The following is a 70,808-nucleotide window of genomic DNA, read 5'->3' as shown; positions in this document are numbered from 1 at the left end:
TAAGTGATAAGGGTTGTCCAGAAAAAAATAATAGAAGTGGATTTTGATAATTTACGGTAGAAATAATTGTTTATAAATGGTTGCTAAGGTATTGGTTATATATATAAAAAAAAAAAATAATAGATACAACATACTAAAATACATGCAATCCTCAATTTTTCCTTTTAATCAGCCCCTTTGCGTTTTATTGGCATTGCTCACCCTACAAAACATACATTATGTACAATTGTCAACGTTACTACACTTGATGCATAAACAATATGTATGGCAACGAAAACTGTGACACAAGAATTTTATATATTAGATGTTTTGTACAGTGAGCAATGCCAAGAAAACGCAAAGGGGCTGATTTGAGCCGCAATACAAGCAAAGCTCGAAACTTGCGAAATAACAGATCCGAAAGAACAGAAGAACAAATCCAGCAACAAAATACTGATGCACGTGTCAGAATGGCGCAATTGCATCAAGAAGAGCCAGAAGATACACGAGCTGAACGCAATGAAGTCAGAAGATTAGAACAACAACAATCACGCCGCTTTACAGTCAAAATACGAAGAACAAATGACCAACAACGACAACAGGTACATCGAGCATTTATATCTGATTCATTCTCGCGTCTAGCATTCCAGTATGAGCCCGATTATAATAATACGAATAGTCGTATTAGGAATTTCCAACCGAACAACTTTAGTAAACCAAGTTATCAAGGACGAACAAATAATTACACTCAGCAAAATAATTTTAATAGACCACCTATTAAATGCTATAACTGTAATGGTAATCACTATGCAGCTCAATGTAGAAATAAACCATCAAGTAATAATAATCGTCCATCTAATCGGAATAGATTAACTCAACCACCAACAAATTATAACGCACGTGCATCCACGTGTGCATACTGTAAACGAAGTGGCCATGATATAAGTGCATGTTATAAAAAATGTAATAATGAAAGTAGAAACAACAATTCAGGAAACGCGAACGTGTCGGGTGAGGACCGTGGTACTCGTTCGATAAACCAAATAATCGCGGAGGAAATGCACAATGTTACCACATCGTCGCTGCTATAGAAAAGAATCACATTACATGTATATCACCTGCAAGCAAAACAAACGAGTTAAATTTATTAATAGATACAGGTAGTCAGGTAAATATACTTAAGATATATTGTTTACAAAGATAATTAAATATAGATGAAACACAAAAAATTAATTTAAGAGGCATTCATAAGGAAGTTAATACAAACAATAGGCAAAATAAAAATACTAGTTATGATAAATAACAAAAATATAGACACAGAATTTTATGTAGTGGGAATGCAATGGTATACCATAGTTGTTACAATTTTCTTGTTGTCCAGTAAACAAAACAATTATTACGTTGTAATTTTTCAGAATGGGCGTTATAGAAGTAACCATGTCATACCTCACAATATTCGGGTAATTTAATTTGATTATCTGAATTAAAAAGTTGAATTTCACATATTGAATATGTTTTGAAGTATACAACGTTATTTAATAAAAAATATTTTAAGACCAAGAGTGTTACAGTTTATATAGTCACTTTCTGTTAAGAAATGAATTTTTGTTTGTCCAATGAGATTGATAGGTATGGGTTATGTGGTTGAATAAATAAAAATTGGGTTGTAGTTATTTCTATGGCATGGCCATACTCGGTGAAGTACAAATTCTTCTTTATTACAAATAGGGAAGTTTAGAATAAATAATAATTGAAAATTTGCAAATTTTGTACTTATTTTAGCGTTTTAAGAATACCTCAATCGAAGTTGTATTATTAATGTTGATTGGGAGTGTTTGTGTGGAATCGAATGTTTTTTCAATAGTTTCTAAATTATTTCTTAGTTCATTATCGTTCAATATAGTCGGGTGTAGGATATTATGTCTGGCCAATGCTAATGCGTCAATTAATTCATCTGTTTCAAATGAAAGTTCTGTTAGTAATAGATTTAAATTTAACAAATAATTTATCAATGTTTGATTCACTTCTACTTCCAATAATTTATTATTTTTGCTATTTATTTTTGAAATTATCTGATTATACTGAGTTTGCAATTCAATAAAATTTTGGGATAATGTGGACGATACGTTTGTGATTTGATTTATGGTAGATTGTACTATTTTTGATTGCGTTTTCATAAGGATACTGCTCTCCCGCTATTGTCATTAGTTTTTTGTATTGTTTTTTGTAGTTCTTGGTAACTGTCATCACCTACACTTCCAAAATCCCATTTAAAAAATGGATTAAATAATCCTCTTTTTACTCTATTACCTGTCTGTAGCGATATTAAGCTTTTATATCGTTTGTTTAACTCTACTCTTGTTGTATGTAAAGTGGGTAAAAAATTGCTACAGATTGAAGAAATACCATGAGTTTCAGTTTTACATAATTTCTCATTATTATTTATTTAATATTGATTTGTCTATGTTATAAATAGATATTTTTATGCAAGTATTTCGAAATATGAACCTCAGCATATTAGAAACAATAAGCCAATCCCTTCCATCGGTCCCCGCACATATTTTGGGTAATGCTAATTTTTTAATTTGTTGTTTTAGGCAAAATGTTCTCAGGTTTTGTAATGTCGCGAATATGTTAACGTATGTTGATTTTTCGTAATAGTAGTTTTTTGTAATCAAATATAACAGCCATTGTTTTTCTATTTTAATAACTGCGATTTCTGTTACTCTTTTTTTTTGTAATATTAAATTATCGATATTATTAATTTGTTAAGAAATTGTAGTGCGATACCATGGTTCATTGTTAAGCATTTGCTGATGCAGTGAGCGATAGCGTCACTTGACCTATCGCTAAACAAATCGCCAGTTATTTCTTCATAATATGTATTGTTAAAGTGTTGTAATTTATTATTATCTAGTAAGTACTGTTGATATTCATTTAATATTTCGTGGGAAACGTGCTGTATTTGGGTTTCCTGTTCCATTTTTAATTTTGTTTCGATTCCTTTATAGTTAAACATAATTAAATTATTTTTTAAATCTAGGATTGTGTTAATTTTCTTCATTATATCTAATCCTATTATTGCAGGTGTGCATAGATTATCTACTATAATGATTCTGTGGTTTAATACTATTGTTCCTATTTTTATCTCAGCCATAGCCGTTCCTAAAATGTTTAGTTTAGTATTATTTGCCGTTTTAAGGTAGAGTTCACTCTCGTTGGTTATTTTGTTACTTTTAATAACATTTTTGCTCACAACGGTTACACTTGCCCCTGTATCTAATACAATAATATAATAGGGGCAACCCTGTATCTAATAGTAATGAAGTAATTTTGTCATCTATTTCTCCTGTTATTTCTATTTTTATTTTTTCTGTATAATTATCATAATAAGTATAAATGGTACCTATTGTTTGTGCTCGTATTATTTAAGTTATTAAGTGACATGTTTCTGGTATTGTGTGAATATTCCTGTGCAGACCCAGATATCTGCGGAACTATCAGTTTTTTTGTAAAAATCTAGTACAATTTCTTTTTATGTGTCCTGACATCCCACACTGAAAGCATGTCGGAGGACTGTATTGATTTCCATATGTATAGTTGGTTGGGGGCATTATTCCCTGGTTAATTTGTGTCGGTAGTTGTGTGTGGGTAATTGGTTATTATAATTATAGTTTTGATTAAATGTTGGTCTTGGGAATTGGGCGTTTGTCGTCTGGTTATATTTTGTGGCGTGATTGTAATTCGGATAAAAGTTTGGACTTGGAACATTATGATAAAATTGATCTGGATTATTAAATATAGTGGCTGGTATAGTTGATTTCTATTATAAAGCGTGGCACCATTATTAAAGTTAGCTCCCCCTACATTCTGAAAATTATTGTTTCTACTTTGAGTCTGTCCAATCTTATTTGACTTATATGGTTTTTTAAAAGCTCCATTTCTCTTGTTAACTTCTCTATCTCACCATTTACCTTATCGTTCGATCTCAATAAATTTGTCACTTCAAGTTTCTCTAACGTTTTTTTAATGCTTGCGATTGATGTATTGTCGGCTAACCTTATTAATTGAAAAGTTTCTTTAGGCAATCCTTTTAATATATGTTCACATATTTCTTCTTCTGTCATAGTGTCATATTCTTATTTATTTTATAACATATTCCTGTTATATTAATTATAAACTCTTTATATGTTTCCCCTTTCATTAGTTTAAGATTTTGCAGTTTTGCCATTAATAAATGTTTATTTCCTACTATTGTGAACTCTGTTATTAATTCATTTTTGACTTCGTTCCATGTTATATTTTCGTTTTTTAATTTTAATTGTTCAAAAAAATCTTCTGCTGAGTCTTTTAGGTATAATTGTGAAATAATTAATTTGTCTTTGTCATCCCAGTCGTTTACGACCGATATAAGTTCAAACTTTTTTATGAATTTATCGATGTCCTCGTTTTCTTTTACCGAGAATATATCAGGTTTGTGCATTAATTGATTAAAGGACATTTTTTTATTTAATTTATTTTTTATAGTTCCTTTTAAATGGTTTTCAATTTTATTATTATTTATGTTCTGTTCACCTGAGTTATAATTATTATTTTCGGCCTTTATACGAGTAGTAGGAAAAGGTGGTACTGGATACCCCCCGCTTCATCCCCCGCCCTCCCAGCCGACCCACCATGTCCCACCCTAACCCCCCAAATCATTACTCCTCCACCCACCCCCCGCCTATACCGACCCACCCTACGTCACAAGACCAGCCGCTTCACACCCGACCCACCATGTCCCACCCTAACCATCCGAATCATTACTCCCTCCACCCACCCCCCGCCAATACCGATCCACTCTACGTCACAAGACCCTTGAGCCCCTCCCCCACCCCCATACACTACGTAATCGGAGCACCGCCGCCCATACCGCGTCACCGTCGCCCCGCCCATCACACTATTATCATGTCCTATTTTCGCCGTCGTCGACGGTTGTGCCATCTGTCCGTACATTTGGCTGACGCGGTTCTTCCGCCCCGTATCAGCTGCTAAATACGATATGTGTTATCATGCTATCATGTTATCTTCGACGGTGGCGACATCTATCCGTACATGGGACTGACGCGGTTTTTTCGCCTCGCATCCGTACGATATCTCCATGTTATTACGTTATCCCCCCGCCACTTGTACCACGAGCGCCGTGAGTACACACACGTATAAAACATATAGATACACGTATAAAACATATACATAAATGTGTAAAACATATACATATACGTATAAAAACATATACATTCACGTATAAAACATATACATAAATGTGTAAAACATATACATTCGCGTATAAAATATATACATTTACATACAAAATATATACATATACGTATAAAACATATACATAAATGTGTAAAACACATACATTCGCGTATAAAACATGTACATAAATGTGTAAAACATGTACATACATGCATACTTTTAGTAGGATACGGAGTTAAATACGAACACTATGGAATCGTTTAATATAATTAGATGTTTATTCAATAAAAATATACAGGTTATCGTGTTATAACCGGCATGAATAATCTACATGTTATCCGACGACATCATACGATTCCGTTTTACATCTATGGACTTGATCATTACTATTACCGCGATTATTACGAATGTCATTAAATTCATTTTGAACATTCGTTTTAAATTGAGCGCCTTTATATAATAATACAAATATGCATTCAGGATTATGCATAGAGTGTTGCTGCCAAACTTCATCATTTTCCTCCCATTTTCCCAACAAAATGCCGCAGTTGTGACATTGAACCAAGTCGTCAGCTCCGGTATAAGTGAACCCGCATTCGGCTAACGAATATTTATCTTGACGTGATCGCGTTGGATATGAACCGAATGTTTTCAGTCTCGGTAAAAAGCTTGAATACTCGGGGTACTCCGGATTCGAGTTCTCGTTTACCAAACGCACTAGTGATCGGCAATCAGTCGAACATTTTAATAAATTCATTTTAGCTGTCTGAACGCGAATAAGACACTTGCGGCCAGTGTAAAGGTCTCACAGTAACTGACGATTGACGACTGTATACATGGTAATAGTTCGCGCGTGGTGTATACGCGTCAATAATAATAATAGTAACAAAAATAATATGAATTAAAATATTTGAATAGGAAATTCAATGTTGAGCAGTTATTCCTCGTTATCAGATAACCGCCGCCGCCGCCGTCGCGTCGTGGTTGACCATACAGATGTGTGGTATGATGTCGCCACCAGTGTCATTGTTAACACATCTTGCACGACGCGCATATTTCGTGTGTAATTTATATATATAACATATTATACTCTTCGTATAATATAGCCCGAAACATAGCGCTGGTTTTTCTTAGCGGTCGATTAGTTATTGAATCGAAATGCCAACGGTCCCGACGTATACAGATCAGACGGTCTACAGAGTTTAAACACGTTCGACGTTCTTGCGTATATTCATCGTCTCGTCTACATTTTATTATTATTTTAAAACGTTGTTTGTATTACATTCTCGAAAATGTTTAACTGTACGTCCTGTGGAAAAGTGTACGCTCATAAGTGTGGTTTGAACAGACATGTCAAAACTCATGATGGATCGGTGATTTCGTTTGGAATATGCCTCAAGATATTCACCAGCCGAGACAAACTCAGCATCCATGTAAAAATTGTCATAGTAAATACATTGAATATTAATCGATAGTGTTCCGTAATATACACATAGATGATTTGCTTAGATCAGGGTTATTAAATAAATTATTTTTTAAATAGAGATCGTTAAAAACACTCCCGAATTTCACAGCGCTGTACGAGTAGGTGGTTCAATGGGTAAATAATTTTTTCTCATATAAATAATAATAATAATAATAATGTAGCTATTTTAATATTAATAATGTATGTTAGGTCGCGCATCATTCATAAACTGGGCACCCCCCGCCACTACCCCGTACGCCCATCAGATGTTTCGACTCCGGCGGACATCTCGACTAGCCGCCGCTGTGCGGACACATCTATTCCCCCGCCTCAAGCCTCATCTTCATCGTCCCCCCACACACCGGTTATCGTTTCCCCACCACCCGCACAGGCTATCATCGGCGGAATAGTCGCAAGGTCCCCGCGACCACCGCACTACAACTTTCACTTTCACCACCGTCCGTCGAGGAAGGCGAGTCTCATACGGAAAATACTAGTAAAAACATCAAACGTAAAAGGCGCGTATGCAAAACGTTAATACGCCGGGCTTTATCGAGATCGAGTCATCGCATAAACGGGCGATCGTATGGTATTTTAGGAAGAACGTTGATAACGTAGCCAGTTATCGTGCGTTCCTCAATTCGATAGAGTCCGAATTAATCGCAAAATTACGCGAGTGCGTGCGTATTAACCCTATTAAATACAATCTTAAATTAGAGGCCACATACGTAATACCAAACTTGGACAATTCTGCTCAAAATCTCGCGTTTAAAACTTCGGCCCGCGAACTCTATGCGCACAGCAATGTCGAGAGTTTGGTGGATCGCGATTTCGCATCGCTGCAGGCCGAAGAAGATTCGTACGCTGGGAAATACAGCGGGTCCACCTTATCGTGTATCGACGGATTGCTCTTGGGTGTGTACGAGTATACACCTATGAAGGGATTGTCGTACTTACCGTTGCCGGAAAGTATTCTGAACCGGAAGGCCGTTATCAACCCTCAAAATATTGACCGGCAATGTTTTAAGTGGGCGATCCTCGCCAAACACGTAGCACATGACAATCGCGCGGTAGTAGGCGCTAATTATACGAGGGAAGGAACACCGATATGACTTTTCTGATTTATCGACCCCCACCCATGTGTCGGAGATAAAGTTATTTGAAAAGTCTAACCCTGGGACGAGCGTCAATTTATACGGCGTGAGAAATAGCGGAAACATAATAATAATAAAAAAATAAAATAAAAAAATAAAAAGTCGTCCACGCAATCTGTCGCGTACTCGCTGCACATCGCTGATGAAGAAAAGCCAGATCATTTCGACCTGCTCTTAATGACCGGGAAGGATGGTGACAACCATTATGCGTTCATTTCGAATTTTTCGCGGCTAGCCAGCCCGCAAAAAAATAATCACCAACATCGATTATTTTACTGCAAACGGTGATTTGCCAGTTTCGAAGATCGTCCATTTAAATATAAATTACACGGAAAGCGAGCGCTGGCCCAACACCGTTTACTGTGCGGCGCGCACAAACCGGTTGTACCTTTGATGCCGAAAGAGGGGGATACTCTGGAATTGGAGGCGTGGTGTAAAACGGAACGGCTACCATTCGTAGTGTATGCCGACTTCGAAGCCTTACTCCTGAAAACGGACCGAAAACAAGGTGTCAATACAACGGCGATACACACTCACCACCCCATGAGCTACGGGTACCATGTTGTTGTAGCGGAGGGAGTACCAATAGAGTTGTTTGACCAGTTTGACATACCGAGGGCTCCTGTCATTTTCCGTGGCTCGGCGACCGAGGACGATGTGGCCAAGCGTTTCGTCCGTGACGTTCTCAATGTAGCTGATAAAATAGCCCGATTGTATAAGGAAGTCAATGTGCTGATTATTATGAGTGTTGAGGATTGTCGTGTGCATGACGGAAAGATTACGAGTGACTTGTGCAGTTGTGCGTTTAGCTAACGCACCTGTAAAACTGCACACCACGACCACTTGTCTGGACGTTTTTTAAAAACGTTATGTAACACGTGCAATCTTAAGTTAAAAACACCAAAATTCGTACCTTGCTTCCTACACAATCTGTCTAACTACGACGCGCATTTCATCGTGACAAATTTAGCGAACGACGGCGACACTAACCGAATATCTGTTATCGCAAACACCGAGGAGAAATATATTTCGTTTTCGAAGTATATAAACAACACGTTCTCCGTCAGGTTTGTAGATACATGCAGGTTTATGGCGTCGAGCTTGGCGCACTTGGCGGAGAACCTCACCTCCGCGAACTTTGATAAGTTTCGCGAAGTCACGAAAGTGTTCGCCCCGTCGGAGATGGAGTTGGTCACGCGGAAAGGCGTATATCCGTATGAATATACAGATTCGTGGGATAAATTGGACGCTACGTCGCTACCGGATAAGTTCCAATTCTACAGCGCGTTGACGGAAACGCACGTGAGCGACGAGGATTATAGTCACGCGACCAGGGTCTGGAATCATTTCGGCTGCACCTCACTCGGCGCTTATAGTGATTTATACCTTAAAGTCGACGTGTTGTTAAGCGCCGACGTGTTCGAGAATTTCAGGGATATATGCATGACCACGTATCACTTGGACCCTGCTCAATACTACACGTTGCCTGGATTCAGTTTTGACTGCATGTTAAAGTTCACGAAAGTTCAACTTCAACTTTTAACTGATTTCGAGAAAGTTTTGTTTTGGGAGTCTGGTACACGCGGTGGTCTGGTGCAGGCGAGCAAGCGCCACGCGCGCGCCAACAATCTCGAGACGCCTGGATACAATGCCGACGAACCTAAAACGTCGCTCATATACTTAGATGGTGATTATAAAATATAAATTATATATTTGCGTGTATATTAACCAATTTTTCCCCTCTAGCAAATAATTTGTATGGTTTTGGGATGTGCAAATATATGCCGATTAGCGATTTTTCGTGGTACCCGGGGAACCCGGAAGTTGCACTTGACCAGCTACAGTGGATGCGCGAGACGGACGATGTGGGTAGAATTTACGAAGTCGACATCTCGTATCCTCAACACCTACAAGACGCCCACAACGATATGCCGTTACTACCGCACGTTAGCATACCACGCGGATCCACTGTGCGAAAGTTGATGGTGACATTTCTGCGAAAAGAACACTACGTAGTTCATTATATGAATTTACAACAAGCCATGGCCCACGGCGTCGTAGTAGAAAAAGTGATTATTAATATTATCATTATTATTATGTGTATACGCATCTTATTACTTTTTTCGTACTTTTCAGACGCATCGAGTATTGGAATTCCGACAATCCCCATGGCTGGCCCCATACATAAATCTAAACACGGAATTACGTAAGCGGGCGACCAACAAATTCGAAGAAAAGTTTTTTAAAGATTTAAACAATTAGGTGTTCGGTATGTTATTTATAAATATTATTATTATTTTAAAATATTTTTTTCGAACTTTGAACTACTTAAACTTTACATAACGTCTACTGTGTGTGTATATATAGGGAAAACTATGGAGAACATGTGTCGCCGATTCGACTTAGAACTGGTTTCGTGTCCGCAAAGAATGCGGAAACTCATAAATCGACCGACGTTCAAATATTGTACGACTTACAATGAAAATCTCTCGGTGGTCACCCAACACGGCAAAGAAGTGGATTTCTGCAATCCTATCTACATAGGATTTACCGTACTAGAACTTAGTAAAGTTTTAATGTACGGATTTCATTATGACGTCATGAAGCGTCATTATGGAAATAGGATTAAATTGTTGTATACCGATACCGGTACGTATACAATATATGCAGTCTAGAAAAAAATATATGTTATATTATTATTGTATGTGTTTCAGATTCACTATTCTACCGTGTGACAACAAATAATTTTTACGACGACCTTATCACCAATCCTAATCTCATGCGTTTTATGGATACATCCAATTTGCCGGGCGATCACAAGTGTTATACAGCCGTTCGGAAACGTGTCCCAGGTCTTTTTAAATTCGAATGCGGTTTAAGTACAGTCTATGAGTTTGTAGCTCTGCGTGCTAAATCCTATGCCTACGACGTGGAACAGGACGTCAGCATTCGCGCGAAAGGTGTTATGAGACAAGTGATTCGTAATCACCTCACGCTCGCCGAACACAAGCGATGCTTATTCGCCGACGTGGACGACGAGGCGGGATCCGACGAGTCCGAAGACGAATTAGACTCTGACACGGGGAAAATGATCGCAGCCGAGTCCGCGCTGAAAACTGTCACCTAAATACACCGGATCGCCTCCTGCACGTCTGCCACGTCTCCGCCGTCACCACTCGCGCATCCATCGCTTTGCTATAGCAACACGCCTTTCACGCCGTATAGAGAAAATGTCTCTATACGGTCGTTTAAACACGAAGTGAGGACTATTAGGACTATGAAGCTCGTCTTAAACAGGGCCGACGATAAGCGAATCGTGTTACCGGATAATATCGCGGCTCTGGCGCACGGCCATTATCTAGCGAATTAATTAATTATTATTATTGTTGTTATTATTTTTATTATTGTTAAATTATCACATATTTATTATATATAGCCTGTTAAAATACTTGTATATTATATAGTATAATTGTGAAATTGTGTATTTAAATGTATAAAAATGTATTGTATATGTAAGATGTTAAAATATATTAAACACCGTTTTTTTTTTTTTTTAATAACATTAATCTCGTTTTTAATTATTATTATTATTATTTTATTAAGATTACGCCCCATATTTTACGCCTCATTAAACGAGTATTTAAATAATATAAACCTTTTATATATATATAATATTAAAGAAAATATTTTTTTTTTTTAACCATCTCATCTTTGCTAGAATAAGTATTCAACACGCTAAATATATATAATTATATTATACAACTCCTAAATGCGTATAAATACATGTTAAGATATACATATTAAGAAATATCGAAACCTATAACTAAACTTTTATACTATTACGAATAAATTATTATCATTATAGTGTTGAGATAAAATATAAATAAGAATAAACTTACAATTTTTTTTTTTTATTAAAAATAATAAAACAATTAAATAATAATAATAGAAATTATCGATAACCGTTCATAGAGGATTTCGATTATAGATTTCATTCAAAATCTACGATAAAGCTCCTTCTATTCAATCCCTTATAAATGAGACTAACAGGAGGTACAACTCCTAAATTATATGTTTCAATATCCACATCGTTCATCCGGATCGCCTTGGGTAGAAATATATTTATTGAACCGGCGCCATCGGGGTCCGATAATATGCAAGACACTGCAGTACCAAATTTCGTCTCGACATTTCTCATCGACCGTATGGGGTAACGAACGTCTTTGCGTAGTTCCCCGACAGAAAGGTTGACGGAGTTCAATTGAGCCTTTAGCGATTGTAAAAATGCCATAATCGTACTGAGAACAGAAACAGTAAATGTTAGATAAAAATAAATTTGGTAAACGCGTGTGTATGCGCATGTCGTTATGCATGAATAGATATTTTTATTATTTTTAAAAAAATATTAATTATTTTATTCGACTTAAAATTAACGCACTTTAAGTTCACGGTATTTATCTGATGAATGTACGGAACCGAAGTCACTTGTATTTTTAGTAGATCGTATAGTTGCGGATATTGACGTTGTTGAATGTGGTGAGAGAATGAATTCAGAACTGAAAAATATAACTCCTGTTAGTTTCATATAATATATACAAACGAATGATATTTTAAAAATTATAGACATTACACTCGATTGCATATAATAATAATATTATTTTTTATTAAACAAAACTCACTGTATTTGAACGGAGATGTTGTAAAATCTAGACTGTAGTGTAGATGGACGATAATATGAAGAGATGACTGCTTCGGATAGTTGAGAAAATACGACTGATTTAATATTCACTGACCGATGCCCGCTCGTCTAAAATTATTATCAGCAGACATCCCCACCATAATCTATCGACGTGTACAATATCGAGCGGATACATCGATTGATAAACGCATATGCGCATATTACGGACGAAAAGGCCATCCGCTTAGCGGATCCTGCGCGTTGTAATCGGAATGTGTCGCTTCGATCACAAGCGAATGACGGGTTGACCTTCGCCGCCAGATGATGGTATTTTACACACCGCGGGTGCCAGATGGATGTACGTATTTGTGTACATAATGGCATAATGTATATGGTAGTATCATGTGGATGAATGTATATATCTTTGTGGTGAATATATTAATATTTGTACAGGAGATATATATATGATATATATGTATATCTATTTGCAGGAGACTATATAATAATATCGTGTATACAGAAATGAAATATATTATTTACAAATTATTTTTAAAAATCGTGTTATGGAATGTGAGGTCGTTTGTGTAACGCTGACCAACCGTCAATCCCAGATGTGGAGTAGACATGTTATACACACGCACCAGATATATGCGTAATAAAACTCTTTACACAATTATATAATATAATATACATATATTTCAGAAATATTATATACAAAAATTAAATAATATAACACATTATTTTTACATATTATTTTAACCATTTAAGCAATGCGAAAACTCGATATATGTACATTGCGTGCTATCTAAATTCATATGGTATAAATAGCACGGTTGTATATTTTTTCCCGGCCCCGCATGTAGCTGGTCGAGACGCGGACAGCCCAAATCTGTGCCCATCTCGATGATTTTGACATTGGGAATGAAGTCTTGAATGATCTGCCGTTTTTCTTCGCCTTTCACGTAAATGCAATCGAAATGTAGTGATGTTAAAATCTTTCCTATTTCCGAATATTGGACGTCCCCGCAAACCGGTGACAGTTGATGGTAATTGCGATACAACTACATGTTGACAGCATTGAATTTTGGCGTATTTTCGCGTGTTCTAATATGTTTAAAAATCCAATGTTGGCTAGCCCACCCGTCCAAGTCTACTATAGACTTTTCTTTTATCATGTACTTTGAGTGGGGACCAAGTATGCACTGGATATCCAGAATAGCCGAAGTCATAATTCTTGCTATTGCAAGAGCTATATTATAATATATATATAAATATATATGATATCCATCGATTCTATCCTCGAGTATAACTATCCTGGTGTATGCGTGAGTCAAGTCAGTTTTCAAATCTTTAATATTTTTATTTATACTGTCTATGGATTCTATAAAAGATTTAATTTTATTTTCGTTTTCCGAAAAATATTTATCCATATACGGTACAAGTGCCGAGATTTTTTCCACGTTTGTGTAAATTATATTACTATGTATAGCTAGCTCTTTTGTAAAATTTCCGCCGAGTACCGTTATTTTACCATCGATTATCTCGATTAAATCGACGTGTAAGGCGAGCTCTTTTTCGTATTTTTCCTCTATATCCGCGATTATTTTATTCAACCGACTGGTCGGTGAACCTCCAAACGCGTCCATCGTACCGCGGTAACTGTGCTTATATTTTTAAATCGGCCTTATTTATCCAACTATTATGTTCGTCCGAAAAGCCTAACCATCGAACGAAAACACGATGACCCTTTGTGCGAATTACTTTTTTCACCACATAATCGTCGGAGTACATTGTCCTGCGTATTTCTTCAGCGTAAAAACCGCCGGCGATCGGGCTCCCCGTATAATCTTCAAGGATAAATGTTGCCGGCGTAGACTTATTCACTTTAATAATAGTAAATATTTCCGTAGACCAATTGGGTAAATATCCTTTGGTGAAAACACCCTTGTACACGCTAATGCGGACTTTGTCACCGACGCTAAATTTTATTTTCCCCGTTTTTTCAACATCGTATTTTAGTTTTACCCGTGATGGGTGAGCGTCGGCCTTCATCGGCGTCATACCGATCATTCTATGCATTGAATTATTATAACCGTCTACTAAAGCGGGTAAAATCGTGATCCAAACGTGTGAACCTCTGCTAGTGAATTCTTTAAACATACGAGCTTTAATCGTGCGATTGACCCTTTCTATTATCGATGCTTTAAGCACGCTGAAAGTACTATACATTTTTATATTGTGCTTTTTTACTAGAGCTTCAACATTTTTATTGTAAAATTCGCGGCCCTGATCAACGTGTAATAGATTAGGTCTGCTCTGTGCGAAAATTAGCTGCTGCAGTGACTTCCTCATCCTTTTTGATCTTCAAGGGCGCGTAAAATAAACGTTTAGTAAAACAATCAATAATGAACAGTATATAGTTATACGATTTATTCACGGCAGAATATTGTTGCATGTCGACGAGGTCTGCTTGGAATAAATCGTTTTTACCGTAAACAATGACTCGACGTCGCGGATAGCTCCTTCTGGCCGACGCGTGAAGTTCCGTCGCAATCGCCCGCTTAGACATTAGTATTTTTTTCAATACTTTAGCCTCGACTAATTCTTCGCAAATCGATATTATCTCGTTACGAACTGCCGTGTTGCCCGCAGCGAGAGACGAATACAATAGACGCAGTCTATCGACCAACTCGTTAGGATCGTTCCAATAAGTGATATTGTGTTTTTGTAATCGTATATTAATACCCGCACCCGTTAAAATATTATTTTTTCTCGAAAACAAATTTGATATTATTCCAAATTTAGGTCCTTTAGATTTACGAATACGTTCAACGTCCTGTGCGCCGATGTCTGAATTAAGATCAGTTTATACGCATTTAAATCCGCCTGTGTTTATTTCCCCGACTCGGGGGATTTAAGGAATAACAAATCGATAAGTCCCGCCGTTACCGGGTATGTACGTGTATCGCCTTCTATGCGTATCACGTTATCGAAAAATTGTATTTCTTTTCCGCCCAATTCGAACGCGTCGTTAGATAATTTTCTTGGACCGTATATTCGGTCCAACACCGGTTTTGTCCAAGGACCGAAACGTGCATTCAAATCTACATACGCTGTAGGCGAGGTCTGTTGGGGCGGGGAACGATTCACAATAGAATCCGCATCTGGCAATGGCGACGCCGCCCTCGACGGTAACGATGCGAGCGGCGACGATACGGCCCGGAAAGGTTTCCTCTTGTTATTCGAATGTATCTCGTTCAGAAGCTCGATAATGGAGCCAAATGTGTTATTTATTAACGCATCCGTTTCAAACCTGCCCGTTTTTAACGCGTTATATTTTTGTTTTATATTCGCCCTCGCTTGAATTATATCCGTCAATATCGTAGGCGATGATGCTGTTGAGTTGTTCTCCTTATCCATGATCCCGAGTTAATGTAGCAAATTTGAGCTCGCCGTCTTTTTATATAATGACGTACTTGTCGAAGCCGTGCCTGTAACGACCATCATCACGCGCGTTTTCACTACTGATAACGACGAATTAAAATCGCCCGCCTCGCCAGCACGTCATGCAAAAATCTTTAAACTCTGAGTATTTTATATCGCCCGAGCAATGCTCGTCGTAGACGTGTTTTGAATTCATTTCGTCTTGTTTGAAAAGCACTATAAAATTAGCGTTGTCGCGGATCAATTGTTTCGGGACGCGTGAATACGATTGTGCCAAGTAACACACATCTATAAGATGTTGTCTTGAACGGGTAAAATATTAGCGGACGATGTTATGATTATTAGTTATGATATCATCAAAAAGAAAAACTGAGTTAGGTAGAGCTTTTTCCGGCTGAATAACAGTTTCGTTCTCGCTGAATTTATATGATTTAACGCCCGGAACACCGCTCAAAATTTTATCGAGCATTACATATTTAGCTTGATCTAGTGTTTTTGAATAAATATATACATTTTCAAATTTAATCCCGTTCTCGTGAACCAAAAGCGTGAAAATAAGATTTGTTTTACCGCATCCGGACGGGCCTACGATCAGCGAGCGTATTGTGTTCGGAAACAGCGGTCCATGTCTCGGGGCGCGCGGTGCAGCTCTGTTATTACATAACGATAGCGGATCGATATTGTCGACTCTGAGCTTTATCACTTGGTCGACAAACCGCATTGTATAAATACGCGTGACGTTCGAGCGACGTGCTCATATAATGTTATCGCGTTCGAAGTACAAGTCCAATAGCGGTGCAGGTCTACTGAACACCGTAATAAATAGTCTACCGTTTGAATTACATCTGCCCGGTTATCAGTACTGCGGGCCGGGGACTAATTTAAAAAAAAGACTCACACAGCCGGGAATAAACGGTTTGGATTCGGCGTGCAGGGAACACGATATAGCTTACGATAAAAGTAATTCTTTGACCGATCGCAGTGCGGCCGACAGTGTATTGGAAGAACGTGCTTGGAGCAGAGCGGTGACAAAAGAAGCCGATTTTAAAGAAAAAGCCGCCGCGTGGTTTGTAACTACGGGTATGAAAGCTAAACGAAAAATCGGTAGTGGCTGCGGGTTCTCTAGTATAGTCGGGCCGTGTAAAAAAGCGTTAAAAATCGTTAAAATCGTGTTCGGGAACACCGAATATGAATAGTTTAATAAAATCGACTGTCCTTGTCGCGCGAAAACATGTAAAGTCTGCTTCGGGGAGCCGATCGAAAAATATAAATAAAAATAAACCGCCTCGCGTCATCAGAGTTCCGAAAACGGGGGGCTCTTTAACTTTAATCCCGGTGTTGGCGGGGCTCTCGGCGCTCGGCACCTTGGCCGGCGGCGTTGCTAACATCGTTAGAACGATACGCGGTATTAGATCGGACGTCGGCACATCTGTGCATTTAGGCAAAGGCGTATATCTAAGGCCGTATAAAAGCGCGGGATCGTATACTATAGCACGGAAATCTAGCGTCATTACACCGCGGACTAACAAACGAAAAAAAAAAAAATCAGCAACGCGAAAAAAAACAAAATAATAAATCTCGAAAAATTAAATCTAATAAAAAGTCACCGAAATCAAAAAACTAACCCTGCCCAATCGTGCCCTTTACGATTTTGAAATTAGCGAATACGCTAAACGCGCGAAAATATCTCATTTCAGAGGCGTATATTGCATAGACAGGTTGCCCGTCGCACCTAGACGCGAAGAAGCTGCGGTCGTTAATCTAGACTTTGAAAAAAATAAGGGCACGCATTGGGTGTGCTATAAAAAAACCGGAAAACCAGATTTGTATTTCGATAGTTTTGGCAATCTTCGTCCGCCGTTAGAATTGGAAAAATATTTTAAGGGCTGCGATATCGAATACAACTACGAGAGAACGCAGGCATACGATACTTTTAACTGCGGTCATTTATGTTTAAAATTTTTAACCGCAAAACGGCAAAACATAATCATAATAATAATATATTATTAATAAATATAATAATATAATATAATATAACACAACATAATATAATATAATATAATACACAGCCGCCGGCATGACGTCGCAAACAGTATCGTTGAGCGGTAACAGTTCCGAATTGGAATGTCATTTTTTCCCGCCACTAGAATTGCCTGATAAATCCGTAATCGGACTTCTAAGCATCCAGACATATAATTCTATACCTAACGTCGAAGCCGGATGTGATACACTACATATTATACACGGTGGGCTGGAGGGGGCGACAAAGATTAATATACCGACCGGATGTTATGAAATAATTACTCTGGAAACAAAAATACGTGGACTTTTGAAGGACATCGGTGTAAATTTTTTTAGTTTATCGACCGACAATAGCACTTTGAAATGTGCAGTTCATTGTAATAGCGATATCGACTTGAACGTTGAGGACAGTATAGCCCCGTTATTGGGCTTCGATAAGCGAGTTTTAACTCGCGGTCGTAAACATGAATCAGATCGCGTGGTAAAAATTATGAATGTCAATACGATAAAAGTCGAATGTAACTAGGCTTTAGGTTCATTCGACAACGGGCGGCAATCGCACACGATACACAAATTTTATTCAGTCGTTCCACCCGGCTATAAAATAGTCGAAATACCAAAATATTGCGTGCTGTATAAATTGAAAACAAATACGATTGATTTCGTACGAGTATCGTTGACCGACCAAAACGGTAAATTAATCGATTTTTGTGGCGAAACTGTGAACGTTCGGCTCCTTATAAAAAATGGGTTTGAAGTTTAACGTCGATAAATACGCGAACAACAATGCTGACAGACGTTTTAAAGCTACGGCGGTCAGAAGGAGCACACCCAGCACATCGAACGTCGTAAAAAAAAGTTGATAACATTGAAAAAAAATAAAAAGCTGACATTAGTTAATCGTAAATGTTTACGTTTAATTAGCAACAAGTAAATATCTATTCCGTGTTAATATTGCGCGAAAACATTGGATAAATCCTTCTTGGATGTAGGCGGGGCGTATGTTAACGAATCTCCGATACGGGAAATGTTTTTACATTCGTTTTTACCGTTTTCATCGTCCGCGCTCGACAAAGGTGACGAAATACGTATATCCATTCAGAATCGCGATGCGCATACGTTACCAAGCGATAGTTTTATCTATATAGAGGGTAAAATAACGAAACCTGCCGAACTCCTAACTGAGATATCTATCGCACAAAATGGTTTAGCAAATTTATTTAACGAAATTAAGTATGAAATAAACTCTACCGAGGTACAGCGGGTTAAAAAACCAGGAATAACTAGTGCTATGAAGGGTTATTGCTCGTATTCACCCGCCGATGCGAATATCCTGCAAAACGCTGCTTGGGATATCACTAACAAAAATGCTAATTTCGTGAAAGACAACACGTTCAGTGGCTGTATTCCGTTGAAACACGTTTTCGGTTTTTGCGAAGACTACAAGCGAATATTGATAAATTGCAGTCAACAACTAATATTGAATAGATCGATGTCGGATACGAGCGCACTACATTATACCAGCGTGGTGGGCGGGGACATGGCTACCGCGTCGGTTAAGGCGTTGGTGGCGAAAGTCAAAGTTCAGCTAACGCGAGTGTTGTGGAAAGTACCAGTGATCAAAGTCGACGATCGGGAGCGGTTGAAGCTGATGAAAATCATCGATAGCAAAAAAATGATAAATTGCGCTTTTAGAAATTGGGAGCTTTGCGAGTATCCGAATTTACCGCAAACGAGCAAACACTCTTGGATGGTTAAAACGTGCTCTTTATTTAATCGCTTTTCTCACGAATACGCCTGGAAGCGTGGCGGACGGTTACAGCGGTGATTACGATGCGTGTTCGCTGACAAACGTTAAAGCGTATATTAATTCAATCGAATATCCGTATGAAGATTTTAACGAAAGTTTCGACAAAAACCTGTTTACGATGTTCTATCAAAATTACGCCGATTTCCAAAAACATTATTAAGAACGGGATACCGCGCAGCCGTATCTGTCGAGAAAAAATATAAAGAGTTGGGACCATTTATCTGTATAGATTGTTCGCGACAGACCGACGATGCTAAAATTTCTGACGTCGATCTCCGTCTTGAAATAGAAGCAGCCTATAATTTTCCCGCTAACACGGCCGCCTACTGTCTAGTTATTAACGATCGAGTGATGCAATACAATCCGTTTACCGGAGAAGTTCGGAAACTATAATATTTACTATTTATTAAAATTCATTCGACCCTTGTACGGTATATCTGTATTCACATTTTACCATAGAATGCATACGACACTTATATCGTAATATAACTATATAATATATATTATACATCCAATATTGAATATTTGTAATTATGTTTTTGTAATAAATGGAATTGCATGGAAGTGCATTAACAAAATTATTTTATAACTATATTATGCTTATGACTAAAAAATAGCACCCTATACAAACAGATGGTGCAATATATATATATAATATATATATATATATATATTTGTATATCATAATACATGTGTTTAATTTTAATATTATTCGGTTAGCATTCGGGATGTGGAGGTCAGACATATGGGCGTCGTTAATATGTGTACATGGCCGGCCCCTCGTTTTCGTGGAATCCAACAAGCTGTGAAAAAAATAAACGTATAAATGCATGTTATAAGATATATTTTTATACATAATATTACATATTTTATCGTAATACGAAATAATATTATATTATTACATATATTTTAATATTGTACTGTATAATAATCACCTCTTCAATGTCACCGGCCCCGTCATTGCTCGGGATGTAATCTATTCCGTTATTTTGAATATTAGTCGCCCAACACATCGCCAACTGTTTGTTCGCATACAATTTGATCTGATTTACTAAACTATTCTCGCTATTCGGGAATATATTCAACGCGTGAAGATCGGGGTGGATATTGTGGGTGCCTGTTGAAATTTCTTCTGCGGTCGATGATTTATCGGCATAAACATTAGTACTTAGATAAGTAGCTATCTGATCGATCTGAATCATAACTGCACATCGCGTGACGTTAGATTTGCGCGAGATCGATTCGCCGATGGCCCATTGCATTTCGCGTATTCTTAATAGATCACTCCCGCTCAACACCACGCGACATGCTAGTTGTAAGTGCGATTCGACGGCTAGCATCCTTTCACCACGATAAGTCTAAACCGCGACGTCAAGTCCGATGTTTATGGATTTCCGTCCCGCAAAGTGTATGGCGAAAGTTGTGGAGTCGATTAAATCGTTAGGCGGTTGCACTATTAACGAATGTTGTATATTTTTTCTCCCGCGTTCGCCGCTAGCCACAGAGATAGTTTCAATTTTGCCTGTCATTTTTTGTCCTTTAGAATGAAACTCACTTGTTACACGTTAAGCGAATAGAGTGTTACTGATTTGTTTAAAATAATTATTGTACTAAGCTGGCCCGAAAATCCGCGTAATTATTTAAACTTAACCTATTCACGAAATACGGTGCAAGTGGTGGGGATAACGTGATAACATGGAGATATCGTACGGATGCGAGGCGAAAAAACCGCGTCAGTCCCATGTACGGATAGATGGCGCCACCGTCGAAGATAACATGATAGCGTGATAACACATATCGTATTTAGCAGCTGATACGGGGCGGAAGAATCGCGTCAGACAAATGTACGGACAAATGGCGCCACCGTCGACGACGTCGATAATAGGCCTTGTTAATAGTGTGATGGGCGGGCGACAGTGACGCGGTATGGGCGGCGGTGCTACGATTACGTAGTGTATGGGGGGGGCTCAGGGGTCTTGTGTCGTAGGGTGGGTCGGTATTGGGGGGGAGGGGCTCGGGGGTCTTATGACGTAGGGTGGGTCGGTATATGCGGGGGGTGGGTGGAGGGGGTAATGATTCGGGGGGTTTGGGTGGGAATGGTGGGTGGGCTGGGAGGGCGGGGGGGGGGGGTGAAGCGGGAGGTATCCAGTACCGGCCTTTTCCTACTACTTATACGATCTATTGTCAAATCGTTACCTAACTCTTGTGTTATTAGTTCGGTGTTATTGTCTACTTCTAATCTCTGATATATTTAGCCCTGTTTGAATTATTAGATGTATCACCTACCCGATTTGAAGTTTGTAATTCGCTAAGAAGATTTTGAAGTTGGCTAGATATATAACGGTACCTATACTTTTCTTAGAATTTCTTCATCAACAGTTTTATTTACTGAAGTTTGCTCACAATTTAAATTTATTGGTAAATTGTCCTCTGTAAAAGTTAAATCTGTTTCATTTAAGCTTTCCTCAAGGTCTCCGTCCTCCCTGAAACTTTTTATTGCTGCTTTTGTGAGATTCCTCAAATCTACAATTGTTGATGAAATATCGCTATGTATATTACAAAATTCTAAAAAGCCCACTATTTTGTAACGAGACAGAATGGAATATATATTATTCCTCTAAATAGCATATGAAGACGCTAACGAAGCGCCACCCGCAGACAGTGCGGGAACTATCGAGTATAGTTCGCTGTAGGCTGAGAGCAGAGAAAAACCGCACCAGATGTCGCGGTACTCACCGATCTCTTTGAACGAGATGTACTAATGACATTTACCGATAAAAAGACACAACTTACACACTCCATTAATCACACCATAAGATAAAGAATATCTCAAGAAACATTTCACCGCCTCACGAAACAATCCGCCGAAGAGAGATCACATAAACTATCAAAATGACACACACTGAAATCGACACTCTCGAAACCCGCCGTGGTCATAGCAGGTAGTAAATATACCTCAATGAGCCGGCCAAAATCACCTTCCCTGCCAGCAGTCGTGTCTGGTGTTTACCGTATTCACGGAAACACAAACAGCGCGACTTGCTTGGTGATATCCCGCCACTACCCACTTGCCGTATCTGGTATTTACCGTATTAACGGAAATACAGACAGTACTAGCAACGTTCACCGCCGCCTTGGTTTCGCTTGCCGTATCTGGTATTTGCCGTATTCACGGAAATACAAACAGTACGCACAAGTGTCGTCGTTTAACTATCGCCGTCGCCCCTTTTCGCTTGCCGTATCTGGTATTTGCCGTATTCACGGAAATACAAACAGTACGCACAAGTGTCGTCGTTTAACTATCGCCGTCGCCCCTTTTCGCTTGCCGTATCTGGTATTTGCCGTATTCACGGAAATACAAACAGTACGCACAATTGTCGTCGTTTACTATCGCCGCCGTCGAGAAACGGCGCTTCAGTGCAGATAAATCCTAATACCGCTGATCGAGATTCCGTGTTACAACGTCACACTATCAAATAGTGATAAGTGATAACGGCAGTACTACGCTGATTAACGTATTTCGATTATACAAAGCACATGATCGCGTACGAACTACCGTCATTTTGAAAACAACTATATTAGCAAAACACATTATAGCCGTACAACCACCATCGAGACACCAGTGGACAACATCGCAGGCAACATCAGTGAGTCCAGTCCAATTATATATTATATTATAAAACTTTTTCCTTGCTATACGTATTTTTTAAATGTACATTGCTTTATGCAATTAGAGATATTACCAAAAGAAAATATTGTGAAAATAACTGTTGCAGTACAAACAATAAAATAAAAGATAATATAATATTTGAAGCAAACATTCGTCTCCGCATTCATTTATTTTATTACATTGGCGCCCAACTACAAGGCTCGAACGACGAAGAAATTCTACTTCGACCCCAAAATTTCAAAAAGTTTTTTTCTTTCTACGTCATACGCTACATCGATTTGCAAAGCTACATCTGTAAAAATGCCGCCCAAGAAAACAATCACCGAAGAAACGTTCACCACTTTCAAACGTGAAGTGGAACGCAATAGCCAATATTTAGTCAATCAATTGTTAGAAAAAATCAGTAAAATTGAAGAAAAATACCAAGAAAAAATAGAAACAATTGAACAAGAACTAAACGACATAAAAATAAAATATGATAATGTTAGTCAACAACAGACACAGAACGAATACAACCAAAAAAATGAATTAGGACACCACACAGAAATATCACGCCAACATTTTTCGGAAACAATCGAGATGTACACCCAAAAGATTTTTTATACCGACTAGAGGAATATTTTCCCATCAAACAATCGTATGTTGGTGAAAAAATTATCATTGTAGGCGATTGTCTAAAAGGAGCCGCGTTCAGCTGGTTCTCGACAATAAGATTTCAGCTGTCCAACTATGACGATTTTAAGAAAGCGTTTATTGACGAATTCTGGTCACGGGAAATACAGATTCAAGTGTGGAGCCAGTGCCTAAACACCAAACAAGTACCAGCTAACACAAATTATCGTGAACATTTCGCCACCTGGGCCACCAAACTAAGACACTTGGAAGTGCCGCGACTATCCGAACAAGAAATAGTAAAACACATTGCGAAACACTACCGGGATATCTACGCGCCATATTGATCTCACTACCAGACTGTACCATACTCGCAGCCATGAAAGTCCTGGGAGAAGAGGGACAAGGGGATCAACAATCAGATAATAATTCAGTAAAAAACAACAATAATCAAAATAGTAATAATGCTTGGAATCATAGGAGTACTCAAAATGACTGGAACCAACGACCACAACAGCGGAACAACAACCAGCCAAGGAACAATCGATGGAACAATCGAGATGAGAATTCCCAACAACAACCACTACAATCACGTGAAAACAATCAACAAATTAACCAAATTGCTATCACTGATAACACAAACAGTGATAACAACACCACGCACTCTATCAATAAATTACAAAGTAACGAAGAATCGTACAGCCCATATGTGCAATGTGTATTGAGGGTGAAAAGGTGGAACTGTTGGTGGATACCGGGGCAACAATTAGCGTCCTCACGAAAGAAATCGTGGACACTATCATTAAAAAGGATCCCACTATTCCACAACTTCCCATTAACGGAGTAAGAATAAGCAACGCCGTAGGGAAACCAATATGCAAAATATCGAAACAAATATTTGCTAAATGCCAGTTCGACACAGCCGCGATCCATGCCACGTTCGTACAAGTGGAAGGACTCAATGAAAAAGGCATTATAGGTGCTGACATTCTAAACCAACATAATGCACAGATCAACTTTAACAATCATACAATACAACTCGAAGTAAACAAACAAATATATTCGATACCATTCGCAAAAAAACTCCCCAAATCAATATCATACACAGAAAGCCTCCGAGAAATGTGCTAGCAAACACGAAGAAGGAGACGACACAGTAAACATAAGTGCAGAAGAACAAGGAAAATTCCACGCCCTCATGAAAAAATATCAACATGTATTTTCCGACAACCGGGGAAAATAACAAACTTGGAATGCCAAATAAGAGTCATGCCAGGAGAACCTATTTATCAAAAACCTTATTCAATTCCAGTGTCAAAAACCCTCAAAGTTGACAAGGAAATACAACGGATGTTGGACCTAGGAATCATTGAACACTCTAGTTCACCGTGGTCTTCGCCCATGGTCGGGGTAGAAAAGAAAAATGGAGATGTCAGGATATGTCTGGATGCCAGAAAAATAAATACAAGGATCATACCTGACAGAGAACGACCAATGGATATTGACGACATCATGAACAAATTCAAAGGAGTAAAATACCTCAGTTCAATTGACCTGACGGCTGGATATTGGCAATGCCCGCTACAAAAAGATTGCCGCGAAATTACAGCATTTTTATATAAAGGCCGTAATTATCAGTACCAAGTATTACCATTTGGGCTAGTCAACTCGGTAGCAGAGTTTCAAAAGATCCTAGATCAAGTATTGGGACCAGAGATTTTACAATTTGTTGCTATCTACGTTGACGACCTGCATATCACCTCCAACAACTTCAATGAACACTTGAGCCACTTGGAAGCAATATTTAAAAAGTTCACAGAATATAACGTCAACATCAATATGGAGAAGTCACAGTTTCTAAGAAAAAAAATCAAGTTTCTGGGCCATGTGATATCAGAAAAGGGAATAACTATGGATCCGGAAAAAATTCAAGCAATCCAAAACTTTCAACCTCCTAGGAATAAAAAGCAGGTACAATCATTTCTTGGTTTTATCAATTTCTATAGGAAGTACATTCGCGATTTATCAAAAAATACCGAAGTACTCAGCGCCCTAACGAAAAAAGGGACTCCATGGACATGGGATACTCCCCAGCAACTTGCTTTTGAAGAAATCAAACAACATTTCTCGCAGATATTATAATACAGTACCCTGATTTTAATAAAAAATTCTACATCAATACGGACGCCTCAAACACGCATATTGGTGCTGAACTATTCCAACTAACTGAAGAAGGCCATCATCAAACGTTAAGTTTCATCAGTCGGACGCTAAACAATGCTGAAAGAAACTATAGCACAACTGAGCTTGAACTTTTAGCAATAGTATTCGCCTGTAAAAAATTCCGCAACTATATATTGGGACATGAAACCCACCTACTAACAGACCACCTAGCACTCACCTTCCTCAACAGCTGCCAACTGCTCAACGCACGAATAACACGATGGGCCATCAAACTACAAGAATACCACCTCACGATAGAACATATTCCTGGAAAAGAAAATATTGGCGCTGACATGCTCACCAGATATCCTCAAACGCCAGATAGTGACCTGGGAGATAATAAAGTACAGATTACAATCAATCGACTGATCCTCCAGGAGTACAGCAAGGAACTTAAGAGTCAGTTCAATCACCTCCGAGAATTACAGCAAGGGGACAAAAAACTGAGGCAAATCTTCGTGCGAACAGCCAGCAAACCAAACCAACATTTTCTCATCTTTAAGGATCTATTATTCGCTCGAAACGGACATGGGCAATATATGATCATGATCCCACAAACAATGCATCAAACACTCGTCCAAGAGACTCACGAACGGTATGGGCACATGGGTACCTATAAGTGTATCAACTCTTGAAACTACAATACAAAATGTGTAATATGTACAGCACCATTAAAAAATAATTAAAAACTGCGATATTTGCCAGAAAGCCAAGTGTACCAACCAGGTAGCCAGGGGACCAACACAAAATATTCTGCCTGACAGACCATTGCAGCTAGTCTCCCTCGATCTCATGGGACCACTACCTCAAGGACAAAGAGCCGCCCGATACATTCTCGCCATATTGGATATATTTTCAAAATACATTCGACTTTATCCAATAAAGAAAGCAACAACCGAAACCATTTTACGAAAAATCACTAATGACTATATACCAAAGGTCGGAAAAATAGAACAATTATTGACCGACAATGGTACGCAATTCCATAGTAAGCAATGGTTTAAACAAACCAGGGCGCTAGGCATACAAGTACGTCACACTACCACCTATCATCCGGAGAGCAATCCCGTTGAGCGAGCCAATCGGGAAATTGGTCGCATGCTACGCACTTACTGTCACGCGAAACATACAAATTGGGTGAAATGGATTCCAAACATCGAATATTGGATCAATCATTCACACCACCAGTCGACTGGATATACACCGTCTCAAGTAATGTTTGGAAAAAAACCAAATATCGATGTTCCCACTAAGCTTCAATTTCCTGATTATGACATATCAAGGAACGAAGAACCTGTCATCGAAATTGTCAGAAAAAGGTTAAGGACTAGGGCAGAAACTCGAAACCGAACGAAAGATCAACAAATAAAATTCAAACAGTATCAAGTAGGACAACAAGTGTTGATAAAAGAACACAGACTTTCCTCGGCTGAGGACCACGAAATACATAAGTTCTTCCTCTTATACAAAGGACCATATACCGTGACTCAAACATACGACAATAATACTATAATGCTTCAAGACCAGCACCAACGAAACATCCGATGCAATATCAAGAACGTGAAACCCTATCACACACAAATCACAGCGGACAAATCCTTGTGTTTACCTCCGGATCCTGGTATTTCCAGTGATCCATCCTATTCTCATCCAAACTAAATAAATATACTTCTTTGTGACCATGTTTTCATTACAGTTCCTATAGGATATCCCAAGACTCGGACCACTAGGAAGAAGACATGGAGCACAAACCATCGAATTCGGATCTGATAAATAAATCGAGAAACGGCGCTTCAGTGCAGATAAATCCTAATACCGCTGATCGAGATTCCGTGTTACAACGTCACACTATCAAATAGTGATAAGTGATAACGGCAGTACTACGCTGATTAACGTATTTCGATTATACAAAGCACATGATCGCGTACGAACTACCGTCATTTTGAAAACAACTATATTAGCAAAACACATTATAGCCGTACAAACCACCATCGAGACACCAGTGGACAGCATCGCAGGCAACATCAGTGAGTCCAGTCCAATTATATATTATATTATAAAACTTTTTCCTTGCTATACGTATTTTTTAAATGTACATTGCTTTATGCAATTAGAGATATTACCAAAAGAAAATATTGTGAAAATAACTGTTGCAGTACAAACAATAAAATAAAAGATAATATAATATTTGAAGCAAACATTCGTCTCCGCATTCATTTATTTTATTACAATTTCCGCTTTACTTAATAAATTTATCCACGCTACTGTTCTCTGGGAAATTATAAATTCAAATTTTTTTTGTGCTGGTAATTGATTAAATTCGTCTTTTTGTAACGTCTCAACTACGTATAGGGTATGCAACGTGCTCTGATAGTTAAATGTTATATATAAATTACCATAGCCAACAATACTCTAAACCATGGGGGCATAAAGGACATCCTTATAGTTATGTTAAGGTGAGCAACCAGGCAAGCAATGATTGGGTGTGGTTGGCCTAGGACCGGACCTAATAAACAAAAGTAGAAAACAATCAAAAGTATCATCGCCCGTGTGCTTCTTATCCGCCGGGAAGTAATAATATATAACTACTATCCGGTGACATATTATGGATACGTAATTGCCACCCGGTAGAGTATATTAGTTGCGGAATCACTCACCCGATAGAATATTATAGTCATATAATTGACGCACGCTATCGCCCGGATGACGCAAAGCGTGGGCAGAAGCGGATGCAGGTGCAGAAGACCAACAGGAGTCTGAGGGTACCGCGAGAGTCCCTAGACGATATAAAAGGGGGTCCAGATTAGGCACAATTCAGACGTGATCCACCAGAGTTAGAACGAGCACCTTCACGTCACCCAGATCAATAGTTTTGTCATTTGGACATAGAATATTTTTCACAAGTTCTAATTAGGTTAGGTTAGGTTAGGCGCGAACTGTATCACGCTTGGTCGTGTTTTCTGATCAATGATCGGTACAGCAGGCAATGGTCTCAAGTGAGCCGGAACGTTAATGATACCTTAGAAAAAATAATAGTTACAAATTATATTGATATAATAAGATACAGTTTAAACTTTTATTACATACCATGAGCGTTCTTCAAATGTTTGTTGAGGCTGGTCTTGAAAGAAAATGTTGATGGACATAAGGTGCATGGAATACGCACAACGGTATGCTTCTTTTGGTGCACAGTTAAATTATGTTTTGCGGTGAAAACCGAGGGGCACTGATGGCATTTAAACATGTTTAAAATGTTTAAGATAAAACGGATGAAAATAAAGTGTTTAAAAACTTGGAAAAATTAACACTGAGAAAAATTGTTAATACTGTTGTGTAAGGACTGTGAGAGAGCAAAGGCAAAGTAAACGCTATAGATGTCTAGAACAGACTGATTGTACATCGGTCGACAACAGAGCAAGTGTCTTAGCATTTGCGGCGATGAAGACAAATTAAGCCAGGGCTAGGTAAAATATTAATTGGGTATTTACCATGATAATTGTGTACATCGCTATAGATTTTTAATTATTTTGGGTATCAATGTATTAGACAGAGTTTCATTACCGACTCTGAAAACTGACCTGCGCGTGTTGAGCACAATAGAACGAAAGACCGGCTGGGACAGGTCATAGAGCATGTTACATATAACGCTCCCAATACGTGTCGTTGACAATAAATGTGTTGTTTACGCAGCATTTGACAAAAATTATGATTATTAATATTATTTCGAGCTAACTTTTATAAAATAGTTGTTATTATCGACATACCGTTTGAGATTCGCTATACTTAAAGAATATAAAATTTGTTTGATTATATTTTTGATAGGAAATATTATTTGGCATTCCTACAACATTCTAAATATGCGATAATAATTAATATATTCTATATTAATAAAATCTAAATTTCTAGACTTAAATCTAATTCCCGTAAAATACTGCTACTATTATTTTCATCTATATTATTTAAACTATCTGATAGAAATAAAGTGAAAAATGTATCGTCTTGAATTCTTATGAACTATTGTAACACAAAATACTTAATTTTTTTATATAAAAAGTGTTGTATGTAAACGTAATGTCATATATAAACGTATCTGAATAAATCTAATAGTATACTGTGTTGGTAAAAAATAATTTGTGATGCGTTTTATAATACGATGTTTTATAACATGAGTTTTAAAATTCATGTGATATTAAAAATATAACCCACCCAAAGATTTATACACAATGGTTGTTCAGTGAAACCTTTGAAGAATAGATGATGACATACTGAGAATTGTATGATAGTCGGAGAAACATACGAAATTATTTTCAAATAATATTATTAAATGAAATTTACGGTGGTGGCTCGAATATATGTACAATAATATGGTGTGTGTGTGTGTGTGTGTACGGTAATATGCTGCATGTACAATAATATGATAAAATAGTTCTTCCGCGCATGTGCATGATGAGTCGAATATAATATGTACAATAATATGATGCGTGTTCAATAATATGGTGTGAGTATGGTAATATAGTGCGTGTACGGTAATATGGTGCGTGTACAATAAAATGATAAGCGTAATTGATAACCACGGCGGCGGAGTAAAAATACTTCACACACGTAGTGGCTGGGTCTGCGGCAGGAGGCGGGGGTACATGATGGTCAGGGGGCAGTGGTGTAAAAATACGTCACACACGTAGTGGGAGCGGGTGGTGGTAGGGGGTAAAAATACGTCATGTACGTGTGAGAGCGGGTGGTGGTAGGGGGTCATGGCTCAAGGGCTTAAGGGCTCAAGGCTCAAGGGCTCAAGGGCTCATATTTCAGAACTGTCCAATTCATACTACTTGCATGTAATGTGAAATCCAATCATCGTAAGAGTTTTCTAACACACATATTTTTTTTTTTTTTATTAGGTTTTTATCCAGCATTTCTATACACTTAAAATCATTACCCTTCATGCGATTTAATAATTATAAATTATTAAATCAGTATAAAGACACATTTGTCATGAAAAGGTTTAGTGTCATTTCATAATGTTTAATTTAGCAGTAGTTTTTTTTTTATTTATTTATTAATAAACGAGAATTTTTGAGACACAAACACAACAACAATAATGCATTTGAAATACCCAATCAGGATTTACCTCCAATGTAAGTTTATTATTATTATTATTATTATTATTATATTTTTTTTTTTTCTAACATTATAAAAAAATCTTTATAGTAGTGATGATGAAGAAATGCCAACTGACGACGAAATGTATGAAACGTTTTCGCCCGTTATTTCAACCGACGACGAAGATTTGTGATTAAATAAATAAATAAATAAAATTATAAAATAATCAGGAGTTTTATTTTTCATATATAATATATATATAATATAATATGTAATACGTGCTAGGTATTAGATTCAATACAAGCTCCTAACAAAATTTTCTCATCATCTGAGTATTTTACCCCAAATATATTTATCAAATGCTTCAAGACATATATCATCTGATTCTTCGCCACCCCATAAGTCGATATCATTTGGTTTATCTATAATAGTAAATATTTGTTATGCATAATGCATGGAAAAAACAACATTAAATGAACATACCATTTATCTGTCCTGATTAACACGATCATCTGATATATGTTTGACTTCGTTTTTAGTCTATAACAATATATATATAAATATATATATAACGATAGTAAGGTAAGCGCTATATAATAATAATATATTTTGTCATACTAACTTCGTCAACAGAAATTTTTTCCTCTTGGCTCAATAAATTGTTATAATACATACGTCTCGATGTATTTAATAGCTATAATATATGTAATTACACTTACCATATCATCGAACTGACCATTCGCTAAGAAGTCAATGGTACCTTTTGAAACGTCAAGAGTATTGCTAGTAGATGCCTGATTGCAGCTGCTGTATGACATTTTTAAAACAAAAATAATCCTCTACTTCATTCCACTAACTACTCTAAAAATACACTGAGATGCGGATATTTTGTTTAAGAAAGAAAAAAGAAAATATGTGATACAACAACATCATAAAGTGCTTACTATGGTTTATCCTAAAAATGCTGAAATAACGATTATAAAATAAATATTATTTTATAGCTAACTCATCTCAGATTTGTAGTCATTTTAAAATGCATATAATGTATTATGACTGTTGCATAACTGCTATATTTTCAAGTAATATACGTCTATATGCTTACTCAATAATATACATATGCCTCATATATATATATATATATACCTATATATATAATATATATAATATATAATAGTATATATATGTATACATATGTGATATATTAAGCACACTATCGTCTCTCACATGTATTATATGACAGAATATACTAAATTAGTAGGTAATTAAATATACAACTGTAAATTAGTAAATATTTTTACTTATATTTTCACCGCTGTATAAAATGATGACAAATGTGAGATTATCGTAATATGCATCTTCATAACCCCTCCTTCACGACATTTTTTTATTTTTGCAAAATTGCAATTTTGATCGTACCAAAATTGCATAATAGAATTACACTGATCATTAACAAGCATTAGATGTCCAACCGTTCTATAGCGACATCTTCGTTTCTTATATTTTAAACACGTTAATCTCATTTATATACTCGTAATATTTTTTTTATATTAAAGCAATCGATTTTAGGATTATTATCTTTTATTGTATTTTTTAAGTTAGTACTATAATATTTTCATAATGTTTAATTGTGAAACGTGTTCAGCGTCTTTTACACGAAAAGATAGTTTGATTAGGCATCAAAAAAAACATGAGGACGTACGGTTTTCATGTACTATGTGTATTTCAACATTCAGTCGCAGATCCGCTCGTACTCGTCATATGAAAAACATACACGGTATGTATAAATTATATTTAATTAAATATTTTTCCAATAATTTAATTATTTTACAAAGGAATCATTCATGAAAATCGGATTGTTGAAATAGCCCCTCAAATTTACGTCCCCGATTATCAGGCTGGACCATCAAACCAAAATGATGAGCCATCGTATGCAATATTCGATGACGATGATAATATCTGTATAGCTGCAATGGATGCTTTCGAAAATGAAGATAGTACACGAGGTTAGTTTTAAAGCTCTTAAATTTCGAAACCTACATGATAATTTATTTCGATCTAGGTGCCTCTTTATCTAAGCATTCAAATGTAGCATTCGGTGATTTAGAATCTGATGATATCTGTATGGCTGCGATGGATGCTTTTGAAAATGGACAGAATACTGTGCAGGCAAGCAAGTTTTTAAACTCTTTACTTTAAAATGATAATTTATAACAATCAAATCACTTTTTTTTTCGTATATTATCGTCATGTTAAAATCATAAACAATAGATAGTACCTAATATTTTGATGTTTATGTTAGGGACGAGTAGCGAGTTATATTATGTAGCCTATACTACGCGAGCGACTTGTTGCACATTTATCTCAATAATGATAATTAATATGAACATAATATAACGTAACTGATAATTTGTTTTAAAGTTATTTTTTTTTTTTTTTTTTTGTGCGGAATCGTGGCGCTAGGGATAGAAGGGTACTTCGCTCCGTTGAGCCGTCCTTCCTTCCACCCTATCCACATCTTTTATTGAACACAACATATATACAATAAATACATAAATACATTATAAATACATAATCATGAAGGGCTCTACCCCTTCTAGTTTCACCTTCGGTGTACAACATAAGATTACTTAACTAATGATTAACTACTTCTACTAAAACTTCTCTTTGGGCTTGCCTTTCTTCCTCTTCCTTTGTCCTCAAAACCTCGCCGACAAAGTCCATCACCGCCTTCCAATTGCTTTTTGACCTTAACATCAAATTTATTACTGAGTCCACTTCGAAGTCTCCTCCTATTTTCGCTTCCAGGTCTCTTCTTTTATTCCACCACCTATCACACACAAATATCGTGTGCTCTGCACTATCTTCCACAGCCTTGCAATCCACGCACTCCGGGCTCAGGCGTTTCTTGTACTTATACAAGTAGGAGCCGAAGCATCCATGTCCAGTTATCATTTGAGTGAGATGATAATCTGTATTACCAAATCCTCTTGTTGACCATTTCTCTACGTCCTGGATTAGTCTGTGCGTCCATCTGTCCTTTTTCGCCTGGTCCCATTCATTTTGCCATTCTTTGTATGTGTTAACTCGATGATCCTGTTTGTTCGCCTCTCTTTCTTCTTTGGTATGTTTGTACAACTTCTGTCTCTCCTTCGCCAATAAATGAACCGGGATCATCCCTGCGACCACCATTATCGCTTGGGTTGATACCGTCCGGTACGCCATGGCTACCCGTAGGGCGATTTGTCTTTGTGGTCCCAGCAGTGTGCTAACGTTAATCTCGTATCCTAGAGCTCCTGCCCAAATCTGTGCTCCATATAGCAGCTGGTTCTGAACCGTTGAAGCCATAATCCTCCTTGTGCATTGTCTGGCGCCTCTTACGTTTGGTAAAATCCGTTGTAGGGCACTCGCAGTTTTCCCTGCCTTGACTGCTGCTGCTTTAATGTGCGTACCATACCCAAGTTTTTTGCTCAGTTCTATTCCTAGGTACCTAAGACTCTCCTTTGGTTGAACTATGGTGCCGTCGAGTGTGAATATTGGTTCCTTGTACCCTCTTTTCCTTGTTAACATCACGCATTCTGTCTTGTCGACGGCCAATTTCAAGTCGTTCGCCTTCATCCATTTTGAAACTTTTTCCAGCGCCTCATTTGCTCTATCTTCCAGGATATCCGTCGTACGTCCAGACACAATAAGCGCGACGTCATCCGCGAAAGCTACCAGTTCAGCTGACGAGTGCCCCGTCAGTCCTAGACGTTGTGTGTCCAAGTCCATGTTTAAAAGGTCATCGTACATGATGTTCCACAGGGTCGGTCCAAGGATCGACCCCTGTGGTACGCCACATGTAACTTTCCTCTTCTTACCTTCGCCATAAATTAGGTATCTGTTGTTCGATAGTCTTGTATAACATTTCTTAGGTACTCCGGGACTCCTTTGCTTCGAAGTGCTTTTACTATAATATCCCCATTGGCCGAATTGAACGCATTTGCGACATCGAGTGCCACTAGTGCGCACAGTTCTCTTCTGCGTAATGGCCCCGACGACGCTGAATCTACCAACTCCATGGCCTTCGATATGGCATCTATCGTAGACCTCCCTTTTCGGAAACCATATTGTCTTTCGCTCAGGCCTTCAGAAGTTGCTAAGTGCTGTTCTAGTCTGCTCTTGATTAGTCTTTCAAAAAACTTTCCTACTGTGTTTAACAAACAGATCGGTCTGTATGATTTTGGCTGATCCAAGGGTTTGCTGCCTTTTCTAAGAAGAACTAATTTTGCTACTTTCCATTCCTCTGGAAAATATGCTTCCTTTAAGCAAGAGTTGTAGACATTCCCGAATACCGTTGGACTTTCGAATGCCAACTTTTTAATGATCCCATCGGGAATTCCGTCTGGGCCGGGTGCTTTCCCCAAAGGTATTTTTTTGGCACACTCTAATATTTCTAAACGCGTAAATTCAGGGAATGTTATCTTTTCTTGCGTCCTGTGCCATGTTATTTCATTTTTACTGGGGAATAATTCATTGACTATAGCTTCGATACGCCCTGGAATCGAGATGCCTGGGATTGGCTTCCTGCCGATTAATTTTTTCGTGACTATTTTATACGGTAGTCCCCATGGGTCCGTATCTACCTGTTTGCATAATAAATCCCAACTCTTGTTTTTGCTTCTCTCTATCTCCCTTTTGAGCTCTTTTTGTGCATTTCTGTAATTTTGGAGCTCAATACTATTTTGGATGTTGTTGCCCCTTTTGGTCGCTCGTTTTAGTTTTCTACGAGCGCCTAAACATTTTTTCCTCAAATCTGCTATTTCCGTCGTCCACCAGTGTAACGGTTTCTTTTTCCCCTGGTAAGATCCTTTTGGCATGCAGTTGTTGCACGCTTCTTCTAAAATATTTACCAATTCCTCGGCCCCCGACCGCGCATGATTTGCCGCTCTAAACTTGTTTCTTTCTATGAAAGCCTTCAGTTTGTTGTCATCCTGTTTCCTCCAGCTCCATCTTGGTCCTGATTTTCGATGATGTTTCTCTCCTGAATTCACTGCTATGTCGAATGTTATGTACTGGTGTAAGCTGAGCGACTCCTTTTCGAGAATTCTCCAATTTGCTATGCTTTTGGCTATGCTATTCGATGCAAAAGTTAAGTCTATGTGTGACTCTGAATTTCCACGGACAAAAGTAGGTTTGTTTCCTCTATTGCACACTGCCAGGTTCAATGATGCCATCCAATCAGTAAGTAAAACGCCTCGGGCGTCTTCCTTTTTGCTACCCCAGTGGCCAGATTTGGCATTAAAATCACCGGCGACGATCACCGGTAACACTGATTCCCTTATGCTCATTTCCAGTCTATCTATGAAGTCGGCGAATTCTGTGATACTCGTACTAGAATGGGGGGGCCAATAACAACTATAAAGGCGGATGCCTGAAAGTTTGACCCACCTGAATCCTCGTTCCGGTTGACCTGGGTTTTCCACTGGTATTCTGTCCGTCACCGCCACCGCTGCTCTACCCGTTGAATCCGGATACCATGCGTTGTCTTCCCCTTCATTTCTGTTTGGCTCGCTTATCACTATCGCGTCCGCATTGATTTCCTCTGCCACTTGCTTCGCCAGGCCTTGTGACTCCCGACCCATCCCTACGTTAATTTGAAGTATTCTTATCATTGCTTGATTGGCCCTGTGGGAGTGTGGCTCCCGTATGCCTCCCTTTTTTGCTATTAGCTTCATCTCTCTTAATTTCTTGTTTGCAATTAGCAATTAGATGGCCCATCTCTGCGCATACGCAAGCGACTACTTGCTAACATTTACATCTTTATACCATAGATATGATCTAAGGTTAGAATTATAAAAATATATATTTAGGTATATTTACAATTTTAGGCAATAACGTAAACTTACAGAAAATACGTATACCACTGTGAAAGATGAAAAATTAAGGCTTCAAAAAGTAAATACATTAGGATTTGTAGAAATTCAATCGTCACACAGCCGTAAGGTTGTATGGTATTATTACAAAAATCTAAACAATATACAGAATTATTCAGAGTTCTTCGAGTCCATGAAATCTTCATTGTTAGAAATTATTAATAAACATAATATGCCTATTAAATTTAATTCAAAACTGGAATCTACTTATAATCGTCCAAGCGTTGAAAATTCGTCCGAAAATCGAGCATTTAAAACTTCAGCTAGAGAAATTTATGAGGCTTCAAATCTCGAAGTAATACTCGACGATTCGTTCACGAAATTATTAGCAGAAGAAGAAAATTATTGTTCACGTGGCAGCGGGTTTACGCTACAATCTATCGATGGTTTACTGCTAGGCGTTTATAATTATACACCGATGTCTGGTTCATTGTATATAGAATTACCTAAATCGATCGCTGATAAACGGGCTATAATCAATCCTGAAAATAATGACCAGCAATGCTTTAAATGGGCTATATTAGCAAAGCTTGTTACGGGGGAAAATAAATTCCGGGTCGGTAAAAATTATACCGATCATGAAGATAGATATAGTTTTGAAGACATTTCTTTTCCAACACCACTGAGATATATTTTAAAATTTGAAAAAAATAATCTGAATGTTTCTGTGAATGTGTTCGGACTAGAAAATAAATTACAGCCACCGAAAAAGTTCTCATCATATGAAGTTTTTCCGCTCAAAGTCGTAGATAACGAGAAACGAGATCACTTTGATTTATTATTAGTAACGGATAATAACAATACGCATTATACATACATTTAAAACTTTTCAAGACTAATCCGTTCACAAAAAACTAGTCATGAAGGTCAAGCTGTATTCTGTAAACGATGTTTTACGTCGTTCGATAAACAGAACTTAAAGTATAAATTAAGCGGACAGGCAGCGCTTTAACATCATAAATTAATATGCGGTCCGCATAAACCTATACGTCCGAAAATGCCATCAGAAGGGGAAGTTCTGGAATTCACCGCTTGGCAAAACACACAGCGACATCCTATAGTCATTTACACCAATTTTGAGGCACTACTTATAAAAGCAAATGAAAGAAAAGGAAAAAATACTACAATCATTCAAAAACATTGTCCAATGAGTTACGGGTTTTTAGTTAAGGCGTCTGAAGATGTTCCAACCGAGTTATTAAGAGAATTTTACATACCAACAGAACCAGTTATTTATCGAGGTAGTGAAAGCAGACAAGACGTGGCAAAGCATTTTATTGAAAATATCACTGATGTGGCTGAGAAAATTGAAAAACTATTGGAGACAAATATTATTTAAATATGAGTGATGAAGACAATGCTAAACATAATTCCTGCTTTAAATGCAATTTATGTAAATGTGCTGTTAATATACATACCCGTGTACGCGATCACGATCATTTGACTGGTAAATTCAGACAGTCCTTATGCAATAGATGTAATTTAAGTCTTAAACAGCCGAAATATGTACCAGTTTTTCTACTCAATCTCTCCAATTATGATGCACATTTCATAATTACAGAACTCGATTACAACTCGAAAAAAATTAATGTATACCAAATAGTGAGGAAAAGTTCATTTCGTTTTCCAAATATATAAGTAATAAATTCAGCATCAGGTTCGTTGATACAATTCGATTCATGTCCACACGCTTGTCAACTTTAGCCGCAAACCTTGTAACACCAGACTTGGAGAAATTTCATGAAACCGTAAAACATTTCTCCAATAATGAAATGCCACTTGTCACCCGTAAAGGTGTTTATCCATATGACTATACGGATGAATGGTCTAAGCTTGAACTTACCTCGCTACCACCGATTGAAGATTTTTATAGTACTCTGATAGAAGAACATATCAAAGATTCGGAATATCAGTTTGCGACAGAAGTTTGGAACCATTTCAACTGTCAAACGTTGGGCGAGTATTCAGATCTTAAAAATCGATGTATTACTTCTGGCTGATGTTTTCGAAAATATCCGAGACCTCTGCTTAAACACATATCACCTAGATCCAGCATACTACTTTACAGCCCCAGCATTTTCCTTTGATGCGATGTTAAAGTACACGGGGATAAAATTGGAATAACTTTCAGATTATGAAATGCTCCTCATGTTTGAAGATGGTAAGTAAATTGAAATTTTGTTATTTGTATATAAATAGAATTACATTTTTTTTTTATATACATATATATATAGGTATTCGAGGTGGACTCACACAAGCCAGCATGTGGTATGTGAAACCCGACAATGAAAAAACACCAGACTTATTCCCATCAGACCCTAAATCATGGCTTGTTAATCAGGACTGTAAGTTTATTAATAATTATTATACAGTTAAGTACACTTTTTTTTTTTTTTAACTCTAGGTAACAATCTTTATGGCTGGGCAATGAGTCGTTTCATGCCTTATGGTGACTTTAAGTGGGTCAAACCATCACTCGACGGATTAAACGATTTGACCAAAAATTCTGAAATAGGACGAACTTACGAGGTTGATATTGCTTATCTGAAAGAACTTCACGATAAGCATAATGACCTACCATTCCTTCCACAAAATAGCTTACCACCTGGCTCAAAAGTACGGAAACTTATGGCTACATTCGAGACTAAAAAAAATTATATTGTTCACTATCGTAATCTCCAACAAGCCTTAAACAATGGACTAATCGTTGAAAAAGTAAATGTTGTTTGTTATTCTATATTATTATAAATGTTTAATTTTTATATATTGCAGGTGTATAGAGTAGTACAATTCAAGCAATCGCCGTGGCTTGAACCATATATAATTTTAAATACTGGAATGAGAAAAAATTCAAAAAATGAGTTTGAGAAGGATTTCTTCAAACTTTTAAATAACGCTGTGTTCGGTATGCTATTAAAAATTCTAATTATAACTACTTTCATTAGTTTTGTCTGGCTGTCATTTAGGAAAAACGATGGAAAACGTTCGAAAGCGTTTAAATATAAAGCTAGTATCTAGCGAAAGCCGATCTACGTTTAAACATTGCACCACGTACTCCGAAAACTTGAATGCTGTTTAAAATCATTGAATTCTGCAAGCCTATTTATATAGGTAAATAATCACTTATAATTTGCTATTAACGACTATATTTTAATATTTTAATTTCAAACAGGTTTCTCAGTGCTGGAAATTTCTAAGACCTTAATGTATGATTACCATTACAATGTTATGCAAAAACGTTATGACGATAGTATTAAGCTCATGTACATAGATATAGGTAAATTATCATTATTGTTATTATTATTATCATCTTTTTAATATTATTTGAATTATTTTAGACTCACTGGTATACTTTATTCAGACTGATGACTTTTACAATGATATGGTGAATAATTCTAACTTACTTGATCGAATGGATACCTCGAATCTACCTCGAAATCATCTGCGTTACATTGCCGAACGAAAGAAGATTTCAGGACTATTTTCCAATGAATCGTATGGGGAGATTATGATCGAGTTCTGCGAGTTGCAAGCCAAGTCATATGCATACATTCTTCAAGGCATAGAAAAGATCAAGGCTAAAGGAATCCGTGGGCATGTGGTGAAGAACCAATTTAACTTTAAAGATCATTTACGATGTCTATTTGGTGATACAAGCTTGACAGTAAAGACAGATAATGTCTTTATCCGTTCATTTAAACATAAATTGAAGACTATCAAATCAAGCAAATTAACTTATAATAATTTTGATGACAAGAGGGTTATAATCGAGGATAAAGTACACACATTAGCATATGGACACTATCGAATTGAGTAGGTTATAACAAAGATATATTGTCTACAGTTATTCTAATTAAAATATTTTTATAGGGAGGCTGAAACAAATGAACAGTCAGAAGCAATAGTGGATGAAATTTGAAATAAAATTTTATGCAAATAATTGTATTAATACTTTATTTTTAAAAACTGTATATTATAATATAATCATTGTATATAATGTAAACTATTATATATATATATATATATGATATATTTACAATTTTATGTGATGAAGATACCATCTTTTTAAGGCAAATAATTTATACAATGTACCTACATTGTTGTGGATTAATATCCATATGAAAAATACAACATGGTAGTGTTTCTCCGTTCAATTGACAAAATCGTGGACAATCTAAGTTTTCCAAGTTGAAGACTGTAGCGTGTGGCATAAACTCTTAGATAATTTGTTGTTTCTGTAAACCTTTAACGTAAACTCTATCGAATTTTAATGACTGAAATATTTTCTGTAATTCGCCATACTCGACATCGCCGTATTCCAATGATAATCCATGCTGTAGCCGTTCAAGCCAACGGTTTACGCTTCGACTTTTTGCGTCTTGTTTTAAAGAAATATGTTTAAATATAAAGTGTTGATGGGTCCATGTTTCAGTGTCTGCTATAGACATTTCCCTTCGGACCCAATTTTTTTTTTTTTTTAAAAAAATTTTTTTCCGTTCTAATTAATTATTATATACTAAATAATCAAATTTTTTATTTTAAAAAAAATCGAATAATTTTTTAGCGAAATAAAGTATAGGTCATAAATGTGACCCTCGGGCTTCAACGAAATACTTAAACAAGATAACACGTATTATCACTTTTTATTGTGTAAATAAATAACAAAAATAGTAGTCTTAAAAAAATTAGTTAACTTAATAATAAAAATAATAATAGTTATAAAATGATAACCAAAAAAAAAAAAAAATACCTAATAAGAAAAAACGAAATAAAAACTCTTTATTTGTTTATAAATAAACAAGAAATTTAAAAACTAATCACTTTTGTAAAAGGATAAAAAAACAATTTTTATCAGAATTCAAACATAAATGTATATCACACTTTATACATCTCACATGGGTTCTATGCCGATTTTCACATGGTGGATATTTGAATTTAATTGGGTTTTTTAGTTGATCAACTTCCGGAATGTGGTTCGTTCCATCATATCTTATATGTTCTGGTGGAATAACACTATCTGTTCTCGGTTTTTTTGTCGTCGAAGGGCTTGTTTTAGGTAAAAAATCTGCATCAAATTTTTTTGGTCTACCAGATTTTTTCTTGAAATTAAATTCGATTAACTCTCTTGCTTATTGTAATCGGAAATGTAAAAGATCTAACACTTTATTTTGAAGAGTATTTAATTGTTTTGCGTCATTTTTATATATCAGCCAACAGTTACTCACAACTAGATCAAATGCATGCACAATAAGACGCATGGTCCATTTTTTTGACTTAATAAATATCCTATAAAAACTTATTAGTTGGTCAATTTTAACTACTCCCCTCATTGACTTGTTATAAAGTCTAACAATTTCGGGCCTTTCAACTGTCACGTAAACTTTTTCTTTTGTCATATCTTTTCACTTCGTCGATAACACCAGAAGCTAAATAATTTGATGCCATATTAACAGGTTTATTATCAAACCATTTTACAAGTGCAATGGAACAACCATTGTCTGTTTTGGAGGACCGGATTTCATAAGTAGTACCTCGTCCCATTTTCCCCATAACTTTATCAGATAATAATGGAGGTTTATTGAATCGATTTGCACGAATGGTACCAATAGCATATATTTTATTAATATACAGTGTGTTCACGCTAAGAGGTACCACTAAACATTTCAGAACGATGACCTTGTATAGAAATGGGGTTTTTACTAAATGAAAGATAGTACTTAAATACACATTTATTTATGATATTCAAATTTTTAACACTTTTGGTGTGCGCATGCGCAATACAACTTACATTTTTTTAAATGGAAACACTACTTTTTTTTACATATTCGGATAGATTATTTTTTTTAAAACGTTTTTTGTATAAAATTTTTTTTCTAATTACAAAATTTACATATGCAATTTAACGATGAAATGTAATATTTATGATTAATTTATTTTTGACGAAATCTAAACTAAATTCAACTTATTGTTACTTATTAGTATCCAATTATTGTTAAATATCTGTTTGCACACAGATAAGATAATAAAAATAACTTTGACTTTAAATTTTACCTGTAATTAAGATAGTAAATCTTGTTCGTTATACATTTATTTTAATAATTTCAAACTAGTCTTGTGACAATTACTGTTACGTGTTATTTTTTGTTCTGGTTAGATATCACATTCTGAAAAAATCGTTATTGCTTTAATACACTGTTTTACATGAAAGAACTGTATTAAAATGAATAGCAGTGAAAAAGTCGAACTTATTCTTATTTTTGGTGAATGTAATCGTAGTTCTCGACAAGCAGCTCGGGTGTACGCAGATCGGTATCCAAATAGTTATCATCCACATCATAATTATGTCCTTAGACTTTTACGTGGATTAAATGAAAACGGTCAATTTCCTAGCAATGAAAACAGACAACGGCAGCCTAGACCAAATAATTTTGATGAAGACACTGAATTGCAGGTAATGGCCTACATACGTGCTTATCCACGATCATCAATAAGACATGTATCTCGAGAAATTGGTGTATCAGTTGGTGCAGTACATACAATTTTGAAAAAAAACCAAATGCACCCATATAAACCCGAGTTTGTTCAACATTTACGAATCGGAGATTCTGAACGTAGATGACAATTTTTGTCATGGTTTAGCGTTCAATTTGAAATCGAAAATTTATTTTATAATAAAATTTTGTGGACTGATGAATCTAAATTCACAAATAATGGTGTAATGAACAAACAAAACAATAGATTTTGGGACGATACAAATCCACACTGGTCCCGAGAAACTAACTTTCAGACAGTTTGAGGTATAAATGTGTGGTGTGGATTAATTGGTGGAATACTTTTAGGTCCTTATTTTTACGATGGAACACTTACAGGTAGAAGATATCTAGATTTTCTTGTTAATCAATTACTGTTACTGTTAGAAAATGTTCCATTAGCCACGCGAGAAAATATGTATTTTCAACAAGATGGTGCACCAGCACACAACGCGATCATTGTTAAACAATATTTAAATGAATTTTTCCTAACCGATGGATTGGTACCCATGGAGTAATTCCATGGCCGGCAAGATCTCCAGACTTGACCCCATTGGATTTTTTTTTATGGGGGCATTTAAAAAATGTTTGTGCGGACCCACTTTTAAACCTCCAAGATTTAAAAAACAAAATACGACTGGCTTGTAATAATTTGAGGGACGAACAATAAACGCTGCCACATCAACGGAATTTTTAAAACGTTTGGAATCATGTTTGGAACATCAAGGTGGAAACTTCGAACAATTTATAAGTTAAAACTGTAGAACTTAATTGCAAATTAATAAATCTCGATTCCAAATTCAAAGTGTGTACATTTTTATAGTTTTCATTACATTCAACTAACTTTCTTATTTCAGAAGACTGGATGAAAAAATGAGAGTAAATTACGATAAAAAAGTGTTTATTTATATCTTATCTGTGTACAAACAGGTATCTATACTACTATATAAAATAGAACCCCCTTTTTTGTATGTACGCGCATAACTCAACAATGCCTGGACCGATTTCGCTCATTCTTTTTTTGTTTGGGTCGTAATTGCCAGGAGAAGGTTCTTACGGACGAAAAATTTGAGAAAGTTATTTATCACCAGGCAACAATATGAAAACCACGAGATGGCACATAATTGTATTTTACCCACCGTAGTAAAATAAAAAAATGATATAACTTTGAAACTTAAGTGTTAGAAATTATAAGCTTACGTACACATCTCGCAGGGTCCGCAATCCACCACGTGTGGATTGCCTACATGATAATATACTGCTCTCATAATCATAAGAGAGTCTCACGGCAACGGTAAGCAGAATGACTATAATATTATGACTTGAGTAACTCACTGACTGATAAACGTAGAGCCTGAACAATGATAGATCGATGCTTACAATTTACACGATACATTCGTAAAATCGTATCACAAATTTAGTGTGTAATAAGAAAGCATTTTACAAAATTCGCATATTAAAGTGGTACTTTCACAAGATTTTTGAGAATCAAAACAGTCAATGAAAATGTCTAAGTTTTGAACACCGTTAAACCGAATAGTAAATAACAAATTAATCAAATTTCGAATCATATTATATAGAATTTGCATTTTTAACGGGCAACGAAGTGCACGGGGTCAGCTAGTTTAACAATAATTGGATACTAATAAGTAACAATAAGTTGAATTTAGTTTAGATTTCGTCAAAAATAAATTAATCATAAATATTACATTTCATCGTTAAATTGCATATGTAAATTTTGTAATTAGAAAAAAAATTTTATACATAAATTGTTTAGAAAATAATACTGTATCCGAATATGTAAAAAAAAATTGGTGTTAACATTTAAAAAAAAGTAAGTTGTATCGCGCATGCGCGTATCGAAAGTGTTAAAAATTTTAAATTTGTCTGAAAATGTGTATTTAAGTACTCCCTATCACCTCCTGAAAACCCCATTTCAATATTTGTACATTAATAAAATAAAATTCCACTATAAAAATAGTTAAAATTGTAATCGTATTATAGCAGTTTACTAAACAAAAATTATATCACACAGGTACTCGGGATATCCATCAGGACGACGTACGATATTATTAAATTATTATTTATAAACAGATAAGGTATAATTAGGTATTAATTTGGCACTATTTTTTTTATTTCCAGTAGTTATAAGTGAACATTTCGTTTAAAATTATGCAAAAACTCAAATGTTGACTTCTCTAATTTTGTCAGTTTTGTAAATAGAAAAAAACTTTTTATACAAAAAACGTTTTAAAAAAAATAATCTATCCGAATATGTAAAAAAAAGTAGTGTTTCCATTTAAAAAAATGTAAGTTGTATTGCGCATGCGCACACCAAAAGTGTTAAAAATTTGAATATCATAAATAAATGTGTATTTAAGTACTATCTTTCATTTAGTAAAAACCCCATTTCTATACAAGGTCATCGTTCTGAAATGTTTAGTGGTACCTCTTAGCGTGAACACATGTATAATTGTTCAAACAATTGAAAAGACGAAAAGTAGTTGTCAAAAAACAAGTAATGCGAATTTTCTTTAACAGTCTTCGTAAGATATAAAACTACGGCACCACCTAGTCCTAACTTTTTTTGATTACTTTCATCGAACTCAGTCGTTGGACCTTGGTAAATTATAAAATCGTAAACTATACCACTTTCGCCAGCTAAAATAAAAATTTTGATACCCCACGGACAAGGTTTTCCTTTCATGTATTGCTTAACTGACAAATGTCCTTTAAATGGAACCATTTGTTCGTCAATTGAAAGATTTCGTTCTTTGGGTAAACTATTGCACTTTTTCTTTATTAAATCATACAATGGACGTACTTTAATAAATTTATCTTTATTTCCTAATGGTATCGATTCATTATTAATTATATGCAAATATGATCGTAACTGAAAAAAACGATTTCTGGTCATTGTATTACATATTAAACTGACACGAAATTCGTCTTCCCAATACATACGAGCTCTAGGATATTATAAACTTCCCATTATTAAATGTATTGCTATTAGCTGTTTTATTTTCTGAGAATTGGTGGCCTTAAAATTTTGGTACACTATTTTGAACAGAATAAAGTGTTGTATTAAAAGCGATTTCTTCTAAAAAAGTTTCATCGAAAAAATCTAAGAAATTTTCGATAGGAAAACGTAATTTATTGCAAATATTTTCTTGTATGTCATCTAAATGTAATTTTGGTGGTATGTATGGTTCGTTATGCCAGGTTATATATTTTTTTCAGTTACATTATATATTATATTAGGCTCAACTATTGGTGGATTATTATGAATATTAGTTGTTACTTCATTTATCTCATCGTGTATTTCTTCGAAATCGTTCAACAGATTTTGAAATTCGTCATTGGGAAAATCTAATTCTTCCGTTTCGTCGTCAATACTTCCAATATCAAAATCGTAGCCATCTCCCAATAAACTAAGTATATCAATTTCGCTTAGCTTTTTAGTCATTTTATAAATTTTATACAAAAGTTAAGATAAAACAAATTATATTGTAATACAATTATGCACATAAAATATTTTGTAAATAAATCTTAGTGACATTATCAAAAAACGTTTCAGTGTGATAATGTGATAATAACCATAACGAAAAAGAGCGGGAAATAAATAACAGAGCATGCCGTTCAGGCCCACGGGTCACAAATATGACCCCCTCTTTACATTGTCATTGGTAACAAATGTGTAGCACAATTCATGTACTCTTTGTTGTATTACACAGTGTTACCAATGGATAGTGAAAAATAAAAATCCCCATTTATTATGATCGATTATTAATTTTATAGCGATTTTATAAACATCTGTTTTTCTGATTACCGATTGCTTGATTTTTATTTAATAAAAACGAGTAGATAACATAATTATATTATTACAATCATTGTGATACTATATTATTCTTAATCTACGAAACATTTTGTATAATAATAACTATATAGCAATACCGCAACATAAATAATGAATATGTTACATGTATTGCGAACGCAGGGTCACTTTTAAAATACTTGTTGTTGACTCCGAGGATGCAATGAATGTCCAAAATAGCTGAAGACATATTGTTAAGCTGACTTACTGTATGGAATATTGAAAAACAAATTTCGTAGTACCGAACACAATCACTTCTGGGCAACCACTGAAATTATTTTTTAATTTCATTCTTATTTATCCATGAATTATGAGAATTGTAAAATCCTACCCATTTAACATATATCTGATTCCCCTTCTTTCGTATAATTTTTTCAATTAAATAATCATTAGGAAAATTTGTTTTAGATATTTCTTCGGTGTAAAAACAACCGGCTATTGGTTCATTATGATAATCGTGTAACTGATAAGAGGGTGGTTCTATTTTGTTTATTTTTACTATTGTGAATATTTCTGTTGAATAATTAGATGAAAATCCTTTTGTAAAAACTCCTTTCTGAGTGCTTATTCGAACTTTATCTCCAATATGAAATTTTACTTTTCTATTAGTTATTGAGCGTTGTTTTAAAGTTACTAGTGCAGGATTTTCTTCCACCTGGATCGGTGTCATCCCGATCGTTCTATGTTTTGAATTGTTGTAATTGTCTATCAAGATGGGTAAAATAGATATCCATTTATGTGAGCCCTGGGCAGTAAACTCTCTATACATGTTTGTTTTTAAAGTTCGGTTGAACTTTTCAACAAAACAAGCTTTCATCGTTGAATATGTGCTATACTTTTTTATATTATGCTTTGTCATTAACATGTCAAATTTCAAATTGTAAAATTCTTTTCCATTATCTACTTGCATCAGTTTAGGCGATCTATCAATAAGTATTTTGAACATGGCACCGGTCACTTCACAAGTCGTTTTTGTTTTTAATGGTATAGCCCAGGCGAATTTCGTGAAGCAATCAATCACACAGAGAATATACTTGTATCCATTGTTTTTCTTTGAAAGTGATATCATCTCGACCAAGTCTGCCTGCCATAAATCGTTTTTTTAGTACACATTTACTTTTCGTCAAGTATAATTTTTCTTAGCCGGTCTATGAAGTTCGATTGCTATGTCACGTTTAGACATTTGGTATTTTCTTTGTTATACCGGCTTCATAGAGTTCTTCAAAAATAGATAATATTTCGTTTGAAACTCCGGTGTTTCCTGCAGATTGAGAAGCTAAAAGAAGTCTTAATCTGTCAACCAACTCATTCCGATCATTCCAATATACTAAATTATGTGTTTGTAATTTCACACCGGTCCCCGAGGAGAATAGCTTACAAATAATTTGTTTATACTTTGCACCGCCCTGCTTAATTTTTTTTCCGTCCAGCGTTAAATGTGCTAATGTTTGAATAAGTATTAATTTATATGTATTTAAATCATTATCAGTATATTGCATTGGATATCTAGACAAACTATAACTACTACTATAACTATAACAACTATAACTCAACTAGCCCTGGTGTTAGCTGATAAGATGAATCTTTGATAATTATTTCATTGTTTTTAAATTTAACTTCTTCATGACCTAATTTAATATCACCATCAGATTTTTTTCTTGGACCATATATTTTATCTTTTTCATCTTCTTCTAATGACCGGAATGTTCCAGTTCGATTATCGGTAGCTAAATCTTCAACTGCATTAGAAATGTCATTATCATTACTTGTTTCGGAAGTCTGTGGTTTTGGCGATTGGTTATGTAATTTGTTCAGAGGTTCGATTATTGGTTTAAATGTTTGTGATACATACGATTGAATATCGGCATCACCTCTTTTTAATGCCTCAAATTTACGTTTAATGTTTTCCTTAGCAATAACTAATTCGTTCAACAATGTACTATCGTCTCCCATGGTTAATAACGTACTATAGTGTTTTATACAACGACAAACGTGTCAAAATCGTGTCGATACCGTCTGTTGTCACGTTCACGGTCCTTATAGTCCACAGAAGTTAGGCACAAAACGGGGCTTTATTCGGAATAAATCAAACAAAAGATTTAGATTGGTTTTTTGTTTTAGTTTAGGGTCCTGATTATTCTCCTAAAGACCTAAAAGTCCCCGGTGATAACACATGTGCTTAACTTTTAAGGGTGGTTTTTAGGGGTGAAAATTGCTCAAAAATCAGTTTTTCACTAATACCTCCTAAAATATCAACTGGACAACTAAAACACCTATATACTATATTAAAGCTGAGTAAATTATCTATAAAAAAGTATCCCAAGTCATTAAGCCTACAATCAAAACGTTACAAGAAAAAAATTAACTAAAAATTAGTATGTATAAGAATTTTTTTCCGATAGATATTTATGAAAATCGTCTTGTACGGTCTAAGCTACCACACTTTTACATTCATTGAGTATTATAGTACATCTGATACGTTGGATTATATTTATATTGTTATTATTAAATAGTCGGGACACACCGCTGTCTAATCAGTGGGTTTTTCCAGTTATTAGGCATTAAATGATATATATATGAATAAGGTCTATGCCGTCGATAGCACTAAAAATATGTTATTGTATTGTCTTATCGTATTTTTCTATAATAATGTTATCGTTATATTGACTGTATCTGGGGAGACATAACAGCAAAGTAGAAATATTCAGCAGTATTGAGTTATTTGCGAGTGCGACTGACGTATTCTTCGTTTCTTGGTTTCTTTAGTTTTGTCGTTTCGTAAGTTTTGTTAAAATGGCAGATTTATGTATAATTTGTTCGAAACAATTGAGCGATAGAGATATTATGCAGGTCGATCGTGGACTTCAAACTTTGATTAAGGCGAGTATTGAAAGAGGTGATGGTAAAGACGAACTTATGATGAATGTATCTTCAATCAAAGTTCATGTGAATTGCCGGAAAGAATATTGCCGGTTATCGAGTATTACCGCATTTAAAAGAAAACGCAAAAATGAAGGTGTCACATCGAGCCCACCAAAGAGTCGGGTACGTACAACTTTTGATTTTAAAAAACTTTGTTTTATTTGTGGATTAGAGGCTGACATAGAAAAAGAAAAAAAAATTAAAAATGCTCGCGATTTAATAAGTTATGTTTCCACTATTAACTTTAAAGATAACATTCTGGCACTACCAAACAAAAAAGGTGATGATGTTTTAAAAACTGTAAAAAAACGTATTAGTTTCAAGATTGATTTAGTTGCAGCGGAAACACGATACCACTAGAAGTGTTTGCGTAAATTACATAATCCTGGTACAGGTGAGAAGAAGGGTCGTCCTCTAGATAATAATATTAATGCAGCAATGAAGAATATTTTTTCTTACATTGAAAATCATGAGGACTGTCAGTTTACACTATCTGAATTAAAACAAACATTAACAGATTTCAAACCAGACGATAAAACTATTAAAAAAAAACTCGAAGAAAAATATTCCGATCGAATCGTTATCACCGCTAAAATACCAGGACCTACTATTATTTCTTTCCGAGACACTCATTACAATACTGTTTTAACTCAAATGAAACAGTCTTTTAAAAACAATGATCCCGAGGCAGAACGTCGTGAAGTTCTAGTTGCAGCTGCAAGTATTTTACGTCAAGACGCGTGCACTCAAATTTGTGAAACAAAATATTATACTCCGAGCACGTGTTTATTCGATAATCTAAACGAGTATATTCCTGAATCAATAATTTTTTTTTGTCGATGAGTTAATTTTGAAAAAGAAAAAAAGAAAAATAGAGCCACTACGTAAAAAATGCACAACGCTTTGCCATGGAATTATGACTGCACTACGTCCTAGAGCATTTGCTTCGAATCTACAGCTGGGACTCTCGGTTTATTTACATCGGCAATTCGGTTCTCAAAGGTTAATTGATATTTTATCATACTTGGGTTTGGCTGCTACTTATAAGGAAACTTCTCTGTATGAAGCATCAGCTTTATTTCACCCCCAACCACGAATTTCTTCACCAGATGAAGGCTGTTTCATACAGTACGTCGCTGATAATGCAGATCATAATGTAGCAACAATCGATGGATTTAATACATTTCATTCTATGGGTATGATTAGAATCATAACTCCACACGATAAAATGGAAAGTGAAACAAAAATGATTCGTCTAAAGAAGTTACCAACGGGGGAAGAAATGGCAAAGGTAGCACGCATTCCAATCAAATTTTATGAAAATATAGGAATAAAGGGATTGAAAAAAGTTACGGTACAAAATATTGATTGCAATGAAATATCAACATCATCGATGCTTCGAAATGCTGATGTCTTATGGTTATACGCTAAATGGAACAACGTAGAAAATATTCCAGGGTGGAGTGGCTACATGGAAAATTTAACTGTCGACGAACCGTACTTCAAATCACGGATACTTTTTTTGCCATTCATAAATCAAGCAGCGAGTGATTATAATACCCTTTACACTACATTAAACTATATTATCGATGACGGAAACAAATACGGCCATTCGTTTATTATCGTTACATTTGACCAACCACTTTATTTTAAAGCAAAAGAAATAGTTACAGCATCAGATACAAATTCTCCGCTATCGAGAGTAATTGTGAGGCTTGGAGGTTTTCATCTTTTAATGTCGTTTTTGGGATCAATTGGCTATATAATGGGTGGAAGTTGGTTAAAAGAAGTACTATCCGTTATTTTCGCTCAAAACTCTGTTGACCATATATTATCAGGTCACGCTTACTCTCGCGCAATTAGAGGTCACACATTACTTCAACTTGCTCTGGCTCACATAATATTGAACGAGTTATCATTAAATTATGAACAAAAAGAATTCCTGAATATTTGCTTATCAAATTTGTCAGATTTTCAAAGTGTCGAAGACTCGAGTGCAGTTAAAGAATTAAAAAAAATATTTGATGAAAAATTGAAGGAAATTAAAAATAGAGGTCCAACTGCACAGTTGTGGGTACAATACTTCGAGATAATGACAATTATGAAAGAATTCATTAGATCAGAAAGAATGGGCAACTAGAGAGGACACTTAGCGTCTATTAAAAAAATGATTCCTTATATTCACGCAACTGGGCACTTTCTGTATGCAAAGTCAGCTACTTTGTATATTTCAGATATGGAAAATTTAAAAAGTTTAATGGATAGTGAAACTTTTGAGAAGTTTACAAATAGTTTTTTCACGGTTAAACGATCAAACAAATATTTCTGTGGAACATGGAGTGACCAGATAATTGAGCAAACTCTGATGAAGTTATCAAAAATAAAAGGAGGTTTCACACATGGAAGAAGTACTAACGAAAGTGTGTTAAATAAATGGGTTTATGGGCTTCTAACTGCGAGTAACATTTCTGAATCACTTGAAAAATTTTGTCAAATTTCTTTTCATTCTGGAGAACAACACGTAGACGCTAGGGTCTCCCGCATTAAAAGAGATAATGTAGATGTTCAAAAACTTTTACAGTGGTTAGATTTCCACTACCCTTTTGCTTTTATCGAAAAAATTATGTCCATTGCATCAGGAGTCACTGGAGATGAAAAAATTAATTGTCATGATGCTAATAGGATTGGCAATATTGCTATGCAAAAAAAAATAGGCCAAACATTTTTCGATATTAAATTTTCGCGAGCAGATCGAGTACTTCCACTTTTAAGTGTTAACAGTAATGTTTAAGTTCACAACAAAACAGTGCCGATCGATCCGTTATTATTGTTTCAAAGAATTTGCGTTATGAAAAGATCAAATGAGGAGCTCCGAAATTATTTAGCTTATGAGTTGGCTCCGTTTCCAGTGTCGCTCTTTGATGAAAAAGGAATGTGGAAAACAAATAAATCAGCATTGTACAGCAGTTTCAAATCACTCACTCCTGAACAAGAGCAAGATTTACATTTCGAAAATGGCACATACGTGATTGATGGAGGATTTTTGTTACATCGCGTGGTGTGGCATCAAAATGAAACTTTTGAAGCTATTTGAACAGCATATATTAATTATGTGAGTAAACACTTCGGATCGAACTGTATAATAGTTTTTGATGGCTACAGTTATCTCAGAAACAGCGTAAAAACAATGGAGCAGACTCGCCGAGCAACAAAAACTTCATCTCCTGATATTAATTTCAAAGAAACAATGATTTGTACAGTAAGCCAAGAGAATTTGCTTTCAAATAGAAATAATAAAATCCGGTTGATTTCAATGCTGTCTGCCAAATTTCGATTGAATAATTTTATCGTTAAACAAGCTACAGATGATTCTGATGTTTTAATTATTGAAACAGCGATAAATGAGGCTGTGAATAATATAACAATTGTAGTTGGGGAAGACGTGGATCTCCTTGTGATTTTAACTGCTCGGGCCCTAGCGACACAAGAAATTTTCTTCCTCAAACCAGGTAAAAAAAATGTTGAAAGGAAACTATATTCATCCCAAAGCTTCGATCAACATCATCTTATTCGAGATCAAATTTTATTCCTCCATGCTTTCTCGGGCTGTGACACGACATCTGCTCTTTACCACAAAGGCAAATCATCAGCTTTAAAACTAATGACAAAACGAGAAGACCTACGACTTGCAACTCAGATATTTAATTCACAAAATGTTTTGAGGGAAAAGTTGATTGAAAATGGTATCAAATTTATGCTTGGTATTTATGGAGCACCCATCGACGAAACCTCTCTTAACGAGTATAGATACTCGAGTTTTATTAAATCTGTGAGTAAAAATAAGCCAGTAAAATTAAACCTATTTCCACCGACTGCTGATGCTGCCGAGATGCACCTGTTACGTGTTTACTACCAGGTTCAGAAATGGTTGGGTAATGAATTGAATCCCACAGATTGAGGTTGGATTTTAAGGGAAGGTGTCTTAATGCCTAGGAGAATGTTGCAGCTCCCTGCACCAGACTGCCTTCTTAATATGATTTTTTGCAAGTGCGTGAAAGGTTGTGGAGCACTATGTGGCTGTCGAAAACTAGCATTGGACTGCTCAGCAGTTTGCGCTAACTGTCACGGGCAATCATGCTACAATTCACCCCCATTTGAAAGTACGGTCGAGGAAAATGATAATTCCAATAATATTTCTATTAATCCCCACGTTGTCATGGAGCAGACAACTGAAGAAATTGAATCATCAGAAAATGTCTATTATAGCGACGGATATGAGATAGAGGAAGAAGAAGAAATCTAACTCAAAATGTATTGATAAATTTTTTATTTTTATTCGTGATAGAGTTTTTTAGTTGTGGAATATGCCTACTAGGGATACCACGTAAAAAAAACGCGCCTAGTACTCAACCTCCGTAGGTTGTGTGGAATAGAGTAAAAATAATGTAGTATTAATATCAATGAATTATTAATTTAATGTTTAATTTTTAATTTAAATTTAAAAAAATTTAATTTAATATTTAATTATTAATTTAATAAATTATTAAATGTAAAAGTGTGGTAGCTTAGACTGTACAAGACGATTTTCATAAATATCTATTGGAAAAAAATTCTTATACATACTAATTTTTAGTTAATTTGTTTTCTTGAAACGTTTTGATTGTAGGCTTAATGACTTGGGATTTTTTTTATAGATAATTTACTCAGCTTTATATAGTATATAGGTGTTTTAGTTGTCCAGTTGATATTTTAGGAGGTATTAGTGAAAAACTGATTTTTGAGCAATTTTCACCCCTAAAAACCACCCTTAAAAGTTAAGCACATGTGTTATCACCGGGGACTTTTAGGAGAATAATCAGGACCATAAACTTTAATGAAAAACCAATCTAAAGCTTTTGTTTGATTTATTCCGAATAGAAACTCTAACTGCTGTGGACTATGACTTATCACGACGAAATTGAATCTCCCCTTACTCCAGCACAAAGTACAAAACTCTTTAAACTCAGGATAATTCATATCACCAGAGCAGTGCTCCATGTAAACGTGTTTTAAATTAGTCTCGTCTTGCTTGAATAGAATTATCATGTTACTATTGTCTCGAATAAGTTGTTTTGGTATGCGTGCGAATGATTGTGCCAGATAGAACACATCAATGTTGTTATGTCTACAGCGCGTATAGTAAAAACGTACAATATTCTGATTTTCACATAAAATATCGTCAAATATAAAAACAGAATCTGGTAATGCTTTTTCTGGAGGGATAACCTCATCAACTGAATAACTGTACTCCGTCCACATCTTTTAAAATGTCACAATGCATTTTATATTTAGGTTGTTCGAGTGTTTTCGAGTATATATAAACGTTATGAAATCGTATACCATTGATATTAGTCAATAAGGCATAAATTAAATTTGTTTTACCACATCCAGAAGGACCAACAACTAAAGCACGACAGGTATTTGGTAAAGCGCTCCATGTCTTGATTCACGAGTCGTAGGTGGGTCGAAATTTTCCACCGTGAGTTTTATTTGTTGATCGATAAGCTTCATTATAATATAATGATTATGTATAAATAGCTGTGCAATCTTTATAATCTTACCATTACACGATGTCACCCGTTCGAAGAAACAACAAGAATAAAGGCGGAGGTATAACTAACACTCTTATAAACAAATTACCGTTTGAACTTCATTTACCAGGTAATTATAAATTCTACCACACAAATAACCTAACCATATCACTTTACAAGTTTATAGTTTTTATTTATCATTTTAGGTTATCAGTACTGCGGTCCGGGGACAAAATTGAGAAAACGGTTGGATCGCGGTGATAAAGGTATCAATCCTTTAGATTCAGCGTGTAAAGAACACGATATCGCTTATGATCACAGCAAATCTTTGACAGATCGTCAAAAAGCAGATTATATATTAGAAAATAGGGCTTGGAATAGATTCAAGTCAAAATATTCAAATTTAAAAGAAAAGGCTGCAGCGTGGTTAGTCACAACGGGCATGAAGGCAAAACGTAAAATTGGTGCAGGATGTGGATTCAAAGCTGCTATAAAGGCGGCTAACAATGTACTCAAAAAAAAATATTAATGAAAAAAACCTTATGAAATTAACAAAAAAATGTGTTGCGGCAGCTAAAAAAATATTTCGTAAAAACGGCAAGAAAACTCGAGTACCTCGTGTCATACCTATACCGAAAACTGGTGGTATGTTACCGTTGATACCAATTTTTGCTGGCTTATCGGCACTCGGAGCGCTAACGGGTGGCATTGCTAACGTTGTAAAAACCGTTAGTGAATTTAATAGAAATGAACCTTCACATTTGGACAGAGGATTATACCTCGCACCTAATAAAGGCGGTTCGTATAAAATAGAGAAAGGAAAAGGACTATATCTCGCTCCACATGGAGGTGGTTCGTATAAAAGAAAGGGCACCCGTAAATCTTTAAAAATAACTCCAAAACGGCAAAAAAACTAATTTCTACGTTACCCAAAAGAGCGCTGTATGATTACGAAATTATAAAACATGCGCGCATAATGAAAATACCTTATTTCATTGGAGTGTTTTCTAGAGATAGGTTACCTCCACGACCAAAGCATAAAGAATCAGCGGTTATCAATTTGGACATTGAAAAAAGTACAGGAACTCATTGGGTAGCGCATAAAAAAATTGGAAAACAAGTTACATACTACGACAGTTTTGGTAATCTACCGCCTCCACTAGAACTACAGTCGTATCTCAGTGGATGTAACATACAGTATAATTACACTAGGCATCAACGTTATAACACATATAATTGCGGGCATTTGTGTTTGAAATTTTTAGCATGTACACGATAACATTAAATGGTAATCTAAGCGAAATGTCATGTGATATTTTTCCACCGTTAGAAGTAAAAAATACATCGCAGCTGTGTCTTTTAAACCTGCAAACAAATAATTCTATACCAAACGTAGAGCTGGATTGTAATACGATAGGATTTTGCAATTCGCTCGAAAATTGTATAAATGTAACTATACCAACAGGATCATATGCAATAATTAATTTGGAGTCAACGATTCAAAAACTCTTATCAAATCATGTTACTTTGTATCAACTCAAGGCTGATGGCAGCACATTAAAATGTTCAATGACGTGTAGTCATGATATTGATTTCACGATTAAACATAGTATATCAAAAATATTAGGTTTTGAAAATAAAGTTCACTCTGCAAACACAAAACTTGAATCTGAACGGATAGTTAACATAATGAAAGTTAACTGTATAAAAATATATTGAAATCTAATTTCTGGTTAATTCAGTAATGGTATACCGAGCCAGACGATACACGAGTTTTTCCCTTCTTCACCGGCTGGACATAAAATCATTGAAGTTTCAAAACATTTAGTTTTCTACCGGCTTAATTCTACATATATAAGTAAAGTAAATATAGTGCTATATATCATATATATATATATCATTTCTACGCTCTTTAAAAGTTCTATAATCATAGATGAAATGTATTTGGACGTAGCTGGCGGATATGAAGAAGATTGCAAAATAACTCAAATGCAGTACCACTCTTTCCTTCCGTATTCCACTACAGCTTTATCCAATAACGATGAAATTAGAATATCTATTCAAAATATGGACGCTTACACTTTGCCTTGCGAGAGCTATCTTTACATTGAAGGTAAATTAAATATACCTGCAGATATTTCAGCAGAGAAGGGTGAATTCAACTTTACAAATAATGGATTAGCGTTTTTATTTTCTGAAATCCGATATGAAATTAACGGAGTGGAAATACAAAAATTAAAATCTCCTGGAATATCTTCGAGTCTTAAAGGTTTTTGCTCGCACACTCCGAGTGAATTGAACAATTTACAAAATGCTGCTTGGAACGTAGATATGGATGCCAGGGAAAATAAACATTTCATGTTAAATAACAAATTCGCTGGTTGTATCCCACTCAAACACTTGTTTGGATTTTGTGAAGATTATAAAAAAATGCTACTCAACTGTAATCAACAAATAATTTTAAACATCTGTCTCATTTACAGAATTTGATGCGTTGTACGTTTTGACGACAACTCCTTATGAAAAACTTAAAAAAGTAGCCATTGAATTAAATAAAATTATTTGGAAGATGCCCATCATCAGAGTTAGTGATAAAGAAAAAATTAAACTGTTAAAAGTATTAGACTCTCGTAAACCAGTTGTGTGTGCGTTCAGAAATTGGGACTTGTGCGAGTATCCAGTTCTCCCTCAGGACACTTCTCATTCATGGACGGTAAAATCAAGCAGTTTGTTGGAAAAACCTAGATTTGCATTAATTGGACTTCAAACCGATCGAAAAAATAATTTATTTAATCCATCAGGACGATTCGATCACTGCTATTTGAAAAACCTAAAAGTACATTTAAACTCTGAAGTATATCCATATAAAGATTTTTGTGCAGATTTCACAACGTTACTGCCATATTTTACAAGGCATATGCTGAATTCCAGAAATCGTACTACGAGAGAGAGTATAGTGACCCTTTACTTCCTAAAAATATTTTTCAACAATTTGTACCAATCGTAGCCGTGGATTTATCACAACAGAATGACAACGTAAAATCATCGATTGTAGATTTACGAATTGAATTCGAAACAGACAAAGCCATTCCAGCTTATTGTTTCATTTTACACGATCAAATTATAACTTATAACCCATTTAATGGTGATGTAAGGAAATTGTAAATAGTTTGTAAAAATAAATAAAAAAAAAATATGATGTTGTTTTTATTTAATTTTTCACCATATTAAAATATAATTATAAACATTTTTTTTCTGATTGTATTACAATAAAATATTACATAATTAATTATTTCAGATAACTTAATCTACGGCTTGCCTTTGCCCTTTCACGCGCTACAAATGCTCTTGTCCTCGGTCTGTTGACTTCAGCCTAAAAAAAAAAATGTTGTTTAAGTATACAACATTATGTAAAATATATTAGTATTACCTCAGTTTCGGGTGAAGAAGATAACCAGCCCTTTGCCAATTGTTTGAGTGCTTTAATCTTTAAATCTGCTATTAAGTAAGTACCTTGGACTGAAATACGTTCTTTCAATTTCTTGACGTCAATGTGCTCCAGATAATCCTCAACATCGCTTATTTTTGTAACTTTGGGTAACGGCACTTCCTTCCCCAGAAACATTGAAATCTTACAGGCCTGAAGCAATGAAGCGGACCGAACATACATATTTTTCATCTGAATAACTTCTTCCATGGCATCGCTCAATTGTAAAATCTTTTTAACATTCTCCTTAGTCAACTGCACATTCTGGTCTTGCTGCAAGCATTTGATTGACAGAATGTTGACACCGTTGAATTCCTCTATTGACATCAATTTAAACTCCTTTAATAGTAAGTGCGATGGAAGTCTAAAGTTTACATTGTTAAGAAGTGTATTTATGGATTGAATCAATTCAACACTCATTTTCACGCACTGAGAGTTACTTGTAATACAAACAACACAATTAAACAAAAGTTCCAGATCTAAGCCGATATGTAAATAAACATTGCTATCAATAAAGAATGTGTTACAATCGATCAGATTATTAGCCATTATGAAACACTGAAGGTTAAACGCAGAAATTATTATTTAATGTTACTTGTTAACTTGAAGAGCGGGTTACGACTGACTTGTCATATGGTCATGTCATCCTTTTTATGCAGTGCTATCGAGCGCTTGTTTAGAGCGGGGGATGAATCCCTACTCTTAAGTCAGGGTGGGAGTAAAAACTCATATGATATAAAACAGGGTTATGGAAGGAAACATAGTTTGGGTATTGATAACGTATTGAATAACAAATATTATGATATAAGAAATATTTATTATTATTATTATCATTAACAAGATTTTATTAATAATTATAAAAAGACTTTTGTATTGGAGTGAGTAGATTGTTCTGCTGACTTGCCGTTTATGAAGTCGGAAAGAGATGGCGGGGATTATGGTCTGTTAAAATACGAAGGACCATCATTTTCATCGACAGCCTATAAAATTAATAATTTTTTTTTTCTTATACAAATTATATATATACGACATACGTGTGTCGTCCTTGGTATAGTTTTCCGAATCGGAGCCCATGCTGCATCTAATGGATTCATCGAATTTGTAACTAAATATTCTCTGAATCCCCTTTCCTCGTCAACACCCTTAGAATAAAATACAATTTAGTACTTGAATATTTTATTGGTTTCATTTATAGTTACTCGTGATTGTGAAGGATCGTCTTCATTATATTTCATCAACGGAGACATACTTGAGTATCTTGGTGGTGAAGGTTGTAGCATTTCCACATCAAAGGTTTCAGTATAAAACTAAAATAAATAAAAATCAGTAATCGTAATAAAAATGTGTATAATATGTTTCACCTTTAATTCCTCAACATCGTGCATCTCTTTTCTCTTGGTTGATGAAATAAATTCTGCCGGTGCATCAACTGTCTAATTTAATGCATATGTTAAATATTTTTATTAATAATTTAAAAATATATTCTTACTTTTAACGAATTCCTTGATTTTGTCATCTAATTGATTGCAAGCTGTTCAGTTGCGAATAATATTATCTGGATTAAAAAACTCTGTTTGTTCTTCGGTATATGTTTCGCGATTAATTCAATATGAATTCCTTTGATTATTGAAATAACTTCATCAAGTGTAGCGGATTTATCAATATTAAAATCAGTTTTAAAATATTCGGATATTTGCTCAATTTGATTTAAAATATTAGGTCTTACGTTATTTATTTTTCTTGATACGGTTTCAAAAATGATCCACTCTAATACTGAAGTGTCATAAGATCTCTTCTATTCAATAAAATTCTACATCCGCTTGTTTCTTTAGTCTCTATGACTAATACATGCTCTCCCTTATACACCATACTTGTGATCAGAACCGATTCACATTCCAAAAAAGTGATTTTTTTATATTTCACAGCAGGATCGAGAATGTGGGATAAAGTATTACCCATCAATGAATAAATACGCTTCAAGAAGTCTGGAGAAATATTTACATACCGTGCCGGTGTAATTATTCGCAGCACAATATTAAATTTATCTTTTGGATGATCGAATCCGATGTTTACAAACTTGCGATTTTCAAAGTCAATTGTGAAATTACTACAATCGATGAGTTCGGACGGCGATGTAGGTGCAACATATTTATACAAACAGTTCATTTCACTTATTGGCCCTGCCATATTAATACTGTTAAAGTTAAACCCGAGATTTACAACTTGACACTGTTAAAACAAAACTATGACTGAATATTAGCGCTTAACTATTTATCGTCATTAATATTATTATTATGAATGGTGGAAGATGATTGAGTTCTGTAAGTTAGGTGTTCACTGGCAGTGGGGGTTAGTGGTGGGGGATTATACTTAGTACGTATACATATATACAGGAAAGAATGGTGGGACTGGTTGCGGTTGCGACATCTATGACTGGGCGGATGGTGGTGGTAATGTGGCGGTGGCGGTACCATTGTCGAGTGGCGGGTGGCGGTTCGGGTGGCGGTACCATGCTCGAGTGGTGGGTGGTGGTGGCGGTGGCGGTGTTTGAACTGTCTATTTATATCTACTTATTACATTATTTAATTATTAATCACTATGTATATACTAAATATCATCATTATTATAATTTTGTTTATTTAATATTACTGGCATCTTATCTGCTTTTTGAAATGAAAAATCTTCAATAATTGTCTCGTAGCTTATAGTTTTCACAATTTTACTTTCTATAGACAAAATGGCCAAATCGTTTAGATGTTCTTGTGTTAAATTAGATCTTAATGCATTTTTTATTAACTTTAATCTTAAAAACGATCTTTCTCCACTACAATTGGTGCACATGAGTGTAAGATATAACCGTAAAGTTTTTTCTACATTTGGAAAGTATTCCGAAACGTTTAAGCTTAAGATCATTTTATATAAATTTATCAATAGAGTTATTAGAAGTATTATATGTGGGCAAAGATAATGATGTAAACGTAATAAATTGTTTGAACTCATCTTTAAAACTGTGTGGAAAATCTATAGGGTATTTTTTACATAAGTTTTTCATTCCTTCTTCAATATGCTCAGATTTCATTTCAATCGAAAAGTTTGATAGCAGCCTAAAAATGTTTTCAACTTCTTTATATGCATCAATTCTATACTGCAAAGCGCTATTTAATTTATCAATAATAACATTAAAGGTTTGAACTTTAAATAATTCTTTAACTGTAAACACATATGCAGTTTCATTATCACACCTTTTTTTACGTTTACGATTTTCAGATGATTTACATTGTTTATTCACAGTTATTTCCATACCTTTAAATTCATAGTTATCATATTTTTCTCTGATCTGGTCAAGAATACTTTTCAAACTTTTCATTAAATTAATTGCTGTACACAAATCAATGTTAATACTTTGTAAACTTTTACTACAAATGTAAAATGGTCCTAGTATATCATTCCATAATTCACAAATAATACCAGTTTCTAATTTACTCATTATTCCTATCAAATTACGTGACTGTTGTCGTGTAGTTTGTTTTTGAAATTCATCATTTTTTATATATTCCAGAGCTGTATAAATACCTTTGTAACCTATTGACAAAGATTTAATGGCTTCTGCATTTGCATCTAGTTTTGGCTATTGACTTAGGAACTGGGAATTTACTATCTAATGATTTTTTTTAAATTTACCATCTACTTGTCGATACGGAAAAAAAATTATTAAGTTCCTGAACAAACCCGAAAAAAGAAACAGTTTCTACATTCTACGCAACAATCTACTGCCGACTGACTAACAAGGTTCAGTGAATACGCTGTACATGGTATAAATTCTGCAAATGGATTTTTAGTTTTTATAATGGCTTGCATTCCTGAATAAGGTCCGCTCATATTACTTGCATTATCATAACTTTGACCACGGCATAAATTAATATCAATTTCATTGTCAACCATAAATTCAAGTAAAATTGATGCTAAATATTCACCTGTATGATTTTCAATGTAAATAAAAGTTAAAAAACGCTCAACTGGTCCATTACATGTAACATATCGTATAATAATTGTTAATTGATCTATGTGCGAAATGCCCGGAGTGGAATCAACACTAATTGAATAATAACCAGCTTTTTTAATTTCGTTAACAATCACTAAACGTGTTTTCTTAGCAATAAGTGTAATAAATTCATTACTAATAGTGTTGGATACCGAATCGCTTATTTTAATTTCGCGCGACGTGACTGTCATGTCCCGCGATGTAGAAGTTGGCATCCTGGTTAACCGCGGCCGACATCAAGGAGGGGAACGATTCTGTCGCGCCTAGCCACCGGTCGCCAGTTCATGCCGCCGTTTATTTTATCTTGTTCGTTGTCTTGCCGTTCGTGGCCTTTACATGCGTTACCGGAACTATTTCATGTCGCGAACCGGTGCGCCGTCGCCGTCAACAACACCATCTTGGTTTCCGTGCGTTCGAACCGTTTGTTGTGATCGTTTTTATGTTGTGTCGTCAGCACACACACGAATCATATCTTGTTGCCATCTGTGCCAAAACCACAAACTCATTTGTTTTAACGCCCGTCCGTTATTAGGCAGGGCGTTCCGCCGTGATATCCACGTGTTCACGCTGTTTGTTGGCATATACCGTGCATACGCGACGGCCCGCAATATTTCGCGGCCGGAGTTCGCGTTCGAGCCTATGTCGCCCAGTGTCGAATTCAGATCAATTATCCACGATTCATCAATACCGAAATTCACGAGGTCGCTAAACCGTCAGCCGATATCACGTTAAGTGATGGTCGAAGTATTGTCGCATCAGAACTATCTCCATTTGCTGTTTTGTCGTTCCGGGGCAACCACACCGTCACCGTGTTATCACCGCTAGTCAACGCTGATATCAGGTCTTACACACGCGAAACGTATATTTTATTTGTTACTAAATCATTATTTAAATTGATTTATTGATCTGCCGATCGGATTGTGGTCGCGCATTATTATTTTTTATTACTAACCTAGTTGATAAGTTCATTACCATTGCAGAACATATAAATAAAATTGTTCTGTACATCTTCATTTACTATAAAACGTTATTGATAATTACCTTATTATTATACATGAATTCAAATACTTAACCCTATTGTATACAGTCCACTCTCAATTCTCCTCCATTCCTTCAGAGTTACGAGGAAGGAAGTTTCGACGAAGACAACTAGCGCGTCGGGTTTTCGTGTAACTGGCCGCCTGCGCACACACATACGTACCTACTCTCGTCGCCTGGTTTTATTGTGCAGCCACCTTTCGCACAAATAGTTTTAGACAAATATGAAGTGTGACCTTTACCTTTATTTGCATATAAGTTAATATGCTGTGATAAAAAAGGATTCACTATACAATAAGTAGGTCACGGGATACCTAAATAGATGACAATATATACAATGTATAAGATAAACACGCAAGGTATACGACCGTAATGCGGCTGGATGATAACACAATCTTGATACGCTGCGGCTTCGACGAACTGGTCGATCAAGAATGACGAACAGGCGGGGACGCTGTACGACGCGACACTACGTCGAAACAAATTGTACGTACTGACGACAGCAGGCAAGGTGACACCGGTATCAATATGGGTCACGGGCACTTAATATAAATCGCGAAATTACGGTGCCAGTCACCGGTAATGACACCTCAAGGCACAACACTTCGGTGCGATACACGTACGACCATTATACGGTAAACGCCGCCGGCCAATTGGCTATTCGAACAAACACGAAGCCACGTGGTATGGTCACGACGACGGACGCACGACACGAACCGGGTCGGATTCTAACGGCCGCTGGTTTAAAATCATACGGATGCAACGCCATGTAACTGCATATGGACACTGATCCGACTCGCTGACAGTGTTGCCAGATTATGAGATTATAACGATCATACTGACTTATCAAAAAGTTCGTTTTTCACGTTCAAAACCGTACACACGAATTTAACTTAGATCTCGAAAAATTGAAAATATTTCTGATGGACAAAAAAAAAATCATATCACATATTATTTATACAAATGTATTATTTATAATAACTATAAGTTATAAAATATTTATAAATACGTTTTAACAATCAATCTATTTCTAGATTTTGTTTTAATACAGTTAATATTACTGAAAACTCGTTCACAGCTAGCAATTGAGTGAGGTAGACAAAATGTATTCAAAGCAAATGTAGCAAATTCTTTGAATTGACCTGATTCCAAGTCAAGTATTAATCACCAAAATTTATTAGGCTGATTTTCTAGTTTAATGTTTTCCGGTAAAGCCACTAATGGTAATGTTCGCAATTCATCATCAATGAGTTGAATTTCATCTTGATTCACCATTCTAGGCAATAGTTGTGTAAGGCAACCCGTCAGTAGGCGAGTGTATATTTGTAACACAGTTAGGCGCGTATGAGCGCGGCGCTCACTTTCCCAATTTTTACTAATTAATGTTGTAAATCGAACTGTAAATGAGGATTTTATTATGAATAATTAATTAGGATCACTTTGTTTATTTATAATTAATAAATGGTAGTTACAATACATACATAATACTTATTGAAAAATAATAAATCATACTTTGAGTTGAAAAATTAAAATACATACATAATAATTAATTATAGTTACAGTTTTAAAAAATAATAATACTTGGAGATGAAAAATAAAAATATAATGTATATACATATCAGTTATTTTTATTCTGAATCGGATTTTTCTTCTGATCCCGTTTGACATGATTTGCAAATAGTACTTGTATGCTCTTTACAAATACGGTTATTGCATAGCTCACAGCATACCTAACATAAAATATTTTTTTGAATTCATTATCTATAAAGCTTATTATTATATTTCATGTAATACTCACCATTGTTTTTCGATTTTTATTTTTTGGACAATATGCACATTTCAATCGTTCTTTCACTGCTCCATGCTGTTCAGGCTGTGTTGGCTGTTTCTTTATTCCTGTTATCTTCATAATTGTATTTCGAAGTTGAATACTCAATGTTGGCATATCAAGTCGGTTGATCATAAATTCTTTAGTAAGTTCTTGACCCAAACTTCTAAGATAATTTCGACGAGTTATAACATTGCCAGTATTTTCCCCATAAATTATTTGGCTATTGATTCCCGCAATATTCATTAGAGAGAAAAATATTGTCAATGGCCATCTACAGCTTACTCTAGAAACAGAATATTCTCCCTTCAATTCGTCAACAACATCTACTCCGCCTTTTGTAGAGTTGTAAAAGGTAATAATCTCGGGTTTATTTTGGTCACCAGAATCTGTATCTATAACGCCTCGATCATGCATACTAGATACCAATACGACATTTTTGTTTTTACGAGGCACGTACGACGTAATCATTAGATTTTTACTATATCCAAATAAAGTTGAATTTTTTTCCCTACGTTTAGTATCTAAAAAGCAAGGTGGGATTTCTTTTTTATTTTTGCGTAGAGTTCCAACAGTTGTCAAATTATGATTTTCAAGCAACTCATTTACCAATGGTATGGAAGTGTACCAGTTATCCATCGTGATATTTCGACCAGTTTTAGAAATTGGAGTTATCATCCTTTTTACAATACTTGATGGCTTATTTTCAAATTTGAATGGGCCGTCAGGCTGTGTTCCTACATATACCTCCATGTTAGAAGTAAAAAAAGTACGTGAATCCACCAATGCTTGAATTTTTATGCCATACTTATTTGGCTTGTTCGAAATATACTGACGAAAACTACACCTACCTCTAAATCCTTCGAGCATTTCATCGATAGTGCAGTTTTCCCCAACAGTATATACAGCCTGACAACGTTGTACAAATCCATCGAATATCATTCGGATGGCGGCTAGTTTGTCATACATTTTTCTTTCAGTTCTTGTATTTATATCATCGAACCTGAGTGCACGAAGCAACAGATAAAACCGTTTTAGGGACATGACAGCACGAAAATATTCGGGAGATAAAGGATCGTCTGACCAAAGATCTTTCAAATTCAAATGGTTGCTTCGTAAAACACCTGCCAAGTACAGAAGCCCAAACAACGCTTTTATTTCCTCTCTAGTCGTATTTAGGCAATCTCTTTCCCGTTGAAAATTTGTACGAATCTTAGTCAAATAAATATTAGTACATTTTACTATTTCATCAATGACCATATCCGGAAAAAATAGCTTCCAACAATCAATAATAGATTTTGCGTCTCTTGCCACTCTTTTTACACCGGGTAAATGTAACACTATATTACGTCGAAGTGTACGACTATTACTTGGAGTACAACTTTCTTTATACCATTTTGTCACTTTATCCTTACCTAAATAGTAACTGAAATTGTTTCGTATGAGTGGACTTCTAGATCGCGATCTTGATGCAACTGAGGCATTATTTATTCTGGATGAAGACGGATTTATGTGTACATCAATATCTGTATCCGACTCAGAACCAATTTCATTGTGCGTATTTGTACATACAAAATCCGGATCAGCGTCAGTGTCATCAGAATCATATAATAAATTATCTTCTTCAGTTTCATCTAACCAATTACACACATTTTGTATATTATCAGACATTATAACGCGAAATTATAAAAAAAACTATACGAGAAAAATGCATACACCAACAGTCGCGTATGAGCGCGCCGCTCACTTTATCAGAACTGACAAGTTTAATCTATTGTCATGTCAACACAAGACTATGGACTGGGTTATTTTATTTATAGAAAAATGCCTAGATAAGATAAGATAAGGTATACGTAGTTTTCAACAATTTAAAATTAAAATTGAAACCAGTGGTAGCTAAACTAATAACGGAATGAGCGCCGCGCTCATACTCGACTTCTGACGGGTTAAATAGATGGATATTCAATCCTAGTTTTTGAAGAAAGAATTACCTTTGGTGTTAACAAATTTAATAACCATAAAATTGGATTAGAAAAATCATAACGTGTTTTTATTTGCATACAGCTAACTTTCAGAAAATCAATTCATCTAGAAATAAAATCTTTTAGTAAATCTAGTCTTTGTACTATTTCTGGTGTTTTTGTATGAGTAAGGACCTTAACTACTAAATAAACTTTTGAAGGACTGATAAATTTACTTTGATCGGCAGGATTCAATGTAACTATTGGAGTTTGAAGAACATAGTCCCTTTTCATGTAAACAGAGTAGTAATTTCTTGTAAACTAATTCCATTTTTTCATTTAAATTATTCAATACCACTTATTCAGTTTGAAAAAACTGGTTTAATGTACTAAATTTTGGCAAAACCCATTCCAAGTACAAAAGTACATTTTTGTAAATGGGTCATTCAACTGTGTATACAGGGTGATTTTGTTATCAAACAACACTCATTATTTCCAGAAGTATTCATTTTTTTGAAAATATTTTTTTACATAGTTTCTAATTGTTAAAAAAACAACGTTTTTATAAAAAAATTATATTTTTAAATATTTTTTATCTTTATAATTTTTTAATTTTTTACTTTTTTGAATAATAACAGATTTTTAATTTCATATTCCAAAGCAGAATAATTTTCTGAGTAATTCGATACATAAAAATCAAATTTAGGGTGAGTAGTTTATGAGTTATACGTATTTAAAGTTTAGCTGCGCGGAGTGGAGTGGTATGGGGTTACCCCGCAAAATGTTAGTCCACTACTCCGCTTGTCTAAACTTTGAATAAGTATAACTCATAAACTACTAACCCTAAATTCGATTTTTATGTATCAAAATACTCAAAAAAATATTCTGCTTTGGAATATGAGGTTAAAAATCTATGTTGTCATTCAAAAAAGTAGAAAACTTAAAAAATTATAAGGATAAAAAATATTTAAAAATATAATTTTTTTATAAAAAAGTTGTTTTTTTAACAATTTGAAACTATGTAAAAAAATATTTTCAAAAAAATGAATAGTTTTGGAAATAATGAGTGTTGTTTGATAAAAAAATCACCCTATATATATATTTTCTGCTGCAACAAGATTTTCTGAAAACCACTTTTCATTAAAATCTGAATGCAAATCCACTGTTCCAAAAATACGCTGGACAACAGCAAATAGTGATAACCACCTAGTCTGGGATGGATGCAACAATTTATGAACTGAAATATTAAAGAAATTTTGAAACTCTATAAATTGGCTCTGTCGCTTGCTACTGTTGCTGAAAGAATTAAACACATTTTCAAAAAATGTGAGCAAAAATCTTCAATTCTACGGGGCAAGGACTTACATGCTTCGCTGTAGAACAGATGTAGAGAATGGCAAATACATTTCATAATAAAAATTCCGGGGAATGTGGTTTTCAACTAGCTTGAAACTGAATTATTAGACTCCATCATTGTCGAACAGCCATCAGAACCAAATCCAACAATATTTTTTACATCAACTTTAAAATTTTCAAATGATTGTATACATTTATTAAACAAATTTTCCGAAGTTTCTCCTTTATCAACTGTCTCTGGTTCTTTTACATCAAAGACCTGTACTAAATCCCAAAATCTTGAAACAATTGACTCTGTCAATGATATCTAAAGTGATATCTTGACTCTGTATCAAAAAACCTTACTACAACACACATGGTAGATATGCAAGCAACATCGGTTAACTCATCAATCATAATTGAAAATTTACAAGTTTATTTATTCAGTTTTCAATTTTAGACTTAACATTTCTTTTTCAACCGAAGCAATTACATTTGTAATGATGTTTGTAGCTTTAGTTCGTTTCAATTTCATTTTTTGATAAATTTTAGAGTCAGGGAAAATTTCTTTTAATAAGGGCTCTAAATGGTTGATTATAGAAAATGCTACGTTATGCTCAGCTAAGAGAGCAGATAATTTAATTTCTGCAGTTTTGACTGCATTATTTTAAGGATTAGGTTTCACCATCGATTGAAACTTAGTCATAATGTTAATAGATTGAGACGACTTAGATTTTAGTGACTTTATACGATTAGAACTGTTACAATGTTTTTTTTATACAACTAAGTTCAGAGACAAAGCTCAAGTTACACAGGATACATTTGGCCTTAAACAGATTATCCCTTTCAGGTTTAAGCCAACTTTTAAATGTTTTATTGCTTTCCTATTCTTATCGATATTTTTGCTTTCTATGTTT

General features: G+C 35.3%; 7 protein-coding genes, 1 long non-coding RNA gene and 5 pseudogenes across 8 annotated transcripts; 7 read left to right on the top strand and 6 right to left on the bottom strand.

Moving 5' to 3' along the window:
- Positions 1–294: 294 nt before the first annotated feature.
- Positions 295–5,766, top strand: LOC126554230 (probable serine/threonine-protein kinase cdc7). Its single transcript, XM_050209323.1, has 2 exons — positions 295–1,147; positions 5,698–5,766. The coding sequence occupies exon 1, from the start codon at positions 324–326 to the stop codon at positions 1,068–1,070; it is 747 nt and encodes a 248-aa protein (XP_050065280.1). The 5' UTR covers positions 295–323; the 3' UTR covers positions 1,071–1,147; positions 5,698–5,766.
- Positions 5,767–5,983: 217 nt separating this feature from the next.
- LOC126554231 (uncharacterized) lies at positions 5,984–8,881 on the top strand (annotated as a pseudogene).
- Positions 8,882–8,916: 35 nt separating this feature from the next.
- LOC126554229 (uncharacterized) lies at positions 8,917–11,270 on the top strand. Its single transcript, XM_050209322.1, has 5 exons — positions 8,917–9,523; positions 9,583–9,905; positions 9,973–10,105; positions 10,204–10,485; positions 10,551–11,270. Exons 1-3 carry the CDS (start codon positions 8,926–8,928, stop codon positions 10,096–10,098), a joined length of 1,047 nt encoding a protein of 348 aa, XP_050065279.1. The 5' UTR covers positions 8,917–8,925; the 3' UTR covers positions 10,099–10,105; positions 10,204–10,485; positions 10,551–11,270.
- A 616-nt stretch (positions 11,271–11,886) lies between these two features.
- On the bottom strand, positions 11,887–12,744 carry LOC126554221 (uncharacterized). The gene is made up of 3 exons (XR_007606635.1): positions 12,516–12,744; positions 12,275–12,392; positions 11,887–12,134 (listed from the first exon to the last, which is right to left on the bottom strand). It is a non-coding gene; the product is annotated as an uncharacterized LOC126554221 (long non-coding RNA).
- A 6,263-nt stretch (positions 12,745–19,007) lies between these two features.
- Positions 19,008–19,808, top strand: LOC126554227 (uncharacterized). The gene has a single exon (XM_050209320.1). It carries the CDS (start codon positions 19,008–19,010, stop codon positions 19,806–19,808), a length of 801 nt encoding a protein of 266 aa, XP_050065277.1.
- Positions 19,809–20,545: 737 nt separating this feature from the next.
- On the bottom strand, positions 20,546–21,319 carry LOC126554232 (uncharacterized; annotated as a pseudogene).
- Positions 21,320–24,451: 3,132 nt separating this feature from the next.
- LOC114122552 (bifunctional endo-1,4-beta-xylanase XylA-like) lies at positions 24,452–24,919 on the top strand. The gene has a single exon (XM_027985232.2). It carries the CDS (start codon positions 24,452–24,454, stop codon positions 24,917–24,919), a length of 468 nt encoding a protein of 155 aa, XP_027841033.2.
- Positions 24,920–43,472: 18,553 nt separating this feature from the next.
- On the top strand, positions 43,473–44,639 carry LOC126554228 (uncharacterized; annotated as a pseudogene).
- Positions 44,640–58,138: 13,499 nt separating this feature from the next.
- Positions 58,139–58,690, top strand: LOC126554226 (uncharacterized). The gene has a single exon (XM_050209319.1). The coding sequence runs from the start codon at positions 58,139–58,141 to the stop codon at positions 58,688–58,690; it is 552 nt and encodes a 183-aa protein (XP_050065276.1).
- A 799-nt stretch (positions 58,691–59,489) lies between these two features.
- LOC126554225 (uncharacterized) lies at positions 59,490–60,236 on the bottom strand. The gene is made up of 2 exons (XM_050209317.1): positions 59,631–60,236; positions 59,490–59,573 (listed from the first exon to the last, which is right to left on the bottom strand). The coding sequence occupies exons 1-2, from the start codon at positions 60,234–60,236 to the stop codon at positions 59,490–59,492; spliced, it is 690 nt and encodes a 229-aa protein (XP_050065274.1).
- Positions 60,237–61,050: 814 nt separating this feature from the next.
- On the bottom strand, positions 61,051–61,891 carry LOC126554224 (uncharacterized; annotated as a pseudogene).
- A 4,659-nt stretch (positions 61,892–66,550) lies between these two features.
- On the bottom strand, positions 66,551–68,266 carry LOC126554223 (uncharacterized). Its single transcript, XM_050209316.1, has one exon. It carries the CDS (start codon positions 68,264–68,266, stop codon positions 66,551–66,553), a length of 1,716 nt encoding a protein of 571 aa, XP_050065273.1.
- A 413-nt stretch (positions 68,267–68,679) lies between these two features.
- On the bottom strand, positions 68,680–70,805 carry LOC126554220 (uncharacterized; annotated as a pseudogene).
- Between the last annotated feature and the right edge of the window lie 3 nt (positions 70,806–70,808).

This window comes from Aphis gossypii, unplaced genomic scaffold (assembly GCF_020184175.1).
Source record: "Aphis gossypii isolate Hap1 unplaced genomic scaffold, ASM2018417v2 Contig00452, whole genome shotgun sequence".
NCBI lineage: Eukaryota > Metazoa > Arthropoda > Insecta > Hemiptera > Aphididae > Aphis > Aphis gossypii.
This window is presented reverse-complemented; position numbering and strand designations above follow the sequence as displayed.

What these genes read in the sequence shown, in the direction of transcription:
- LOC114122552 (XM_027985232.2), top strand. Translation starts at nt 24,452, where the DNA reads ATGAAAGTCCTGGGAGAAGAGGGACAAGGGGATCAACAATCAGATAAT.
- LOC126554230 (XM_050209323.1), top strand. Translation starts at nt 324, where the DNA reads ATGCCAAGAAAACGCAAAGGGGCTGATTTGAGCCGCAATACAAGCAAA.
- LOC126554229 (XM_050209322.1), top strand. Translation starts at nt 8,926, where the DNA reads ATGGCGTCGAGCTTGGCGCACTTGGCGGAGAACCTCACCTCCGCGAAC. An exon ending in GTCGCTCATATACTTAGATG is followed by an intron (nt 9,524 to 9,582) that starts GTGATTATAAAA and finishes TTTCCCCTCTAG; the next exon opens with CAAATAATTTGTATGGTTTT. An exon ending in ACGGCGTCGTAGTAGAAAAA is followed by an intron (nt 9,906 to 9,972) that starts GTGATTATTAAT and finishes CGTACTTTTCAG; the next exon opens with ACGCATCGAGTATTGGAATT.
- LOC126554223 (XM_050209316.1), bottom strand. Translation starts at nt 68,266, where the DNA reads ATGTCTGATAATATACAAAATGTGTGTAATTGGTTAGATGAAACTGAA.
- LOC126554226 (XM_050209319.1), top strand. Translation starts at nt 58,139, where the DNA reads ATGTATTTGGACGTAGCTGGCGGATATGAAGAAGATTGCAAAATAACT.
- LOC126554225 (XM_050209317.1), bottom strand. Translation starts at nt 60,236, where the DNA reads ATGGCTAATAATCTGATCGATTGTAACACATTCTTTATTGATAGCAAT. An exon ending in CTTCTTCACCCGAAACTGAG is followed by an intron (nt 59,574 to 59,630) that starts GTAATACTAATA and finishes TTTTTTTTTTAG; the next exon opens with GCTGAAGTCAACAGACCGAG.
- LOC126554227 (XM_050209320.1), top strand. Translation starts at nt 19,008, where the DNA reads ATGTTTTTACATTCGTTTTTACCGTTTTCATCGTCCGCGCTCGACAAA.